This window comes from Pinus tabuliformis, chromosome X (genome assembly GCF_031772625.1).
Source record: "Pinus tabuliformis cultivar Carrire ecotype Pingquan chromosome X, CPIR1, whole genome shotgun sequence".
NCBI classification, from domain to species: Eukaryota; Viridiplantae; Streptophyta; class Pinopsida; order Pinales; family Pinaceae; genus Pinus; species Pinus tabuliformis.
This window is the reverse complement of record NC_142308.1, coordinates 1,123,774,713-1,123,846,801: the sequence shown is the minus strand read 5'-3', so window position 1 is coordinate 1,123,846,801 and position 72,089 is coordinate 1,123,774,713. Positions and strand designations below refer to the sequence as shown.

The following is a 72,089-nucleotide window of genomic DNA, read 5'->3' as shown; positions in this document are numbered from 1 at the left end:
TTAGAACGTCTTCAACTTCTACTTGGTCTTTTGATTGAAAATGTACCCTAGTAAGAAAAGGGACGTTTCCATACAAATTATGATCAAAACCAACCTCTTCCCCTAGAATAAAAACCCTCGATGAAGAATTTGTCTCCATTGTGTTAGCTTGGACTAGCTTAAAAGAACCAACAAAATTTCTCCTATGCCTATTAGGTAAAGGCTTGACACTTGCAGGTGAAAGCCCATGAAGCCTCCTAAATTGACAAACTGGCCAATCAACCACCTTTTATGAATAAAAGAAAAACTAAAAACTCAAATCACCTAAATAAGGCTAGGATCATAGAGAAATCACTAAAAAGTCCTAAACATACAGACAATCAAACAACCTTCAAGTATTTACACTCCGGGTGATTAGGACGAGACACCAAAATATGAGAAAGTAGATAAAAACGCCTTCCGAAAGTAATATTGGGATGATGAGGGTCCAAGTCCTACCAGTGAAGGTATGAGAAAAAGTTACATTGATCTCCATATAATAGCCTTTGATGGTGCAAGTACCCTCGCTTCGCGGGGAACCCTCGACAAGTACTATGAAAGTGATACAATGTTTCTATTAGGTACCATGGGCACTCCTCCCTAGAGTCATCTATGTGGTCCCTAATACAAGTAACTATGGTTACTGGATCGTAATCATAAGCCAAGGGGGAATTGTCATGGGTGCATGGTCAGACAAGTAGGAGAAGGGGTATATCTCTTTCCTTATCATTGCACGTCTTATCATTGCACGTCCTAGTGATTGACTCCCGTGTGAGAGGATCTTTCCCCAAAAACCTATACGATACTAGACTTCCACTCTCTAATCAAATTTTATACTTTAGTTTGAGTTCCCTTGGATATTTTACTCTCCACACACGTATTACAAGGCCCAAAATATGAGTTGGACTAGTTGGTGTTTCTATGATAAAAGAAAAAAGTCCAGTTCATTTTAATGTCTGTTATTTAGGTCAAAGGAAATGGAAGTGCAACTTGTGATGTTTTGACACAAAATAAACCAATAAGAAAACCTAGGCTACATGCAAATGCAACTCTCTTTTCTTCAATGAAAGCAATTTCTACAAGGTTCTTCGAGATTTTACTTAAGAAAAAAAAATTCTTTTTCTTTTCATAAGCACTCACACATTGAAAATCGATAATAAAGAACTAGATGTTTGTTATAATGCACTTAACCCTAATGCACAATGATATGCAATGCAAGATTCAAATACAAATATTAAGGTAAGAAATTGTGACAAGGAAAACTATGGCAAAGCAAACTGATGCCAGCCTAAGCTGCATATACCCCAATGATGTAGCCTAAGCCGCATATACCCACAGTATGAAAATTATATTGCATGTCACACTATGTGTGTCCCAAGATAAACACCAATATCAATGGTGAAAACCCACTTTATCAAAGTTTAAGTCTTTAAGCGGAAATATATTCGATTCTCTCTTAATCCTTATAACTCAACCCTTCGATTGATTTTATTAACCGCGCATGTCAACCATACCATGGTCTTTAGACTTTATTTGAAACCCAAAATTAACCCATAAAACATTAACTCCTCTCATTTCTATTATAATTCCCATTTAATAGAAATATTTCATAAATCACACTTAAGCCTTACTTTTCTACCATTCCACAAACCTTTGCACATACATCGATGCTCTCCTTAGCACGTTAGTTCTCCACCGTCGATCTCGTTCCTCGATCTGATGGTTATCACGTCACCTGATCATTAACTAATTTGGACGATCACCACCATTGATCTGCTCCATCCAATCCAACAGCTATCATGTCACTCGATCGCCAACAAGTTTGGTTGATCTCCACCATTGATCAATCCTGCTTGATCCAACGGTTATCGCGTAATCTCACGCAGATACTTGCACGAGTGATATCAAATCGAGAGCATATGAGAAAAGTGGTTTTCTCTCTCCATCATCTGCTACGTGTCAGCCACTAAAGGTAATCGTGTATAATTTAGAAAGGCCGCTTACCACCTTTAGGGCACGCGAGAAACTAGTACCCATCTTTGGAAACTTCCCATGTGCTTAATACGAACTTAAAGAAACTCAGCCTAATAAACGGTTACTGCTTAATCTCTGCCATTCATCTTCTTCACTTTATTTTACACGACTTAATCTTACTTTTCTATCACACACCAACTATCTGTTGATCTAATAGATCCAACGGTTCCTGGGCACCGTTACATTCTTTTGGTTCTTAATGTATAATCGCCCATTTGAATTTATGTCTATGTATTTGTCTTTGCCTCATGATGTTCACTTGTTCTGATCTCAATCTCTGCTCACACCTTTATACTTCCTTCACCTTCGCTATAACATTAAAGGATTTCTCCAAATGGTCTGTGTGCGCAACCACATAACGCACTCCTCTCTGCACCTCTTCTATGGTTCTACACACCTGCAACCTAAGTTACATATAATTACTCTAGTCACACACACAATCTATAATTCAATTACACGTTACACATCAGACAAAATCAGAATCGGGTAATCTACATTTAAACAACCATTACACAGGAATTTCTTCCTCGGCCTGATCTTCTATATCACTGGCCTTTCCTTTCCTTGCCTGTAGGCCTAAATGACTGACTCTCTGACTCCTAAATAACTTATTGACTCTCTACCTCCCTACTATGCCTTTTTGGCTTACATTTATACAAAATGTTTCGTTAACCAATTCTGGTTCAAATACTTAATCTACTGAACTAAATCCTGAATATCCTCTAAGTCCACTTTTAACTCCAATAATCCCTAAGAATCCTCTCTAGTTCTACGAGTCATGACACCACTTCCTAGTCTAAGACTTACAATTGATTTCCAACTATGTCAATCTCCACTAATCACTCATCATCACTCATTTTCCCCATCATTCGAGAGCATTTACAAATATCCTCACAGTATCTAATCAAATCCTATTCTAATCACTCAAAACATTAATAATTACATACATAGGAATCCAACTTCCTTGAAAACATAAGACCCCCTAAGTTAACTAGAACATAATGAAATCGCTGAGCTGTATGCGCATCACAAACAAACAAAGAAGAAGAACACTTCAATGCCAATCACACTCCCAAAACTAAAGGAATTTTTGAGTTCACCACAAAGACTCCCAGGTTGACAAAACCAAAAGAATTCAAACTAATAAAATGAAAAAAAAAATAAGAAAAATAGACAATCAAATTTTATTTTTCTTTTTTAAATGAAACCCAAAATTTCAAGAAATGAATTAAATAAAAGGATCTTAAAATAAAATGAATGAAAAAAACTCAATTTCACCAAATCTAGGATTCCAAATACAGTGATTTTTAAAGAGTAATGCAAACAAGAGCATGGAACACTAAAAAAATTGGCAAATAAAGATGTAAGAGGTTTAAAATATAAAAAAAGACTCAAGTAAATGAGATCCCAAATCTTCAAAAAGAATCTCAAACCCTTTCCAAGAAAAAAAAAGAAAATAATACAAAAAGATTAACCTTTAGGTCACACAAAGAAGAAAAAGAGGAAGATGGGTTACAAACAATCTTCAGACAGACACAAAGTTGTTTCTAAGAACAAAAATGGTCTAATACTTCACAGAGAAGATCTGGAACCCAATTACACACTTCATAGGCTTCATAAATAGAAAACCCTAGGTTGACACAAGGATTTTCTCACACAAATGAAAGATACCAAGAAAAACTACCAACACTAAGATTCTCAATCCACAAGAGGCACTCAAGACTATAAGAAAACACATTCAATCTTTTAGAAGACTCAACCAAGTGAAATTTTCACTTTTTTAGAAAAATACGTGATTGTCCAAATGAAAGTCTACATATGTAAATTTTTTTATATATACAACCTGCGTATACACGAGTTGTAAACAACACAACTACATATATATATGCAACTATTCTAAAACAAATAAACTAAGGAAAAAATAAAAAGAAAGCCCAGATCTGAAAGATTAGGCTAAAAATTTTGGTCAAACAAGATGTCAAGAGACTGAGAAAGAAGTAAAACAACAAACAAAACATCCAGATCAATCTCGAAAACCCTTTAGGAAATAATTTTACAAGTGTTTCCCCAGCAGAGTCACCAATTATGTTGAAGGGAAAAGATCCCAAGGGCTAGGGTTGAGACCCTGGTCCAAACCCTCAGTCCTCTTCCAATATGTATAGAACTGTAAACAAATCACAAAGACACAAGTAGATCATCAAATTCAAAGTACAAGTACATATACATATGTATGTACACACACACACACACATGTTCAATCATCATAAGCATCATCACAAACTAACATTATAAGATAACAATGCAATTTGGAAATAGGACACGAACTTCTTTATTAACTGAAAGCAATAAGAGTAGGTGTAGTTACAACCTGATCCTAACTAAACGTACTGATGAAACCTTACTCTGGATCCATCCATCCCCTACCATCGAAGACTTTCTCTCCAATATATGCAAGAAGATGCTAGATAAGGAGGCTAAGCATCTCTGTAAGGAAATAAGGGTTTCTTGAAGATTGGGAGTGTGGAGGCATGGGAAAATCACAAACCTGACTTGGGGAAAATTGGGCATAATGTTGATACCTCTCATTAGGAATGAATGAGGCCTACCTAATGGGTGTATATATACCACATCAAACCAGTTAATTTGGTTAGGCCACAGGCTCCTGTAGGTGGGATTTGAGTAAAACACATAAAACCTGCCCAAAAAATAGATTTTTATATATTTTTTTCAAATTTAAAAAAATTGTATGAGGGTATTGGTCATAAGGACAATGTATGTACACATTTTAATAATGGGCAGAGTCATGTATAGATTTTGAAAAGCACTTTTTGAAATAAGGATAGATCTGCAAAGGGAAGGGAGTTGCCTAGACCATATAAGAGCATCTAGTCTACAAGAGTGATAAAATATGCTATAACACTGAGGAAAATATTCTTATGGCAGACTGAAGTTAAGGTTCTTCATCTGAGTTTTTAAAGTGGAAAATGTGCTAATATTTTGAGGGTTGCTAACTAGAAGACAACTGAAGAATAATCATATCTTCTATTGTTGATTTTAGTAATCCTCCTATAACTGATTCGATTCTTCTAAGCTTGTCTTTGTGATAATACAAGGATGTTAATGCAAGTTTTGAAAAAGGTTGTAGCATTCCTTTGATGCATGTAAACCAAATTTTCTAGCAGACCTTGATATTCTATAACAAACTTCTATAATAGACCTTTGGTACTTGTCTGCATATTCTTGAGCATACTTTGATATTTTCAGTAGGAAACACCCTTTACTGAAGTCTTGAAGCAAGCTATGCAAGACATTGTAAGGGTATATGTGGTATTGATTTGAGGTATGAAGTTTGAATTTCTTTTGGAGTGATTGAATGTATTATAATTGGGTCATTGTCCTTGGTATGGGATCCCAAGAAGTTATTATTTCATCTCTTACTCTATAGGTTGGCAGCGTGGTTCTAAACAAAGAAGTTGTAGCTTCCTTTAGGAGGTTGTCCCCTCCTTCCAATGGATGTTGATAAACCAAGGGTTGTAGCTCCTTCCAAGAGTGGCCGATACATTTCTTATGGTTGTAGCCCTTCTAGAAGTTGTAGCTTCCCTGTAATGTAAATATATTGTTCATATATATCTTGTGTTCCTTTGATGTGATGTTATTGGTTAATTATTTTGATACTTAAATTATTGAAATTGATGAAATACCGATTCAACCCCCGTCAATATTTCCAACAATATTAATCGACTTGTCTTATAGTTGGGGTGTGCACACCCAATGTTATGCTACATGTATTAGTTGGCTAATGATTTAATAACTCGATTTGGAGGACAATTTTTTCATACAGCAAGGGATTGAAGTAATTTTTGGACTAATTTAGATCTATTCTAAATATCAAAGAGGGATTGAATCTTTTTTTGCTCTAAAAGAAGTTGTACTTAAAAACTTTGATCCCTCTTAACTCTTGGTAGATCCAAATTTAAAATGGATCTTTATTGGTTTCATTTTTAAAATGAAAATATTTATTAATATAAATTTATTTATTATTTTATTAATTTTAATAAATTTATTTTTTATTTATTAATTTAAATAAATAAAGAATTCGAAAAATATAAAAAATGTTAATTTAATTTAAATTCTTCTCCCATTTTAATTTCATAAAATTTAATTTTCAAAAATTTATAAATTAAAATTTAATTGGAACTAAATCCCATATTATAAATAAAGTTAAACATGAGGAAAAAAATATAAAAGATAAATTAAATTCAACAAATAAATAGAAATAATTTTGGAATAAACATCGGTATTCTAATTTTTATTCATATTTATAGTATCTTTTCAGTATATAATATTACTTTCAAAATTTTCATGATCAATAATCTCTTTTCAATATATAATTTTATTTTCAAAGTTTTCATGACCTACACTTACTCATGGATATTATAAACTGTGTCAGTCTCATAGTGATATTTAAAAACAAAAATAAAACTGCTCATATTTTTTAATTTTTATATGCAAAATGAAATTCTTAAAATAACTAATTATCATTTTTTTAATATACATGAAATTTCAAAATAATAATTAACGTTATAGAAAATAGTAAGGAGATCCACGAACGAATTAGCGGATGTAATATATCTAATTTGTGATCGATGCTTAATATTTAATTTAACCAATTCAAAATTATATATTTCAAATAAATGGTTAAAATTATATATTTCAAATAAATATTTTTGGGGCAAATTATAAGCTAAATAAGTATACATAAAATATATAATTATTTTTATGATGTAATAGTTTGACTTAAGAGTTTAGAGAAGGAATAAGTTAATAGTTTAATATTCGGAGGTATTTGGAATTAGTGAAAGCTTATTTTCTTAAGGACCATTAGCTAATCATTTGTTGTGGCTTTTTTTAATAACAGTGATGAATCAATTTATATTGGCAGATTAATTAAGATTCAAAAATGACTATTTTTTATTATAATTTTTTAACATAATTTTTTTAAATGTTATATTTCAGAATTTATTTAAACATATTTTTAAGTTAAGTCTAAATTTATTGGAATCACAAATTTGTGTAATAGAAGTGACTATGCTAAATCTATATATAAACTCAAAAACATATTTTAATAATAAAGAATGAATCATAATGGACTTAAAAATAATAAAGAATGAATCATAATGGACTTAAAAATCCTACCAAAAACAATAAAGGTATATTAACTCTAAATAACTTATTAATAATGTAACAATCTACCCTTACCAGACACAATTGAATGCTTCAGATTGATAGTTAATAATCCGTTAATAATCGAACAGTTTATATCAACTCTCACCAGGCAGCAATGAATGCGGCAGATGGGTAGTCTTTGTAGAAAGTGTACCTTTTTGTGTAATTAAATTGCAGTTTTTTTGTAATTTGAAAAGGTGAATTTTTTTTGTGTTTTATTCGCATCCTGTCTTTTATTTTTTCTTTTTAAACATAAATTTGTCTATACTCATTTGGAGATCACATATTTTATGTTACGGTGGGACATTACATATTTTATTTTATAGTTTAAATTGAGTTTTTAAATATAAAAATAAATCAAAATTTTAGAGTTTTATAATTTAAATTATGTTTTAAAATATAAAAAATAATTTAAAATCCTAAAATATTTTTTAACATATTTATTTAATTTCTACTTACATAAAAAAATATCTATACAATATACCAAAAAAAACTTTACAACTTTAATAATATACTATTCCATTCTAAAATACTAATAAACAGTCTTCCCGATGGGGTGAGAAGCTAAGAGGATGGTGTTCATGAGGGAATGTGTGGGCGTTCATGTTGGGCACATGGCTTTAGGTGGCGGGTTGGCCTCCCTATCCTCTCATAACACTTTGAGTATGGGAAAGAGTAAATTTTGTTGTGTGAAGTATCATGTCGCTTTGGTTCTCGAGGGTGGTGGCAAGTATCTGAATGTTATGGAGGGTGGCAATGGTATTCGTTGCACATTTTGCATATGCACGAGGATTGTTGTATGTGGTGCGGCCATTGTAGGAAGAAGCGAGAGTTGCAGAGGTTCCCCTATCCAAGCAAGGGGACAACATCGCCATCAACATTTCCTCCCCTGCTGTAAGGACCTGCAGTCCTTGACCCGTCCACCGAGTGAAGTGCGACTGCGATTGATGGAGAGCGCGCGGTTGGAGCTGAACGAACAGCGTTCCGGCATAGGTGCGAGCTCAAGACTTAAGCGAAGGCATTGTGGAATAATGCGAAGGCATGAGAGGAGGGCGAGTGGTTATATATGCGTAAAGGCATGGTTTAAAACATATGGAGGCCAACCAACAAACATATGAAGCCGACGATGGTTGGGAGCGTTTGGAGAGGAGGCTGACTTGAAGTTTAGAGCATTTGCGATGGCGTGTAAAGGAGGGTAGGTCGGCTGGGTAGCTGCGACCTCGCCCTACGCCCGTATATATTAGTGATGCGATGGAGCTCATTCAACCATCACTCATCGACCCAACACACAAGCATCTTCGCTTATGTGAGAAAGGCGCAGGTTCAAGTGCATGAACGCTAAGGAGAAGAGGCGCAAATTTGGGTGATGCGCCCATTCTTGGGCAAGGCCGCACAGAGGTAGCATTTCTCAATTTTGGGTGAAGGGCACGGGCAGGGTCGCCCGCCGGTTGGAGAAAGGCGTGCACGGCGTATGTGGGCGCCCGGTTTGTGCGACGACTTGGCACGGGTTCTTGGCTAACTCGGGTGAGCGCCCGCCCATCGTGCAAGTGTGCACGGTGACTTAGTGAAGTGTTGAGATTGTGGACAAAGGTGTGTGTCTCGGGTGGAGGTGCCCGTGTGTGGCAACTTGGAGGCGCACCCAAGTTGGAAAAACAACACGATCGTGCGATGAGGTGAATGAAGGGTTGGTGAGTCGTGCAGCCACTGTACGGAGGCGCCGACGCGCTGGGCAACCGAGTTTGCCGAAGATTGTAAAGTTGGCTAAGTATGAAACTTGGGGTTTCCAAGTATACATGTAAAGCTTGTAACTTGTAAAAGATTGTATAATATATTATTCGGGCAGACTCATTGTTCAGGGAGTTGCCCCTCCCTTTATACTGTGCAATTGTGTTCTTCATTTATAATTGCTGATGATAATGAATGTGTATGGGTGTTCATTGGTATAAAGGATAACATAATAATGCTTGGTTGCGAAACACAAACTAAGTAGGAATAAGTGGTTAGGCGTAGTCCACGAACATAAGTATTGGTGAAAAGAAAGTGTTCGGTGGTGCCGCACCTCGCTAAGAGCGGTTGAAATACTACCGCCGGCTTGGGTGTGTGATAGGTGGTATCAGAGCTAGTCTGAAGATTTGAAGGAGTCTTGCAGGAAGTTGGGTGAAGCAGGTGTGTAGACACTTGACAGTTGGTGACAGTGAAGCAGGTACTTGCAGGTGAAGGAAGTTGTTTCACATACAAGTGGGACAAGAGCTGGTTCAGGTTGCAGGCATCTTGGTGAAGCTGTTGGATGGTTGAAACTAGATCGCAAAGAAGGAGGAAGTTGTTAACAATGGCAGCTGAATCTCAGGTTGGGTCTAGTCACAGTGCGAAGGATGCTACTATGGCATTCATGGAAAAAGTGTTGGAGAAGATGGAGGACTTGGAAGCTTTCTGGACTAAGAAGATGGACTTGTTCGATAAGGAGTAAGAGGCCAATTCGAAGATGAAGGAAGAGCTCGAGGAACTTCAGACTCAACACGAGTACACTAATCTTATAACACAACTTGAAGTAAAGGTCAAGGAGATTGAAGAGGCAAGAGATAGGGGTCTTGCAGAGATCGTGAACTTGCAGAAATCTCTTGATGAAGCCAGAGATGAGATCGCGGTGTTGAAGAAGGCTGTGAGGCATAACTCAGGTGAAGGAGTGCCTCACGTGAAAGTCAAGGAACCATAATCTTATGATGGTACAAGGAGTGCAAAGACTCTTGGCAACTTTCTATGGGACATGGAGCAATACTTGGAATGATTGGGTCTATCTGATGATGAGACAAAGGTGAAGGTAGCTGCTCAGTTCTTGACAAAGGATGCTAAGATGTGGTGGCGAAGGAGGAGGGATCAGATTGCCAATGGCAGTGCTGGTGACATTACTTCGTGGGATGACATGAAGAAAGCTTTATAGACCCATTTCATTCCTTAGGATGAAATGTGGGAAGCAAGGATGAAAATTAAGTTCATAAAGCAGACCGGGAACCTACAAACATATCAGCGGGAGTTTGCAAGTGCGGTTCTAGAACTTCCTGACATGGCGAATAGGGACAAGGTGTTCAGTTTCATTATTGGGTTGAAGCCTTGGGCATGCAATGAAGTGAAGAGGCAAAGGATTAGAACAGTTGAGGAAGCTTTTGCTGCTGTGGACAGGTTGGTGGAGCATTATGATGAGACTTCTGATGATAGGAAGAAGAAGTCTGATAAGCCGAAAGATCAGAAGAAGGATGATGCTTCGAAATCGGATGATAATTCAAAGACGAAGAAAGCCTTGAAGTGTTGGATATGTGCTAGACCACATACGGTGAAGAATTTCCCTTCTAGACAGAAAGTGGTTGCGATTGCACAATCTAATACGAAGAATGAAGAAGCTTTTGTGGGGATGATGCAGATACTTGGAGCTGCTACTGCTACAGAGGTGGTCTCTTGGTGGTCTCTTGGAGTATGTTCAGATGAAGGTTAGAGGTGTTGATGTACTCACTATGGTGGATAGTGGGGCCTCTCACAACTTCATGGGAGAAGATACTGCGAGAAGAATTGGGCTGAAATTTGTACCGGTGAAGGCACAAATGAAGATAGTAAATTCTCCTCCTAACAATGTTCTTGGTATAGCTGAAAAAGTGAACACAACACTAGGTGAATGGACAGGGAAGGTCGACTTCACTATAGTGCGAATTGATGACTATGAGGCTGTGCTGGGAATGGAATTCATGAAACAATTTGATGCTATGATTGTTCCACATTTGAGGATGATGTACATTTACGATGGAAGGGAAGATGTACCCATTGGTGTTTCAACCATTGGAGTGAGAAGGCTTGATTGTAAGTTGGCAATGATGCAAATGGAGGAGGAGAAGTGGATGGAAGACATGAGTAAGCGGTTGTCTATGGTTGAGACAAAGCTTACCGAGCAGTCATTGGTCATCAGGACACTTTCCGATAGTATCTTGGATTTATCAAGAAGGCTAGAAGTGGTTGAGGATGATGATGGTGATGATGAGGCATATGTGAGGCCGAATGTTCGGGAGGAGGATCGGGTATCTTATCTACAAAAGATGAAGATAGAGAATCCTGACAGATGGATTGAGTTGATTAGTGAGGGTGAGCCTTCAGGCTCTACCCCCTCCACATCTTCTTAGATGACATAGAAGATGGGGCTCATTGTTAGCTGCTCATGGCAGTGAGTCCTTAAAACATATTAAGCAGGTATGGCAGATGGTGCAGGGATGGCTTGGCATCAAGCATCATGACATGTTGCAGATGGGATGGAGTTTCCATGGACCTGAACATGGTGGAGAGATTCTTGGTGAGTCCAGGATTTGGCAGAATCCGAGGTACACTGATGAAGGCATAAGGATGTTCACTCTTACGGCTTGAGCGTGATAGTTGGATTAGCTACCCAGCTAGTACAAACATGGGGTCCGGAAGTGCATGGAGAGATGTTGACATCAGGTAGGCAGGAAGGATGACAGTTCATAGGATGAGGACGACACATGGTGGAGATGAAGTTCTACATATGTTGAAGGGATGTTTGCAGTATGTGGATAAGTTGACATCATGGACCGAGGATGAGACAGATATTGATGATGATCTTGGTGGATGGCTACTAGGATGGTATGTTGTTGGGAATGACAACAAATTTAGGTGGAAGAGGATGTAAGGACCTGCAGTCCTTGACCCACCCACCGGGTGAAGTGCGACCGTGACCGATGGAGAGCGTGCGGTTGGAGCTGAACGAACAGCGTTTCGGCATAGGTGCGAGCTCAAGACTTGTGCGAAGGTGTTTTGGAATAATGCGAAGGCATGAGAGGAGGCCGAGCGGTTATATATGTGTAAAGGCATGGTTTAAAACATATGGAGGCCGAACAACAAACATATGAAGCCGACGATGGTTGGGAGCGTTTGGAGTGGAGACCGACTCGAAGTTTAGAGCATTTGCGATGGTGTGTAAAGGCGGGCAAGTCGGCTGGGTAGCTACGACCTCGCCCTATGCCCGTATATATTAGTGATGCGATGGAGCTCATTCGACCATCCCTCATCGACCCAACACACAAGCATCTTCGCTCATGTGAGAAAGGCGCAGGTTCAAGTGCGTGGACGCTAAGGAGAAGAGGCGCAGATTTGGGTGATGCGCCCATTCTTGGGCAAGGCCACATAGAGGTAGCATTTCTGGGTTTTGGGTGAAGGGTGTGGGCAGGGTCGCCCGCTGGTTGGAGAAAGGCGTGCACGGTGTATGTGGGTGCCTGGTTTGTGCAACGACTTGGAATGGGTTCTTGGGTGACTCGAGTGAGCGCCCGCCGTTCGTGCAAGTGTGCATGGTGACTTGGTGAAGTGTTGAGATTGTGGACAAAGGTGTGTCTCGGGTGGAGGCACCCGTGTGTGGCGACTTGGAGGCGCGCCCAAGTTGGGAAAACAACACGATCATGTGACGAGGTGAATGAAGGGTTGGTAAGTCGTGCGGCAACCGTATGGAGGCGCCGACGAGCTGGGCAACCGAGTTTGCCGAAGATTGTAAATTTGGCTAAGTATGAAACTTGGGGTTTCCAAGTATACTTGTAAAGCTTGTAACTTGTAAAAGATTGTATAATATATTATTCGGGCAGACTCATTGTTCAGGGAGTTGCCCCTCCCTTTATACTGTGCAATTGTGTTCTTCATTTATAATTGCTGATGATAATGAATGTGTATGGGTGTTCATTGGTATAAAGGATAACATAATAATACTTGGTTGTGAAACACAAACTAAGTAGGAATAAGTGGTTAGGCGTAGTCCACAAACATAAGTATTGGTGAAAAAAAAGTGTTCGGTGGTGCCGCAGCTTGCTAAGAGCGGTTGAAAGACTACCGCCGGCTTGAGGGCGTGACACCTGCTTTCGGGTGTGCATCATTGTTAATTACCGAATTGGACTTAGTCACTGTGAGTGTGCAAGGAAAACAGGGTATGGTTGTTTGTTTGGGGTGGTATTCTGTTGTTTTTGTTTCATCTTGCACAGTTTTAGTCTGTGTCGGGTGGGAACTAGTTTTTTTGGAATAGGCAAGTAGTAGTGGTCTTCTTCGGTCCATTTACAGGCTTGTGTGTTGTTAGGTGGATCCATTGGAATGACAATCTCGAACTCTGGTTAGTGGGAATCGCGAGTGGTCGCTTCACGGGCGCTGCATATTTTTGGCTCGTGGTGGGTGGTTGTTTTGTGTATAGTGTGTTCTTGGCGCGGTGGGCTGTGGAGGTTTAGCGAGGGCTGGTGGTGTCTCCTTCTATGCAGGAAGTTCGGGCGATATTGGGCGGGTGGTCCTTTGTTCATTCTAGAGGTGTCGGGAAGCCAACCATGCACCTTGTTCCTTACTCGGGGCATTCGTGCAGGCCAATTCGAGCAGTTCTGCGCAGACATGTTGAGGTCTAGGCTCGAGATGGTGAGTGGTAGTGGTGGCCCGGTTTAGGGTGGTCAGAGCAGTGGTGGGTCGAATCACATGCATCGGGGGGCAGAGGAGTTGGGCGGTGGGGGTGCTCTGAGTGCATAGGCCCTGTTGCTCAAGGTGGTAGGCGTGGGGGCTCAGCGTTGGGTCAAGGTGGTCACATTTCTCCTGTCGAGTAGCAAGGGGGCTCGACTCATCGTGGTGTTTATGGCCATCGTGTGCCGACAAGTCATGGTGGTCATGGTCAACAACAGGTTTGTTGTGTTGAACAATGTTGGGACTTGATTCAGTCAATTCAAGAGCTTCTAGAAACTTCAAAGGGGGTTCGATGGAAGGAGCATATTGAATTGATAGCAACTTTGAACAAAATGCATTACTTCTAGTGCTATGTCCGAAACCGTGTAGTGGTGGTCTAGCAAGGCGAGAATTTGTTATTGGAGAAGGTTGAGAAGTTGGAGGTCTGGATGTCCCATTTCGAGGTTCATGTCCAATTCTCCTTTCATCCTCTGGTGCCTCCTGGAATAGCTCCTGACAACCCATCCTTTCATCCTCTGGCGCCTTCTCGAATAGCTTCGGACAACCAAATCTCCATCAACAAATTAATTACTATATCTTATATATTTTTTAATAAACTAATTATTAATCAAGTACTTGAATTATAATTGACTCTTCACATATTTGCAGATTTATTTTTAGTTTAATCTATTTAATCTCATATATATATATATATATATATATATATATATATATTTATATATTTATATATATATATTTAAAATAAGGGAAAAACAACTTCAAAGAATAAAAATTAATTTTTCAATTATTAATGTCGTACCATTTATGTATTTAGTTTTTCTTTCATGGTCATAAAATATGACACGTTATCGTAATTTACGATGTTAATTCTTTATGGGATGTTTTTTATTTTTAAAATATTCGATATATTTAAATATATATATATATATATTTCAAAAATATGTATGTCAAAAAGATTTGTTAAAATATTAATGTTTTTAAATTTTTAAATATTTACAAATATAATTATTGATTATTGACTGATGTTTTTTATTTTTTAAATATTCTATATATTTAAAAGTATATATACAAATATTTCATAAAATGGTATGTCAAAAAGATTTTATAGAAATGTACGTTAAAATATTGATGTTTTTTATTTTTTAAGTAGTTACAAATATAACCATTGATTGATGTTTTTTTATTTTTTTAAGTATTTACAAATATAACCATTGATTGATGTTTTTTATTTTTTAAGTATTTACAAATATAACCATTGATTGATGTTTTTGATTTTTTAAATATTCTATATATTTAAAAATATATATACACATATTTCGTAAAAATGTATGTCAAAAAGATTTTATAGAAATGCATGTGAAAATATAGATGTTTTTTTATTTTTTAAGTATTTACAAATATAACCATTGATTGATGTTTTTGATTTTTTAAATATTCGATATATTTAAAAACATATATACAAATACTTCATAAAAATGTATGTCCAAAAGATTCATAGAAATGTATGTTAAAATATTGATGTTTTTTATGTTTTAAATATTTAATATATTTAAAAAGAATGTACAAAAACATTTCGTAAATACATATTTTAATTTTTTATTTTTTTGGAAAATTTTTGTATTACAATACTATATTATAAAATTTGTTATTCCTTTTTAAAGGATAGTTAGGTTTTAATGAAGGAAGCTACGAAAGAAAAACTATATTAGATCTTGCAAAGTTTTCAAAGGATAAAAATCTAAGACTAGATTATCTTTATATGGAATTATTTATAGGATGTTACAAATATTTATATGGATTTGCATAATGAGAAATTTAGGCAATCTCATTATGCAAATCCATCTCTAAAATCATATAAAATGTAACTAAAATATTTTATTAGAACAAATTTCTAGAGAAAAAAATGGTTTTTAGAGGGAAGGTAGATTCATGAGGCCCACATGATAGCTCAACAAAGTATTCATTCAATAAAAATTATGAACAAAAGTTTGATGACAATTAAAGAAGACTTATCCAAAGTGTATGACAAGGTAAACTAGTTTTACAATAGGCTTATTCTTTTACAATTGAGTTTATATCAGAGGTTACCTGAAGGGACCAAACCCCCCAATCAAACTAATCCAAACCTAACCTCGAGGGCGTCGAACCTGTGACTTCCCAATGGCAAGGTGCTTTAGCAATGAGATCCTTGACCAATTGAGCTAACCCTCGAGGCTCTATTTTCCATTCGTATTAATTATTAAAGGGTTAAGTATTTCAATTAAAGAAGTAGTGGAAAATGGTAGCTTCAAAATATTATTTATTACATCATCATGTAATATCACACATCTACTATTTGTAGATGATATTTTGATTTTTTATGAAGGTATTACATGGGTAATTGTGAATTTCAAAGGCATAATAGAGTTATTTTGTAAGGAAATAGGAAGGATAATAAATATGGAAAAATCCACTTTATGAGGGATATCTAAGAAGGAAAAGGGCAAATTTAATCAATTATTTATTTACAAAATAATAGAGTTAGATTAATGTCTAAAGTTCTTGTGTTTATTTTTTAGGCTAAAATATATAAAAAAATGCAGCTAATAGTGGTTGATTGCTAAAGTGGAAAAGGAATTAAGCATATGGTGTAATCAATGGCTCTTTACGGGGGGTTGTTTGGTATTGGTAAAAGCAATGTTTGAAGCAATTTTATTTTATTGGATATCACTTGCTTGGATCCCATAGGGATTTTTAAAACATATCATTTGATTATTCTATAAACTCATTTGGTTAGGATATCAAAAGAAGAAAGGTTTTCTACCTACATTTTAGGAAAACTATATTTACTAAAATTTAATGGAGGTTGGGTGTTAAAGAACCCCTTTCTCTTCTCTGTGGCACATCTTGCAAAAAAGTGTGGAGATTATCAAGTTTGTGGGTATTAGCAATAAGATATAAGTATATACCTCATGATTCAATGGAAGATCAGGTAATAAATCCTTTTTAACAGGCACATATTACTTCAATAGTTTGGAAATATGTAAATTGTGCATTTTATTTAGTTGGCAACCGGTTGATTTGGAAAACTAATAGAGATGAAGTACAAATTAGTTTGATCCATGGGTAGAAACCACATGTTTGAATAGATTACCCCCTTGGATGATATAAGAGCTAAGAAGCAAAGGTTAATAAATGTCTAAACATGTTGTTAGCTGGGAAAGGTCATCGATTTGGCATCAACACTGGCTATACCAGGAAGAGATAGACTTGGGATAGGAATGCGTTGAGTCATGGAGGAGGTACACAAACATATATCTTTTTTGTAAGTCAAGATATCTATATTCTGAAAGATAACAACAATGATTACACTTTCTCAAAAACCTACTAGCCTCACTCTTACCAGATTTATTGGTCACTACGTAGATCCCCAAACAAATGGCTATTTTTCAAAACAGCATAAGAAACCAAAACGTGAAAGGCCAATTATACGAGAAGATGTTCCAAGTAAAAATACACCCGACAATCATTAAGCATTAGAGGAGTTGACAAGTGCAATATGATCAAAACCAGAGCCCAGAGATTGAGGAGGTATAAAGTCATAATGAATGTTCTTTTCCATATGGGCCATCCTTCCTTCAAAGTGATCCAACTTATTGTGTATGCACCACCACCCTCTCTAAATTTTGGCCAAGCGGTCTTACATTTTCCATTGATTGTGTTGTAGATAATCCATGAAATTTATGACTACATTTCGATCATCATGTTGATCCCTACTGATGTGCTCTGAAAGGTGAGTTACATGATAGATTTGGCTATCAAGAGTCTCTAGGTAAGGGGCCTAGACTTCACTTCTAGGTGGGTGGGGTTAGTGGGGGTCAACTTCCTCGTAATGGCCTAGGTCTCCCATCCCGTGACTTTCATGTTGGCCATGATCTCCCACCCCCCTTCTCACCCACCCGTGATAATGTGGGAAATCCACCTAACCAACCAAAATAACTTAGCTCACAACTCTTTTACTGATGGCCCACAAAGTAGTAATTGCAACAAATCCCCAAACCCTTACATTCTGGTGCTTGCACAAAGAGAGTGTCTTGTGTGAATAATCTAGGATAATAAGTTTGCACTGGAGGAAAGGGACATGACCCCCTCACCTATACCTCAAACTCCCAAAATAAAACATCACACAATAAACCTAGTAAGCCCAAGATCTGAACTAGGTTACAAGCTCCAAGCCCTTGGATTTGATCCCGGATCCATTAACACGTCTCCAAACAAGCCCAACAACACCAAATATTTCCAAATATGAAGAAACCCTCCAATTTAGATAATCCCAACAATTTTAACTCGCAATATCCTACCTCTAGATTCATTTTCCTAAGGAATAAATTTCCCTGACTTTCTCTAGACGAGCTTCTCAAACCACCACTAGTACACTTAAGGCATTGAAATCCAACCCCCACAAAAATAGAGAGTGCCAGTAGAATTAACTTTTAAAAACTAGCATGCCTGTAGATAAAGGAAGCACCTAAAAATGCTATGAGTTGAGTAAGGAAACCAAGCTAAGGAATTAGAATGTCATGCCTCTTATTAATCCAGAAAGGTCGAAGACAATTCTCGCAAGAAATCCAATATGCACCAGGCCTTGGAGTGAAAATTTGCCTCACAAACTTTGCGAGATGAAGCTGAATTGTAGCCTATGATGCCAGGATCCAAAATGTACAACCAATAAACCAAAATTCCTTCAAAAGAAAATTCCCCCGGTGCCAAGGCTAACTCTTCACGTCCCTGCTACCAGTATCCTAGCAAAAATTTCCTTCCAGAGCTTGGCCTCCCACTCTGAGAGAACAATCTTGCCTCCAATGAGCTCACATCCCATACCACCTTCAAAATTGTGGTGCTTTCATGCATTACTCCCTAAGTGTTTCGCAAATGAAATAAACACATTCATGATGCCTTCCCTCGAATACATAAACTCATCGGAGAAGAGATTTTAATGTCGCACGAGGCTGCATGGTAGCAATGTGCCATGCCACCCCTTCTAGTTGACAAGAGGGTCCACAGGGTGGTAGGCACCTGCATCATTCCCAAGGCTTTCGAAATATGTCACCCACATCGAGGAAGAGGTACACAAACATATTAAAAGTCAACAATGTTACATTAATAGAAGTAAAAGATTAATTGATTTTTCAACTAATACTTATAGGGACATATGTCCCCAAAATAGGTTACAAAGCTCTTGTTAAAGAAGGAAGAGAAGAACAATAGGTTTGGTGGTGGAGAACTGTATGGAAATTAAAGATCTTCAATGGTCGATTTTAAACAACATGGAACCCACTTAGGAAGTCCTTCAGAGAAGAATTTTATTTAGCTAGGTTGGCTCATCTTATGTTAATTTGTAGAAGATACTATTGTACATATAATCTTGAAGGGTATTTACACCAAGGAGGTATGAAAGGAGGTGGAAAAATGACAGGGATAAAGTGATCTAGGTGGATATTGGTGGCCACCTGCCTTTTCCACTAACGCAACAATTCTCTATCTCCTTGGAAAAATTTCCATGGTATTTTTGTCCCAAACTTCTAGGGCCCAAATTTCCATAGCCCTAATCAAAGGTTGTAGTCCTCGAATAATTATTTCCAATGAGCTATTTTGCATTCCAAACAAAGGTTGTATGCAAAAGTTTTTCCCTTGAGAGGTTGATGTACCAACTAACCACCTCAGGGTCCACAAAAATTTTAGCACTTTAGCTTCTAGGGTTAGGGTTTTCGACCTCTAAGGTTATTTATTTATGTTAAAAGGAAATTATTTTGGTCTCTTGTAATATTTTTTACGAATTCATGTAGTCTACAACTCTCTCCCTCTTTTTTTAGAGATAACTACCACCATTCTAGTGAATTTGTGTTCTATAATATTTTTCTATTTTATTTATTAATAGAAGTTGGGTTATTACTATATTACCATGCTCTCTATTATATTTATCTATGTATGTGTTTCATTTCCTTTCCTACCTTTCATTTCATTTCTTTTACAACTTGGATCAATGGTATCAAGGGAATTTTCTCGTTGTTTCTGGGTTCCTATCCTAGACGAGGTTTAGGTACAGAGAGACGTTGGGTCTTGAGCTAGTTTCACTTGAGAATAACTATCTCACCAAACCAAGTAACCTCTTATCATAGCATCAAAGCGAGATGATGGAGCAGGAGATCCTATCAATTTGTTTCTCAAGGAGCCACTATTACACTATAAAAGACCTCCTCATCAGCTCGGAGGAGAAGACCAACTTGGACTAGGAGAAACCTTAAGCTACAAGCCTATTTTCCATGGTAACGCACCCCAAAAACCAACAAAGGGCATGTTAACATGACCCATTAGTGCCACAAACCCAATTAACCTAGTCATGAATGCTCTATCTTGCTTATAAGGTCATGTTACCTAACTTTCATGAGATTTGGAAGGCAAATTCCCAAGTTAACTCACTGACACTGTAATTTACTCATGGTTAACTCTAAAAAAGCTAGAAATATTCTCCTCAAACTTGTCTTTGGAAATTTCATATCCTAACAGAGGCTATTGAGTAGAGAAAGAGAAATAAAGTAGAGGAAACATCCTCCATATTTTTGGATTTTTTCCAAAATGAACTCATGAATAAAATGGAAAAATTTGAGCCTCCCATTGCCTATATATTGGAGGCTAGGCCACTATAATATGGATCAAAATTCGTGCACTATTATTTTGTTGAGATATTGTTGAGAGAGAGAGAGGAGATAGTTTATAAGGGAAGGCTTGTTGCAACATCATTGTTGTCTTCTCATAATTACTAATATAAATCTACTGTTGTTATATCTATGTCATGGCTCTAATGCTCACATTTTATGTGTTATGATCTGATGATTTAGACTAATTCTTTGTTAGTGATGCATTCCATTTATATATGTTGTTACATGTTAGTATGCTGAATTATCGAAGTTTATATATGTTGTGAAGATCACTTATTGTTGTCCTTGTGTGCAAGTCTTGTTCTTGGAGTTTCCTTAGGATTCCTTCTCTGCTACACTAATTTCTCTAGTAAATTTATGCAAAGGACAAGAAGGTAACTCCTCATCATTTCTTGGTCAATTCTTATCTAAAACTGACATGTTTGAATGTATATTGCTTAAACAACAGTAGATCCCTTGATCTGTCTTCATTAGGTTTTGGGAGGCCTAAGAGGGATTTCTGTCCATCCACCCATGCATTAATCCCTACAACATAATTAACAACTCCACTAGGGATTGTGCTTTGATTCCGAGCTTTGATCTCCGAGACCATGGCTCTCTAGCTCTCTTTGCTTCTATCTAGTCTTGTCAACATAAATTCTTGTCACTCTTCCTGCTTGCAATCAATATTTATATTCTCAACCCTTGTTTTTACCTTGATCTGACCATTTTTCTACGTAAGACTACTATAACACACCCCTTTTGTGCCTTCCAATGCATTATAACGCCCTTCTTGCTCACACGCAATATTTTATCCCTACTGTTAATGCCTTGTGTGCTCTTGAGACCCGCGTTATAGGCCCAAACCTGTGTTATCCACTAAATTATATGGATTTTACTGTTTGATAGTCTCACTTGTAATATGATCTTGGGGTTTTTTCTACTGGGATCTATTCTTGTTGGTTATGTGCATGTATATTTTTTCTTTTAGAAAAGTTAGATTAATTGCATTAGTTTCAAAAAAAGAATTTTTTTTTTCTTTTTCTTTCTGTCATTTTAGTTGGTCAGTTTGTCATATTAGGTCTATTATCTTAGAATTAAATGTATTCATTTATTTTCTTTGTGTTAGAATTACATTAGGACTATTTGGTTTTGGAAAAGGCATATAGTTACTCTCTCCTTGTTGAAAGTCATCTTCATCGAATTGAAATTGAAAATCATATTTTCTGCATAGTTTGAGTAAGGTCTCACAAATTCCATACATCAACACCCCCCTCAAAAGAGATTAATCAAGTTCACTTAAAATAAACCTCGTAATAAAAGTAATCAACAACTCTTTTTTAGGATACATGCATATTAACTTAGGATAGGGTATCAAGATGGGTTGCGTGATTAAAATTACCAAGATTGGAAATCTTAAACTAGTGTCATTAAAGAGATGAAACATGTTGCACTCACATCATCCAGGACCGCTCCTCTAACAAGGGAGTTAAGTGTGAGACAACTTCAAAGTGTGAGAGAAGGTAGCCTGCCTTCAATTGCATTTAAGGGTATTATCTACCAGGATTCCCTTTGGGGATATCGGAGTTGAGTTGGGGGCTTGGGTATCCTACCCACACAACATATTGTCTACGACCGTGTCGCCCTTGGTGGTTTCTGTGATTTGAGGTGACGTTAGTGACCATACTTTTATGGATGAACATAGGGCAACTGGGGTGGGCTTCCTTGGTACCTGAATAAATGAAGCTACTCCATCTTTGGTTTATTGGGAGGTTACTCAACCTCACAAGAGTGCTTGGACCCTTCTTATCAAGGTTTGGGTGAAGCTCAAGAGTAATCGTAATTGTTTCATTAGACCAACTCTCTCGTATAACCCTTCGATACCGGGTTTCATCTCTAGCTAATTATGTCTATCAAAAGAGTCTTTTTCCCTGGTTGCTTGCTAATTTCTTTTAGATTTTTTTTTTTTTTTATGTGTCTTCTCTTTGGTACTTAGACTAATATATATATCACGCTTAATTTAAAATTTTGTTAAAATATATCTTTCACCACTGCTACCTTCAACCCTCGTCATTTGTCTAGGTGACAACGAGGTCTTCCTCCATTTTCTGCAGAGTAATTTTCAAGCTTCTGTGAATCAGATTCCTCCTCTACATAAGGGAATCAATCTCCATTATCAAATATTGAATCACATAGTACTTCCAAAGAGACTCTTTTACCAAAGGACTTCATTACTGAAGGCGTTTTTCATCGCTTTAATCCTCCACTTACTGATACTCTTGGGCCTATTTAGGTTTCACCCTTTCCGATCATGTATACATCTGTTTCCACTCCCATTGTCTTGATGAATGCTAGTGGATTGTGGTCTTTTGTGGACACTTTTTATCCACCACCACTTCGCCTGCCTATAACCAGCTCAACACTATTGATTGGTTATCCTACTACTGAGAATATGCCTAGTCTAGCCAACCTAGCTACACCTACTATGGCTAGATTTCAACATCCTCATGTCTCCACCTCTTTTGTGTCAGCTTCTGGACCTTCGACTATCACCCCTATTAGTTTTGTTAGTACGAATACCTTCAAAAATCCATTTTTTTAGAATCCTTTGTTAAGTTCTGACCCCCAGGTCATTATATATGGGGGGGAATGTTTCTAACATGTAAATACTCATTGGGGACATGATAATCCTTATACCTCCCATGGTAAAATATAGTCCTTCGCTGTTGATTTGTTCCCTCCCGGTGGACATTCTACTGGTGATGGTCCTGCACCCACTACACCTTATGTGGCTAACAATATCCCTAAACCCAATCCTTTTGTATCTATCTAGGTACCCCCTCCTTAAAAACCATTGAGTCAAGGGGGGAAATTTTATCTTGGGTGCAAACAATCCTTTGTTACCCAACTTAATATGTTGCATGTCCTAACACTTTAAATGACCCGACCTCCACCACGAGGAAACTTTTATGCATTGAAACTTGCATAACCTACTAGAAATCAGTTGATGGGAGGGCATCTTGGTCCTTCAGGTCATCCCACATCAATTTGGTTTGATTCAGGGGAACCAACGCCTTTGTCGTTCTTGGCTACTTTAGATGTCCCAGATATGTAGAAGCTAATGAATGACCCCATCAACCACAAATTACTTTAGCCTCCAATCCTTTATAAACTTTTTGCAAATATCCCAAAGTTTGAAGAAAAACAAGGAGATTACCTGACAACACAGGTCACAACTGATGACTTTGGTGTGTATCAAGCTCTATGATTGATGATAATATCTATTTCAGACTCTTCCCTCGCACCTTGACTGGAAACATTGCCAAGTGGTACATTGAGTTACCATGAGCTTCAATGAATATTTTCAATTCCCTTGCTATGGAATTTCTAAAGCACTTTTAGTTACCTATCCACTATGAAACTGAAATGGAACTTCTCACTACCTTATGCCAAGACACTTCCACCCACATCTCTGATCACATCCATGAATGGAGACATAGATGGAGGATTTTCAAGGCCCCCATTCTAGATTACCTCTTAGTAGACTGGTTCTACAAGTCTCTTCTACCCCCCATAGCAAAGGATGTTGCCATGGCCGACGTGGTTATTGAATATCAATATATTCAACTTGCCCACCATTTAGACTTGATTTATTTACAGTCTGCATGCTATACGGTTTTCTTCATAATGCCCCTAGAACTTCCAATGCTCCAACTACTCAGCAGTCTGGTGCTCATGATGACAATATCGTTGGAACCACCTTTGGGTCTACTGTAAAGCAATTGAGTGGGCACATTTCCAAGTTATTTGTTACTGTCGATATCACTCCTACTACCCAATCTATTTCTCCTTCAATCGTTGTGATCAACTCTAGGAAGTCTACACCAAAACCCAATGGTAAGAGCAAGAAGAATAAGAAAAAGACAACTCCTTCTAAAGAGCAGTAGATGACCCAAAACAACCCAAATAAGAAAGCCACTAATAAATCTGATAAAGGAAAGGAGAAAGTTTCAAGTTCCCTTGCAAGATATGCATTGAGGACTATTTGACCTATAGATGTCCTCATCTCCAAGAGTGCACAAACTTACTAGCGCAAATGGACACTGGTTAGACCCCAGCGGTCCTTAATAACCCGTTTCCTACTCAGCAGCAACAAGATCTTATATCGAACCCACCACCACCTCTGGAAGGTGGAAACGACATTTCGTATCCATATATTTTTGTAGAAGGATCATCGGCTATTTATGCCTATGAAATAATTTATTTTCAAACATGAGACAAAAACCATGTAAATGCTATCCCAAACACTTCAGACACTACCTCTAACTTCATTTCACCATCGCCCAACAATCTACATTTCGAAAGGCCTATTAATGACCCTGTGATTCATCCCCTAAAAGGGACAATTTGACGCACAACACACATTGATCCATCTGCGCATGTTACCTAGAACTACAGTATTGTAGAAGATTTGGTGCCAGCATCCTTTATTATGCCTGCATTTGAAGTATTACAAACTTTCCCAGCACAACAGAAAACTTTTCTTTCGGCCATTGGTGGAATCGATCCTCAGGATTCCAATCTCACTATTTTTCACATGGATAAAATTAAACCTCACCTCTCCCATCGGCTTTCATTCCAAGTGCAAGTTATGATGAAAGGAAAATATATTCACCGCACCTTTATTAACGAAGGTGCGTTAACCTGTGTCATAGCTACTTCTTGTTAGCTCGCCTTGGATTCACCCACTCTTTCACCACCAACAAATTCCCTTAAATATTTTTATGGCCACACTTTCATCCCCCAAGGGTACATTGCCATCTACCCCATCACTCTTGGTTGAAAAATTGTAACGATGGAGATCAAATTTGTAGATCGCCATCTAGACTACAATATAATTTTGGGCCACAGTTGGACCTATGACATGACTGCCATTGTTTCAACAGTCTTTTGACTCATCCTTTTTCCTTTGGATGGGAAAATTGTAACTGTGGATTATTTATCCTTCTACACCCCTGAATATTCCCTGTTACCTAGTGACAACATTCCTTGAGTGGGTAGCATACTTGACTCTTATGTCAATGTTGGTACCGTCTTCTAATGGGTTCCTCACTCTTAGGTTGTTCTCCTCTCCCGATGCCTGAGGTTCCATTGACCATGTGAATCATCTCTGCTATTTTGAATGGCCCAACATATCCTTGGATCCTCCTAGCCCCTTCTGCCATTGATTCTTATGGAGAGTAGATGCAACTCTCACTAGCTGAACTCTCTTATTAAGATGTTCGGTCTACATTTTACTCTCTGTCTTCTTTGGTTATGACCAATGGTACCTCTTCCTCTCCCATCACTTCTCCCTATACTCATCTCCTTAATTAATTCTTAGCTTCAGATGAGGCAATCATGGAAATAACGTATATAGATGAGTGGCCCTAGGATGATTTTCATTACAATGTCTTAGTCTCTTACCCATTTGACTTGAATACAAACTATCTATAAATGTTGCCTTTTGATCAACCTAATATTGTTCTTTCCACCTAAATGACTATTGATGAGATTGATGTGAAAGGAGTTGTCACTTCGAGAGACGGCCTTGGATTGCTTACAAGACCAATGCCTGGAAGATCTAGATTTCATGTGTATGATATGATTCTCAGGAAACTAGAGACATCACATATATTTTTGTATATATATATCCATATATATAATAAACAACATGGGTTGGTTCATTCATCTAAAGGTGTAAGCCATGTATTTTTGGTACTTCTTCACATATGTAACTCACAGAAATATATGTATAAACTAGTGGAGGCCGAGTAGGTCATGGACCTGCAGTTTAATAAGCTTTGACAAAGAAATGAGAGAGGATAAGGAGATAGAGTTACTCACCACATAAAGCTTGAAGCGTCAGGAATTCTACAGTTATCGTATAGAGATTGAAGCCTCCAGAATTCTACACTTATCTAAGTTAAAGGTAGACATAATGGATGAAAGAGAATGGGTGTGATGATTCATAAAGCACAATTTTAAAGACATAATATCAAAGATCCATATAGGCACATGCATTAACAATTCAATACAAATGAATCTATAAGATCATATGAAATATTTATAGCAACAACAGTTATATGAATTTAGAGAGGAAACATGAACATAATAGAATTTAATGGAGGGATAACATACGGTAGTACTCAAAAGAGGAATCACTACCATTTCCTTAATATTTTGAAATATGCATATCATAAAGTCATACAGTCTCAAAAATAACATGTATTTCTTTATTTAGGATTTCAAACATTTGTGAAGTGTTTCTTCCCACTATTTATTTGGAGAGGGGAGCATTGAACAATAATTACAAAAAAATATCTCAATTAAGTGCCAGTTGTTATATCGACTAGCTTTCTTGGCCTAGGATGGCTGAGTGGCCCAAAAATGACTACAAAACATTAATTGCTTCATTAAATGGCGACACATTACAGAATGACAAAAGGATTCAACAATCATATGAAAACACCAACAAAATATCTCCATACCCATCCATGGGATCACCTTTTCTTCGGGTTGTTGCTTGCCCAAGGTCTAGCCTTCTGTGTCACTCAATTGAGTCGCATCACTTATGCCTTTACTGCTCGAATCATTCATTATCTAGAACTAGGAGAGATCAACTATTAGTTTAATGCCACCGTGCAGAAGCAGAGGTCACATGGGTGGTACTTCATCTTCCCCCTGCATGGAGCACCATGTCAGATCATCAATTCCTCCTGAGCTTCCATGTATTCATTTACTCTATTGGCGTCGACCCTGATTTCATGTCACAAGGGGCCTTCTAGGGTCATCCCATGCCGATTTTTAAATGCTCCATCTCCTTTCTTTAATGCCTCAGCTGCCGACCCACCATGCCTTTAAAGTTTTGCATTACCTCATCGTAGAGATATCGCATTAGGATTTCCCATGAAAAGTCCTAATGGGACAGGGCATTCTGATCCACTTTAGTCCCTTTTGCTTCATGTGACTGGGGGCTATGACCAGGCACTTAGTCCTAGGGCACTAAGGCCTTTGGACTCCCCTCTAGGGGTCATTTTTCTTTATTACATGGAATCCCACATATCGGTGATTTCTGATGTCTACCTTTGGTGACTCCTCCCCAACATTGTGATCTCTGATGTGCCATGCATTCTGGCCCACTTGGCAAAAAGATAAGGGAGGGTTTGTGCCCTCTATAGCTTGTGACTGTCGAATGCAAATTGGGCCCACCTGGGATACCACAATCAGCTATTTCATAGCATCGCGTTTGTTTGTACCCTTTGATACTTGCAATCTCCGATATGCAAGATTGTCTATTTCACTTAAGTTCTTCGCTCTCCCTGTGACCACTGGCTAGCCCCTTTATCAGAGATCCTATCTCGATGGATCACAATCGAGGTTTTAACCCTGATGTAATAACATGCCTCAACCTGCAAATGTTGATTTGTGATCTCCTATGTGGCATCATCCTCTGCCATGTGGAACTTCCCAAGTGGTGACACATGTCACCTAGATATACCTTCTTTGGACCCATGAAAGTGCCAGATATTCATGCCACATGTCCTCTGTACTGTGACATCATGCTGACATCAACACCACCATGTATTTACTGGATCCAATAATATTCTGCCACATGGCCTCCTCGAGGAAAGAGAAAAGGGCTCACCTACCTCTGGTTTTGCATTGATTTCCTTTGTTATATGTTTTCGACCCTTTCCCGTGATTTTTATTATCGGCTTAAATCCCGACACTTTTAATCACAATTGAAACTTTGGAAGGGTGTCATTTCTTTTATCACCGATTGTGATCCACCGATCTTGCATTATTGCGATCACCAAAAAGCGATGTTGTTGGAACCCCAAATATTTATGATCACCGATATGCAGGATCACTGGAACCTCCAATTTATTAGGCTGCCTAACCCACTGATTCACCCCATTGATATAGGAACTCTGATATATCATACATCCGACCTATGATGTGTTGATATCATGTGTGCCATGGACCCCCGATTGCCAATATGCATTGTCGGAGCTCAGCTAAAGGAAGCACTTATTTCCTCATCGCCTGATATGTCGATTTGCAATATTCTCCCAGAGCCCTGATCTGTGATAAGTTGATATCGACAATCACTAATTTCTTATTTCCAATGCACTCGCCTAGTTTTGCTTTTGAAAAATCTGATTTGCGGTATCCAGGATTAAACTTAAACATTTTCCTTTGCTTTCTGGTTTTTAAGGGTAACTCTCAACCTGCTCTAACTTTTGATTTTGGAGTCCATTTGGGGAGTTCCATAGACCATTGGAAATCCAGTTCCGAGCATTATACATTGGATGGTGTTTGATTTAGCTTTGAGTGCTTCTATGGCTTAGAGGATAGCTCCAAACATCTCTATTATTTTTCCCTCTTTGTACACCTAGAAATCTCTTTTTAGAAGGTGACAACATTGGCTCCACCTGGGGATGGGGCATTGGATTGCAATACATCAAGAACTTGGAGACTGTGAAATTCTCTTTTGGGCATGGAGTCTTTTCTTAAAAAATGATAATTTTGTGAAAGTGGAATTTTCAATAGAAACTGGAAATTTCATATAATAATTACAATACACACACCAGTATTTACAATAGGTGCAAGATATATATCTTTAATTCTAAAAATAGAGTTTGAGGAAATCAACATTTACTAGCTGTTCCAACAATTCACCATCCAAATTTTCGAGCAGATACATAATATTTCCATTCTCTTTTGAAATTTTAATAGGGTCGAACCAAAGTGGATCGAAATTTCCATGTTTTCCTTTTTCTTCCTGTCAGGCATCCCATCGAAGAACTAAATCTCCTAGTTGAAGAGGTCAATATTTGGCCTTCTTGTCAAACATGGATTTCATCTTCTGTTCGTAATTTTCCAATTTAGCACCCACCTGTTCTCTATTTTCATGAAGTTCGATTGGTTGGTTTATCCTTCATTTCAAATCACTTGGATCTTCTTGAGCTTCTTGCTGTAACTTTTCCACTAGAATTTCCAATTGGATTGGGAAGATTGCAGCCTTTCCATACACTAGCTCAAAAGGCAATTTTCCAATGGATCGTTTAGGAGTCACTTGGTTAGCCCAGAGGGCAAACATGAATTGGGTATCCCAGTTCCTTTGATTCTTGGCGATGGTTTTTTTTAGCACTCTCACCATAGTTTTGTTTGAGGACTCAACTAAGCCATTACCTTGAGGATAGTAGGTAGTGGAGTGTTCGATGATGATATTTAATTTCTAGTAGAAGCTGGTGAATTTTTCAGATTTGAAGACTTGAGCATTGTCAGTGATAATTTTGATAGGACAACCAAAGCAAGATAATATGTTCTCCTCCAGAAACTTGATTACCACTAAATCTGTGGCATTTCTGGCTGGGATGGCCTCTACACACTTAATGAAATAATCTGTGGTTGTTAATATCCACTTGTGTTGGCCACTGAAAGGTGGGTTTATTTCTCCTATGACGTCTAGTCCCCATTGTTTGAAGGGTTCTTCCACATGCACTAGAATAAGGGGGAGAGGAGAAAGTTTTTGTCTCTTAGCAAACACTTGGCACTTCTAACATGACCTAACTTGGGAATGAACATTTCGAAATAGTGTAGGTCAGTAGAGTATTACCTTGAGGATTTTGTGAGTTGTGGTCTTCCAATTGTAATGACCTCCACAAACTCCTGCATGAAATTTCTCAATCACTTTATGAGTTTCAACTTCTACTGAACATAACAAAAAAACTCCCACCAGGTCCTTCTAGTAGAGTTGATCATTGGATATGATATACTTTTGAGCTTGCAATCTTAGAGTTCTACATCTGGATTTATTTAGCCCTAGTGGGTACCTTAGGAATAAGAGATAGTGGATGCTATTATTATACCAGGGTGATCCCTCATATTTAGCATAGATCTTTTTCTATGATGTTTTAATCCCATTTTTTTGAACCTCTATTTTGCCTTGTTTTGTTATCAGGTTTATCCCTAAAGCTTGGAAATTAGATTCTAGTAAAATATTGGCCAACCCCTGACCTTTTATAAGCTTAGTAGGATTTATATCTAACTCATATTCATGTATATTTGTTATCCACCTACCCCTTTTTCCTTCACTATCTCCTTTCCTTGACTGTTGTCATTGGGACAAATGCTATGATTTCTGATTGTAGCACATACACTCGAAATGCCTTCAAAGCCTTGACTAGCACATAGGCTTGTTTCTCAAAGATGTTATATTTTAGCTCAGCATCCCTCAAGACTTGGTTGAAGAAGATGATGGGTTTTTCATAAGCATATTTATTCTTCTGTAGCAGAACTATGGCAATATTATGTGGAGAAGCAAAAGAAAAGATATAGAAAGGTGTTGAGTATTTAGGGTTAACTAGTATCGGTGCTTCAACCAAAGCTTCTTTAATTTTAGTGTAAGAATCTCGGGGGGCAGGGCTCCACTTGACTTCATTTTCCTTTTTTAGCATATCTATAATACCCTTCACTATTTCTGCATAGTTGGGTATGAACCTCCTCAAGAAATTGATTCTCCCCAAAAAGGCTTGGACCTCTTTCTTATTTCGGGGTAGAAGAATGTGACTGATAGCTTTGACTCACTCAGGATCAGTTTTCACTCCTTCTTGCACTGCTATGTGTCCTAGTAGCTTCACCTCGCTCAAGGAAAACTAAGATTTCCTGGGGTTTAAACATATTCCATACCTCCTGCATTTCTCGAAGGTAAGCTTCAAGTGGAGGATGTGTTCTTCATTGGTCTTAGAGAAGACTGTGATATCGTCCAAATATACCACTACGAACTAGTCTTACTCCCCTACAAAAGCTATATCCATAGCTCTTTGAAACGTGGCCCCTGTATTAATGAGACCAAAAGGCATGCGAGCATACATGAAATTTCCCCAAGGGGTGGTAAAAGTAGTCTTATCCTGATCATTACGGTGGATTTCCACTTGGTTGTAACCAGAGAACCCATCTGTCATGGACATTCTGATTAACCCAACTACCTTCTGCAATATGTAATCCATCTTAGGTAGCAGGTAGTTTTCTTTCAATGATTCTCTGTTAAGGTTCTGAAAATATACACATAGCCTTATTTCTCCATTATTTTTTCAGACTGCAACTAAGTTTAACACCCACTCCGAGTACCTTAAAGGCACTATTATTTTAGCCTGTAGAAGTTTCCCGACTTATTTTTCAATGGAGGGGAGTAAGAGTGGATTAATATACGTGAGCTTCTGCTTGCATGGTTTTATTCCATTGTTTAAAGGAACCTTATGATGCATGATGTTAGTATCAAATTCTTTTAAGTCCTCATAAGACCAAGAGAAACATCCTTATAGGTTTTGAAGAGATCTAAATACATTTTTTTATATTGTGAGGGGATTCCTTTTGATTGTCTGACCATCTGGGGTTCATATTCTGAGCTGATATTGCAATCCTCTACTTGTTCGTCCATCTTCGAAGCCATTGGTTTGGAGGCTACATCATCCTTGTTAAATAATCTTTCCAGTGGGAATAGTCCATGAGGAATGGTATTCCCTTTCAGTTGTAGAATTTATGTCCATCCATTGTGTCTTCCCACGAAGTGAGTTCTTGATCTGTCTATTTTCCCTCTCCTTGATCAATGGTTGATTTAATGAACTCCCCAACTACTTCTATAAATTGTTTGATCTACTCATCCTCCTCAAATACCAGCCAATGCTTGACATTATTAGGTATAGAGGGTCTATATTTGACCTCCACCTCATACCCGAGAAGTGTATTTTGAGGGGGTTTGAAATTGCTTGATGCTACAACTAGGGAATCAGCCATTCAGTTTCCTTCGTTGGGCATAAATTGGATATTAAAGGCTAGGAATAAGTTATCAATCAAATCCCATACTCCATTCCGGTAAGTCCTCAATCTAGGGTGTTTACCGTGACACTGATTTCTGATCTTCTTTACAATCAGCTTAGAGTCTCCATGCACAATTAAGCATTCAATATTCATATTCCTTATTGTTTGTAGCCTAAGGAGAAATTCTTCATACTTTTCCACATTGTTGGTTTCCTTAAACTCTGGCTTGAATGAGAGGGGTATTAGGTTGCCCTCAGGAGATACCAATGATACTCCTACTCCATTTCCCTCTTTATAATTCACTCCGTCAAAGTATAATTTCCACATTTGTTTTCATATGTGTACTGGTGTTTCTTCTAAGATTGTCTCATCTTCTTCTAGGAACAGGTAGGAGAGGTCAGTTTCTTTTCCATACACTAGAGAATTTATAGAACCTTTAGCTGAGGTCATAGTTTTTACAAATCTGGACTCTCTATACAACCTCCTTTATTCACCTCCAAAAGTGGGAATAGTGGCATAAGTTAAATCTAACTTGATAGAGCCCCCCACCTTGGAATCCCAAGACCTATATAGGAGCATGCTGAATCGAGGAGGAATATCTGCCACTACGATGTCCATCACTACACTCTTCACATGGATTTGAGCCAGGTTTACCACCAAATCTTTCATCATTCCCAAGCATTTGGCCCTCTTAGAGTCAAAGGAATATAGGTCCTTGTAGGGCCTGGTGATATGCAAGCCAATTTGTTCCATCACTGCTAAGGGCATGAGGTTATGTGAGGCTTCAGAATCCAACATGCAATTATGCAATAAGATGTCATGAATTATCAAGGTCACATAGAAGGGTGCAGTGGAAGGATCAATTTCTTCAACATGATGCCCAAAAACAACCATTGGTCTTTCTTCTTGAAGGTTTAAATAGTCACGGGTCAATGCTGAGGTGGATGGAAACATGAGCTGAGAGACTTGAGATTTATAAGTGGGTTGCTTTAGAAGCTTAATTGGAGGAACAAAAATATTTACCTTTTCGAGTCCCTTCTGAAGATTGAATGAAATTTGGCCTTTTTCTACACTTCCTAGCTCTGCTTCTCTTTCCTTATCACTAATAGCCTTTATCCGAACAAGTGTGTTATTTTATGTGTGTTCCTTGGAGCTATTGCATTCCTTATTTGTGGAGAAGTTTACCTTGGATGAGTCAGGATTCAAGTTACCTTTCCCTTTATCTGGCACCGGGGGAATATCTGGGGTAGTAGTTCCCTCTTGTTGTTCTGATTCCCTCGACCTCTTTCTTGAAGATCTTAGATCATGCCTTCGGTGTAGTTGTGCTTGCATGAAATCTGCAAACTGTTTACAATAATCACCTATGTCCTCCTCATTTGTTGTTGCTTCTCTACCATGACTTGTCTCCTGGTGAGCCATATTTTCATGTTCTTGTTCAGAGAAAGAGAAATATAAGTTTCCCTGCATCTCATGTGTATTCGATGATTGTTCGTCAGTATCATATTCTAAATATAAATGATGAGGGATCTGATCAAGTTGGTCCTTTCTTTCCCTTGGAAGTATATGAACTGGTGGCCTTGTATACTCTGGGTTATAACCTCCATTGTTACCTTGAGCATTTAGTTTTGGGAGACTCTTGTTCTTGAGCTCAAGTTTTGCCACCTTATGTGATAAACTCTTAATGAGTTTATCCATTTCTTCCCACTTTAGATTTGGCGATTGTTTAGCTTGACCAGAGGAGGATGTTTCTTATTTTCCACTTTTCTTCTCAGTAGGTTCATCCTTACCTCTTGACTTCCCTGCCAAGGTGAAATTTTCTTCTACCTCAATAGCATCAACATGGAGTTTATCCAAAGTGCAAGACATCCTTTCTCTTAGGGTAAAACCAAAGTCGGATTTAAAGGCTCCTACAAAAACTATGCGAGAAGCAACTTGAGGAGGATTTATCTCACCAGGAAGGTTATACTACTTCTTATTGAAACTTTTTATGAATTCTGAAATATCCTCTTCTAGCCTCTTCCTTATAGCATTGAACTATGTGAGGTCATACTCATGATTTCTCTTTTCAGCCTACTTTTGTGTGAAAGAGTTTTCAAGTTCCTCCCAGGTAGTGATGGAGGCATTAGGTAGGGCTTTGAACCATTTTTTGGCTTCTCTATCAAGGGATTGTACAAATATTCTCAGGACCACATACAGTTGTTCTACATTTAGATTCTTGTCAAAAGCACAAAAGGTTTCAATGTGTCTCTATGTAGTGTTTTCATCCTCCCCATTGAATCTAGATAAAAGATTTAGGTAGTCCTAAGGAATAGCACTTAGGGGTTGAGGTAAATTAAGACGGGCATATTTATTCAGTAAAAAACCTGGAACATCCATCTGAATTAATGTAGTGGGGTTGACATTTTCCGTAGGAACTTGGGTCAAAACCAGAGTGGTTGGAGTGGCTAGGCTGAGAGCAAGGTATGTAAGGATCTTAGGAGTAAATTATGAGCAGTGAATGATAGGAAGTTGGGCATTGGATGAGGAAGCTTCAAAGAATGATGGGACAGTAACATAGGTAGTAGGGGTTTTCTCCTTCCAGAGTCACCTGAAAATTAATTTCTCTAGGTTAGATACAGATGCGGTTTTCTACTGAGAGGTATCTGAGCAAGTGTGGGGCTTTCTAAAATCCAGGATGATAAATGATATTGGGATTTGTGGAGTCGCCAAGGTGATGAGTATGTAATAAAAATGTATTTTATCACCTACACAAAGAGTGCTTAATTTGTCATATCCCAAGGGGAAAATCCTTCAATTCGGTCCTTGACAACGACAAAAAAAGATGTTGTTGCTTCTAGAGGCAACCTCAGATTTCTTACAAGACCAGTGCTTGGAACATCTATATTTTGTGTGTCTCATATGATTCTCAAGAAACTGGATACATAACATATATTTTTGTATATATATATTCATATATATATATATATATATAATAAACAACATGATTTTGTTCATTCATCTAAAGGCGTAAGCCATGTATTTCTGGTACTTCTTCACATATAAAACTCACAAAAATATATGAATAAACTAGTGGAGGCTGAGTAGTTCAAGGACCTAGAACTTAATAATGTTTGGCAGAGCAATGAGAGAGGATAAGCAGATAGAGTAACTCACCAAATAGAGCTTGAAGTGTCAGGAACTCTGCACTTATCGCATAGAGCTTGAAGCCTCCAAATTCTTTACTTATCTGAGTTAAAGGTAGACATAATGGATGAAATAGGATGGGTGCGATGATTCATGGAGCACAATTTTAAAGATATAATATCGAAGATCCATACAGGCACATGCACTAACGAGTCAATACCAATGAATTTGTAAGAACATATGAAACATTTCTAGCAGCTACAATTACATGAATTCATATATGAAACATGAACATAATGGAATTTAATAGAGGGATACCATACTATAGTACTCGAAGGAGGAATCACCACCATTTCCTTAATATTTTGAAAGATTCATATCATAAAGTCATACAATCTTGAAAATAACATATAGTTCTTTCTTTAGGATTCTAAACCTTTTTGAAGTGTTTCTTCCCACTATTTATCTGGAGAGGGGAGCATTGAACAATAATTACAAAAAAATATCTTAGTCAAGCCTCAGCTGTCAGATCAACTAGTCGTCTCCGCCTGGGATGGCTCAGTGGCCAAAAAATGACTACAAAAGATTAATTTCTTGATTAAATGGCGACGCATTATACGATAACAAAATGATTCAATAAGCAAATGAAAACTCCAACAAAATATCTCCATGCCCATCCATGGGATCACCTTTACTTCGGGTTGTTGCTTGACCAAGGTCTGGCCTCCCGTGTCACTCATCTGAGTTGCGTCTCTTCTACTTTACTGCTCAAATCATTCATTCTCTAGAACTCGTAGTGGTCAACTATCAGTTTAATGCCACAGTACAGAAGAAGAGGTCGCATGGGTGGTACTTTGTCTTCCCCCTACATGTAGCACCATGTTGGATCATCAAGTCCTCCTGGGCTTACATGTCTTCATTTAGTATGTCGGTGTCGACCTTGATTTCATGTCATAGAGGGCTTTACAGGGTCATCCCATGCCGATTTTTGAATGCTCTATCTCATTCCTTAAATGCCTCAGCTGCCAACCCAATGAACCTTTAAAGTTATACATTACCTCGTCGGAGAGCTATCGCATCAGTATTTCCCATTAAAAGTCCTTATGAGATAGGGCATTCTCTTCCACTTTAGCCCCTTTTTCTTCATGTGACTGGGGGCTATGACCATGCGCTTAGTCCTCGGGCGCTAGGGCATTTGGACTGCCCTATGGGGGTATTTTTTCTTTCTTGCATGGAATCCCGCATATTAATGATTTATGATGTTCACCTTTGGTGACTCCTCCCCGAAATTGTGATCTCCGATGTGCGATGCGGTGTGGGCTACTTGGAAAAAGGGTAAGGGATGGTCTGCATCCTCTATATCTTGTGACCGTCGAATACCGATTAGGCCCACCCAGGATATTGCAATATGTGATTTCATATCATCACCTTTGTTTGCACCCTTTCATACTTGTGATCGTCGATATGAGAAGAAATGCAACAAATTTCACTCTCGTAAAAAGTAACAAAAAAAGAATTGGAAGCCATGATGAATTTTAAGATAGATGATTTAAACGACACAACCTCCTTTCTATATATAGGAGTCTAAGGGGTCACAATATAATCAGAGCTGACATAACAATAATAATGCAAGGGAACCACAATAACAATAATAGGCTTCTATGGGGCACAACAATAACAATAAGGGGGATACAATAATAACAATGAGGGAATAGTGGGCTTCTATGGGTCACAACAATAACAATAAGGGGGCTACACTAATAACAATGAGGGAATACACTAGTATTATAGGGACCTAACAACATATATGTTGTTTATCGTGATTTAAATGCTACTTATCCCAAATACAACTATCCTACCCCATTCATTGACCCAATTATCGATGATTATGTTAGATGTGAATCATTTTCCTTGATGGATGGCTTCCCAGCTTATAACCAGATCTCTATCAAAATGGTTGATCAACCTAAAACTTCCTTTATTGTCATTGGGGCATCTTTTAATATCACAAGCTTCTATTCATTCTTAAGAATGTAGGTACCACTTTTTAGAGGGCAACACACTACACTTTTCATGATATCAAACATATCATTCAGGCATACTCGGATGACCTTTCTGCTCATTTCATCTGCCAGGTGCAGCTCCTAGCTCATCTCTGAGCTATCTTTATTAGGCGTAGATTATACCATATGTGTATGAATCCACACAAGTGTATGTTATTTGACGAATATGGGTTTACTTAGGTTCATTGTATCGAAACACGCGATACGAGTTGATCCTGATAAGATTAAGGTGATTACTCAATTTTCTGCACCACAATCCTTACTTCAACTCCAAAGTTTACAAGGGAAGGTAGACATCTTACGCAACTTCATTGTCAATTATGCCGATTTAACAAAAAAATTTATGCATTTATTGAATAAATTAGTGCCCCTCTTGTGGGACGATCAAGCACAATGATTATTTGATGCCTTGAAAAAGGCACTAACTTCAGCCCCACTTTTGACCCCTTTTGACTACTTGCTCGACTTTTGACCCCTCTTGACTATCTTGTGGCTTCAGCATCCTCTATAGGCATGGTATTTGTCTAAGAGGATGACAGTCATAGTGATCATGTGGTCTATTAACTTTTGAAAGGTCTTGCTAGACCTAAATTAAAGTATTAACATGTGGAGAAACTTTGACTCGGAGTAGTCTTTGTTATCAACCACTTCCAATATTACATTCTTCTACGTCAAACTACTATCACTTGTCTCAAGAACCCCATGAGGCATATTTTTTCTCATCATATTATTGGAGGTAAATATTCTAAGTGGATAGTCATCCTCCAACAATTTGGTTTAGTCTTCACCACTGCTAAGCTAAAGATATATTTAGTCTTCGCAGAGCTATCATCGGATCTTCCCAGAGTCGACACAGATGCAGTAGCCCACAATCCCATCCTGGATGAATCTATTTATCTAGTGGAATATTCTAACCCATGGTATGGAGATATCGTTCTTTATCTTCATACGTAGTGATTCCACCCAGATTTATCGAAAGACAACCTTCTTCGCATCTACCACAAAGTTAAGCACTAATTAGTGTTGAACGATACTTTGTATCATCATGGCGTTGAATTAGTTCTTTGATGTTTTCTCACCCATGAAAAAGTGGAATGTGTTCTTAATGAATGCCATAATGGGGCATGTGGCTGTAACCCTTTAGGCATGGCTATTGCCAAAAAATCTTGGATGAAGGATACTAATGGCTGATGTTGTTTAAAGATTGCATTATTGTAGTCTAGTAGTGTCACCTTGTCAAATTTATACCAACAAAATGTGCATACCACCTGCCCCCTTCACTCAGTAGTTGTTTTCAAACCTTTCTCTAAATGGGGAATAGGCTTCACCTCCTATAATTCCACTTCAACTAATGGTCACAGATTAATTATTGTTTCCCTAAATTGTTTCACTGAATGGGATGAATCCATTCCTACCTATAAGGTTGATGGCAAAACTACCACATTATTCCTATTTAATCAGGTCATTTCCTACTTCGGTGTGCCATGCATAATTGTTGCAGACCATGAATCACACTTTCAGAATCACTTGATGTTTGACTTAACTTCTATACTATGTTTTTGCAATGATCACTTATATTCCTACTACCCATAGACCAATGGCTGGGTTGAAGCCATTAACAACGTCTTCAAGACCATGATATATAAGCTTGATGCAATCACAAAACCAACTGAAATAGAATGTTATACTTTACACTTCGGGCATATCACATGTCAGTAAAAACTGTTACAAGCTTCACACCATTCCAACTTGTTTATGGCCTAGAAGAAATTCTTCCAATCAAGTGTCAGATCCCATCACTCAAAATCATTGTTGAACTCCTTCCTAGTACTACTACAGAAGAGGAGTGATAACTATCAGTACATCATTTGGATGAGACTCGCTGAGATGATGCACTAGCTCTCGAAGGAGTTTATGTTTAGTTTATGATCAAAAGAATGACCTCTTGGGGGTAGGAACTCTTCTACCTTCATGGATCGATCCTTATATTGTCGCTAAGGTTCTTTCCAAAGGATCCTATCAACTTTAGGACTATGATGGAATCCCACTCACTGAGCTCCATAACGTGCTCTAGCTCAAAAATTATTTTTCCTAGTGCCTTACTAAGCATATGCTTTGTAATTTTATGTATATAAGTTTTGTTTCTTTTCGGTGTGTCTAGTTTCTTTTGGCTATAGTTGGTTATTTTCTCATGCATGTGTCTTATTTTACATAGATGTCGACTTCACTCTTGCCACACATTAGATATGCAAATGGTGCCAGTTATCACACATGACACATTGCATCAGCTACTTGGGATCTTTATACGCCTGAGTCAATGATACTTAGTTTTGGAGGGGTTTTCCTTAGTCATGCTACCAATAATATTGCTGAGTATAAGTCCATCATAAAACTCCTTACAAAGGCATATCCCTTGACATCTCAAATTTATTGGTTAGGTTAGACTCCCAACTCATTGTTGTGCATTTGAACAATCATTATCACATTCATAATCTGATTTTATTGCGTCATTTTTTAAGAGTTAGGATTTTGGATCATCATTTTGAGTGTCTTATGAACACATTCCAAGAAAATCTAATGCATTAGCCGATTCATTAATAAATTATGTATTATATTGGCATCTTTCACATTCATTTTAGTTACATGCATGAATTCACATTTTCATTGCAAAAATTAAATGAAAAACATAAAATACACCAAAAAATTCACCAAAAAACATATGTATCTATATATATATATATATATATATATATATATATATATATATATATATATTATTTTCTAGTATTTTCATCCAAAAAATTCCCAAGACTTGGGTGTTTTATACAAAATGGCTTCACTTAGCCTTGCATTGACACCCTATGGCTATCATCCACCCTCTACTCCTGTTGAGCCTATTACTAATGGTAATAGATCATTTCTCTAGCCAACCTCCTAACAGGCACCAAAAATCTCTCTGGTACATCCACTGTGTGCCACTGCAAATGGATAGGTATCTATCTCATGGGAAGAGGCAACACACCCATGCTAAGACCTTCAAGGTTCCTAGTAAGCTCATGAAGAATTTATGTGTCATCTCTCTCTTTGATAGCTACTGTGGCCCTTGTTATTGCTCCAGCCCCAAGTAGATGATCAGCGGGCCTCACATGTCAAGGTACCTACAGGACGAATAGGCGCCACATCTGTGTCATGAAAAGTATTGTGTCATATTGTTTTTCACCCCAAACCAAAAAAAATTGCATAAAATTCAAAAGTCAAAATTACTTTTGTCATTGATTTTCCTTATTACCTATTGGTCCCCACTATGTGCTGGGTGGAAAATAAACTCTGGATCCCTTGAATAGTTAATCTCAGCATATGGGAAGTCCTCAATCATGGGTATTTGGCCTTGTAGTGAGTCAAAGAAGTTATCGTCAAAATAGTGTCTGATAAGTCCACCTCCGGTCCGAGGTACTATGGCAACCCACCTATCTTGTAGGGGCTCCCTTGGACCTGCTATATCTAGACTCACCCTTGGCCTCAAAACTAACACTCTCTATAGAATGAAGGAGATAATCATCCTACCATACCCAAACTCTATTTGCGCCCGAGTCTTGCAAATTTTCAACTTTGGTTTCACTCACCGGAGGATAGTCTTGCACTAGTTAAACACCCGTAGTTGTAGTCATTCTAACACCAACAACATTTGGGATTTCGTAGCCACATGGTGTATCTTAGCCCCTACTAGTTGAATAATCATCCATAGTATATAACTTAATGGTCTTACCACCACCTATTTTAATAGAATTATGTTACTAACCATACGACTTCCTTGTGTGCAATGGTTCACCATAAAATCCATGGTGGTTCTTGGATATTCTCTCTCCCTGGTGTCAATTTTTCTCGTGCACCTCTACGCGACATGCTAGTGAGGAAATAGAGGTCATCTTGCTCAATTAAGAGCTCAAAGTCCCCAATCCTAAACACACCTTGATGTTTATCCCACCACTGTATTATCTAAGCCAGGAGATCCTCTTGGGCCTTCATTAGATCAATTCTATCATATTTGAGAAAACCACATCATCTCAAAGTGGCCAAGGATGCCAAGTCATTTAACATTTGCAATTCCTCTCAGTCATGATGTATTTCTCTCCAAAGGCTCACTTTGATCATCCGATTCCTACATCATGGAAACCCTTAGTTAGTTATTGTTGGTTGTGTAACCCTGCAAATATAGAAATTTGTTTTTTCCTTACACTTGGATGGTTAACGCGACCTCCTTTTATCCCACATGGCATGCTAATGTGCCCCATTGGCCTAGTTGACCACGTTACCTGTCCAAGCCATCTAGGGTGAGCCTAAAAACTTAAAATCACTCGTTAAAATAAAAATTTAAGGGATGAAATGATAGACTAGGATCAATGCTCTTGCTTGGAATTGACAGAAAGTGGAATGGTTGCCTGGATTTCTCACAATCACTCATGGAAGATATTATCCTTTTCTTCCTCCAATTTCTTTAACCAACTCTACCTAGTGCAAATGAGGACCAAAATTCCTATTTATAACACTTTGGAGGTATGACTCAACCCAAATTTTGTCATTTATGAGAAATTTTCCTCGTTTTTGTTTCTAATGCTCCTGGTAACTATTTTGCAAATGATTTTATATAATATAATGTTGTTTTAAGTTATTTTTTGTAGAATTGACCAGCATTGACTCAGATTGAGCATTCTTTTTAGGGAATTTTTCTTGCTCATTAAACGAAAAAAACTTGAGTTACCTATTTCGGGCTCATAAAATGTCTACAAAATAGATTTGAGGGATTCATTTTATCTCTTTTTCTCACTCTTTAAACTGAAAAATATACTACGAGTTTTCTTTGTTTGACTTGGTTAACAAATTTTACAAAGATTATTGAGTTTACTTTGTTCCTTCATACTCATAACAAAATGAGGAAGACGTCTATTGAGCATAGGTTTCTCATTTTATCTAGACTCAATTGGCTACTTATGAAAAAGGAACTATGTCAGGTATACTATTAGCCCTTTGTCACACCTAGTAGTCAACCATGAAAAAGGAACCCCTCACAGTCATCTTTCCAATGTTTTCTAACTTTTTAAATTTGAAAATACCATAGAGTTTACCCTTTCTAGTCTCGTTAAAACTAAATAGTTTGGGAAAAATTAGACAGAACGATGGCTACTCTATCTATATTTTGAAGTAATTTTTGGCAAGAGTGTTTTGTCAATCCCTTGAACATGGCACTTTCTCGGCATATTCCTCTTTTGTATCAGCTTCTTTGAGAATAGTACCATTTGATGAGTATTGCCGTGATACCCAGATGTTCCTGCATCTTTGTGTCTTTCTCCTCTTGGTATTTTTGAGTCTAAGGTTCCTCATATTCCTAGTGTCATGCCTTTTATCTTTTAAGGGAATATCCTACTATCTTCTTCTTGCATCGACCATATACTCATATGCCACATTTCCCTTAAGTCAGTTCACCCCATTATTCTAAAATATATCCAAAGCAATCATCCTTGTTCTGTTTTGCATCAATTGATTTAGGACTCATCATTTCCTACCTTTGACAGGTCTCTTCTTATCGACTTCAACATCTTATCTAGGAAGTAGATCGAGAAACACTTCCATACCCTGTACTGTGTTTGATTGGGGGTTTCATCATTGGCTCCCCTTTGAACAATTAGTGTTCGATGCCAAAACATATTATTCACACTCGCTAAACTGTATTGTGCATCTTGGAGACCATCACCCCTATTAGTGGGCATCCTCGCATTTGTTAATGGTCTTCATCATTGACCAGTAATCAAAAAATTTCTCACATGTTTGATTTCAGCGCCTTTTTTCACATGTGCAGAAATATAATATTTCGGAAGGAGTGGCTTTTACACAGTAATTTGTCACCATTGGTCACTGTCCCTGTTACCCCTTTCCCGTACTTTGGAGGACTCATTCCGGGACTTGTGAGCAGTGACATAACTTAAAAACACTTGCATTATGTTCCCCTAAGTATGGACTTCATGTGCCCTGAAGACACCTCCTGCAAAATATCCTTGAAAAGTGCCCTTTTTCCATTAGCGCGGGTCCACAATGTACTACCTGCGCCAGTGAACGAGATCCTCAAAAGAAGGTGCGACCATTGGCGCTCTGTCTTAGAGTAACACCCGCGCCAACCAAGTTTGGAAAAGATTTTTAACAAACGCGCGCCCAGATGTTTTTTCCCTTCAAGTCATGAAGTCTTTTGAGGATAAAGCTCATCTTCTAGATGTCGAGAGTCATCATCTATCCCTTACATCTATCCACAACGGCTTTTTGGAGCTAATGCCAATCCATAATGGGTGTCTTGATTCATTGTATTTTCTTCCCCTTCTCCATCTATAAAAGTCTGTCCTCATGCATTTGACAAGCTAGTTTTTGAGTAGTAGTGATAACGCTTGTCCTGAGTGATAGTAAGAGTCTTCGAGCATAGGGAGGTTATGCTGCCGGAAGTCTGAGAGAGAAAGGTCTATTGCAAGACATATATAGCTGCTCGCCCAGCCAGAGGAGAGACTCAACGTCAGAACTTTGGTTGTATCTTTCTCTGTTGATTATTCATTAATGAACGACTATCATTATGGTTCCGATCTTATTGTTCGCTATGATAATGTTTGATCTATATCCTTTCTGACTGATATATAGTTGTATTTAGTGGATTTTATGCTTGTATTCGCTTCGTTCTTTGCATGTGCAGGTATCCATTCGCGGAGATCGTGAGGATCGTGACCTACCGGAGCAAGGGAACGGGAGTATCAACTCTTCTACGACACTAGCGTTGGACTCCAGGTTGGTTCTCATAATCCACTTTCAGTTTGCAACTAGGAACTTGCATGGTAGCGTTAATTGATTGTTGCTAGACCCATTTTGGGCTAGTGGGATCGCCTCTGTCCGCAGAGGGGGTTTACCTCTCCAACAGTGGCCAAGACCTTAGGTAGAGGCTTACATCACTTAACATTGTTTCCTCACCCAAGCTGGGATTATTTTTTTCAAATACAACTTATCAGATTGATCATATTATGACATCAATCCACATTATGCCTATTAGTGGACACAACGGTCACAACTTCCTTGGAAATCACTCTGGTTTTTCTACTTAGCATGGGATGCCCGACTTAGGACATATTTATATATTTTGAGATAAGTTGTTGATTTCAAGTCTCCTTTAGTTCCAAAACTCCAACACTCTCTCTCTCTTCTGTCATAATATGTAAAGTATTTCAACCATCATATTCTTCTTTGACCTCACGCTTTAGGGGGCATTTCTTACACTAGAAAAAAATTCTTCATTAACTCAGAGGAGAAGACCAACTTGGACTGGAAGAAACCCTAAGTTATAGACCTATTTTCCATGGTAACACACCTCAACAGAGGGCTTGCTAATGCATCCCAACAATAAAACAAATCATGCTAAACTAGTCATGAATGCTATGTCTTGTCTATAAGGTCGTTCTACCTGAATTTCATGAGCTTGCACATGAAAATTCCCGAGTGAAATCATTGACAGTCTTTCATTCACTAATGGTTGACTCTAAGAAATCTAGAAAGATTCACCTCAAAATTGTCTTTGGAAATTCCCTATCCTAACAGAGGATAATGAGTGGGGAAAGATAAATAAAGTAGAAGAAACATCCTCCATCATTTTTGCTTTTTCCCAAAGTGAATTGGTGAATAAAATGGAAAACTCTAAGCCTCTCATTGCATATATATTGGAGGCTAGGCTGTTGTAATAGGGATCATAATTCATGCAATGTTATTCTATCGAGATATTGTTTAGAGAGAGAGAGGAGCTAGGAGATAAGGGAAGGCTTGTTGCAGCATCATGGTTTTAATCTACCTTCTCAGAATTAATAATATAGATCTACCTGTTGTTTTGTCTACATCATGGCTCTAATGCTTACATTTTATGTGTTATGGTTTGATGATTTAGACTAATGCTTTGTTATTGATGCATTCAATTTCTATATGATGTTACATGTTAATATGTTGAATGTTTGAAGTTTATATATGTTGTGAAGATCACTTATTTTTTTGGCTTGTGTGCAGGTCTCGAACTTCTTGGAGTTGGCTAGGGGTTCCTTCATCGCTACACTAATTGCTCCAGAAAATTTGTGCAAAGGACAAGCATGTAACTCCTCAACATTTCTTTGTCAGTTCTTGTGTAACACTTCCATGTTTGAATGTATCTTGCTTGAATAGTTGCAGTTCCCTTGATCTATTTGCCTTATTTTCTTGGAATCATGAGAGGTTTTTTTGTCCATCCACCTGTGCCTTAATCCATACAGCAAGCACTTGTGTCGTTGAGGAATGAGATGATAGACATTTTTCCTTAGATCCTTCAATACTTTGAATAGTAGTTAATGCGTCTTCAACCAATTAAAAATTCAAATGTACAACATCCTTAAAGGTACAAGTTAACTTTCAAATCCCCTTATTCGAAGGCCAAATGGACTCAAATACTTTGGATATATGGTTAAATATGTTAGAGGGATATTACTTTATCCAAAAAAATTCCAACATTGAAAATATCACCTTCATGCTCTTGAGAGCCCTTCCTTGTGTATAATATTGGCACGAAGGTTACTAGGAGAGTTACAATGAATATGAGTATATCATATTCAAAGAAGGAGCGACTTGGGAAGCTTTTGTTGATTCCATTAAGGAGGAATTCTACCTTGTAGGGAATTATCATGCCTAGTACATGAGATAAACAACCCTGTGAAAGGAGAGAGACCATATGGTACTAGAGTAGACCGATATTTTCCATACCTTATGCTCAAAGTTATGTATCAGAGGCTCTAAGTGACACCTAGTTCTGAAGTACCGTAATGGTATATATAATGTGATTTTTAACCATGTACAATTAATCACTACAAAAATATTTCTAATAAAATAGAAAAGGTACAATGACAAATACAAAAATTTATATAGAGATTTTATCCTAGAAACCCAAATTCAGGAAAACCGACAAGCTTTATCATTATATTTTCTACACATTGTTACAATAAAATATACATCCATCGACATACATGAATGGTCAATACAACCGTAGTTCCTTAATAGAAACTAAAAAACCATGGGGAAAGCCACCATGTGGTGCCATGTCTGGGAGCGTGTAGTGTTGGTCTCGCAAGGCCATAATTTTTTATTGGAGAAGGTTGAGAAGTTGGACGCCTGGATGTCCCCTTTCATCCTCTGTTACCTCTTGGAATAGCTCTGGACAACCCATCCTTTAATCCTCCGTTGCCTCCTCGAATAGCTCCGGACGACTAGCAAGGATCAGATGTTTTATATGTTCCTTTTGTTAATTGGTGCCTATGACTTCTCCAGTTGTGGACCATGTCTCTTTATGGTTTTCATTTTCATTGTCATATTCTTTCAGCAGTAGTCAACAAACCTGGTCAGGGTGATACTACCTACGTTTTTCTTCTGATGTACCTCTTTTTGGAACCATGAATAAAATTTTGTCTTACAAAAAAATATACAAATAAACATCTTAGTTATTCATTAACATATGCAAATGTCTAACACTTTGAAATCCCATGCACCATAGGATCCCTAGATGCACCATATTTCGACTACTCTTTGAGAATAAACTCATTTAATGACAAGTTTCTAAATTTCATTTGAAAAACACATTAATATACTAAAAACTAATTAAGATAAACATCTTAGTTATCCAATAACATATTCAAACGTCTAACACTTTGAAATCCCATGCACCATAGGATCCCTAGATGCACCATAGTAGGACTACTCTTTGGGAATAAACTCACTTAATGATAAGTTTCTAAATTTCATTTGAAAAGCACATTAATATAATAAAAATTAATTAAGGTATATCACTTAAATATTCCTAGATGCACCCTAGCACAACAATAAACTCACTTAATGATAAATTTTTACATTTCATTTGAAAAACACATTAATATAATAAAAATTAATTAAGTTATATCACTTAAATGTATATCTAATTGTAACAATTTGAATTTTAAAATTGGAAATTAACTGTATACCTATGTTTTTTTGTTTAATTATGTTAATATGTATGTCTATTTCAAAATTTTAATTTAATTATCAATAATTATTAGGTGGATGGTAAGGATATAATCTCTAAAAAAATATTCTTAATAGTATACGAAAATGAAAGGCTAAAATTTGTTTTCAAAGTAGTCACAGTTTTTTGGTCTTTACAATTAAATTCATTAATTAAAAAAATGCCATATAAACAAGTGTCATATAAAATGAGTAATGGTTTTTTTGGGCATGTGGTATTGATAAACCATGATATTATAACAAAGTCTATATAAATTAATAATCTCCATAATAAAGTGGGGTATGGTTATGAATCTTGTTACATGTGTTTTTTTTAAATGTATATATGCTTAAATTATATGTTAATTTTTTATTGTATCAATAATTATTATTATTTTAAATAAAGTTATAATTTAGTTAATTATTTTTGTAAGTGTGTATATGTTTGACTTATATAGTAAATTTTTTTCATCATTATTAATAATAATTATTAATTTAAATAAATAATTTACTTAATTTTTATAATGATTTTTTTCCTTTTATATATATATATATTAGCAACTTCAAATGTCTAATAAAATAAGTGTTTTGATGTTTATTGTGAATTCATGTTTATTAACATTCATTAATCATTTAATTTATATGATTGCACAAATAATATAAATAATTATAAATTTCTATCTATTAAATACAAAAAATTTAACAAATTTAATAACAATTTTAAAGTTGAAAATTAGTTATATAATTAATTTTTTTTTAATAATACAAATAATCACAAATCTTTATTCTTAAAATACAAAAAAAAATAAAAATGAAAAATTCATATAATAGAGAAGAGTCACTCTTATCTTTCCTTCAAAATTTTACAAATTTAATAATCATTTTTCACAAATCTTTATTCTTAAAATGAAACGTAAAAAATTTAACATTCCTCTTTCTTAAGTGCAAAACCGTCTACCATGTTTTTCATATAAATATACTTATTAGCTTAATTAGTTAGGCCGATAAGCCTTCCTATTCATCAACAATCGTCAACACTTTTACTCTCCACTTGACATTAACACTTTTACTCTCCCATTGACATTAACACTTTTACTCTCCACTTGACATCTGTGCACGGAGCTTCTTGGAGGGTTCGTGGAGTTTATGGCACAATGCTCCGGCTCGGATCTCAGATGAGGAAAAATGATGACACTACATGCTCCAACCCCTGAACATGCGCTGCGCTGATTGATCGTGAGGCCCCAGATTCATTCGGTATGCGATGTATCTGCACGGAATGAGGTCCAGGTTCATTGCATCTCTGGTCGTCTCTCCCATTTCGTGTGTATATCTTCAATGTCTCTTCCCTCCTAGAATCTTTCAACCAGAGGAAGATGGCGCATAAATCTTCAGAATAACGACTGCAGCCTTGCCGCCTCTCCATACAGATCTCCAGAGTTTTCAGTGTCGAATTCAATTGGAAGCCGAACGATTAAAAGCAGTTTCGAAATTTCTGTTCATCCTTTTGAATTTTTCTACTACGCGATTTTTCTTAGCTGAAGGTTGTAAATGAACTGTTAAACGCAGGATCCTTAAAACGTTTATCTTCATATTCTTCCTTGTTTCAGATTTGGGACGGTTTCGTTGAATCTTTAGTTGAGAACTCATGCTCTCTGGCCTGGAAATGCAGAGCAGATGTTTATTGATTTCGAGTGGCTGACTGATGTAAAGACTGTTAAAGCGAACCTGAAGACGACTCATAAATCTTCAGAAGAACTACTGTTAGCTGCAATTGTAGATAGTATGCATCTTCATTATCAAATACTGTTACTGAATATTTTATTGTACAGTATCTCACATCTGGTTTTGGTTTGCATTTCTGTGCAGTGCGTCCGAGAGCCATCCTAATATTCTCGGAGTAACAACTGTGCACTTAGGATTTAGAATTAGATCGCTAGGAGGAGGTCTGTAAGGCTGTCAGATTAGATTCCTATCCCTCAACGCGCTACCTTGTTTTGTATTCCATCTCTGCTGCAATTCAAAATGGATATGGCTTGTGAAGAAGTGGTTGCCGGCCCGATGACTACAATTGGTTTCGAAGGATTTGAAAAGCGGTTAGAGATTGAGTTTTTTGCATCTTCATTTTTTACTGAATCAGAGGGCAGGGGCCTAAGGGCACTCACTCGAACCCAATTGGATGAAATGCTCAACGCAGCCGAATGCAAAATAGTTCGAACCCAATTGGATGAAATGCTCAACGCAGCCGAATGCAAAATAGTTTCTGAGCTCTCTAATGAACATTTTGATTCATATCTCTTGTCAGAGTCGAGTCTCTTTGTTTACCCATTCAAGATCATTCTCAAAACCTGCGGGACGACCAAGCTGCTGCTTTCCATCCCTCCGATATTAAGCAATGCAACCAGCCTGTCTCTCTCTGTAAAAAATGTTAAATACACTCGTGGAACATTCATCCATCCCGGAGCACAGCCATTTCCTCACCGGAGCTTTTCTGAGGAAGTGTCATATCTGGATAAGTACTTTGGAGCTCTTGGATCTGGTGGAATGGCTTATGTTATGGGAAATTCTGGAACGTTTTACAACTGGCATATCTACTCCGCTTCTTCTGATGATTTCGCATCGGAGGGTGCGTCTTCTCCAGTTTTTACATTGGAGATGTGCATGACTCAGCTTGACAGCAACTGTGCTTCCCTGTTTTACAAGCATCATTGTAATTCTGCGGCAGAAATGACACTTAATTCCGGTATATCGAAAATTCTTCCTCAGGCGAAAGTCTCTGATCTTGAATTTGATCCTTGCGGTTACTCCATGAATTCTATTGAAGGACCTGCTTTATCTACAATTCATGTAACTCCGGAAGATGGTTTCAATTATGCAAGTTTTGAAGCCATGGGTTATGATCCTAAGGATTATGATGTGCAAGCATTGGTGGAGAGGGTGTTAAGTTGTTTCAAGCCTATGGTATTCTCTATTGCAGTTCATGTCAATGCTGGCACTTGTCAATCTTTATGGACCAAACCAATTTGTCTGCGGGTGTATACTTGTGAAATGATAGCTCAACAGGAGCTTACAAAGAAGGGTAGTGTTATATATTGCACTTACAGAATTTGCAATGCTGAGTCTAAGTTGGCTTCTGTTACCGGGGAAGAGGAACCTGAAGGAAATGAGATTGGTAAAGATATGTATGTCATATGCCATATATATTTACAAAATTTTTAAAGAAAAGTAATTGCGCAAGGATCCAGTACAAGAAAACAAGGTTTTCCACAAACCAATTAAGTTTTTCAAAACATTTGTGCGGGGTTTCAACCAATTAACATTTCATTGAGTATATATCTACAAATCAAAGATTTTGGGATGGAATCCCACAAAGCAATTCTATACCTGCTTTTCAAATTCCTTCAAGCTTTTGAAAGTAAAACCAATGACTTATCAATATAATTTTACAATAATAAAAAACAATTAGAAGGCCTTTAGCCAGCTCAAATCTGTTAAGCTTGAACCAACATCTCTTCTAGAGAAATTCAACAATTCTAATTTAATAATCCTATAAACCTCTCTTTATACCTTTTGGGACAATTGCTACTAAATACATTCTCTTTAATTCTAAAATCCTCTAACTTCTTTGCCATACTTATCAAAGTAATCAAACTGGTAACTCTTTCCCATGTAAACATGCTTATTAAAGTAATCAAAATGTTACTTTTTATTTGATTGAAACATGTAACGTTGTCGTGGCATGATTTTAGTTGGAAAAATTATGATGCAATTAATCTAGAAGATCTAGCTCTGAAAAAAAGCGATGACGCCATCATAGAGCTTCTCCTTGCCATCAATGGCGTAGAGGAAGTCCATATGGGCAAATTTGGGCTTGAAAACATATTTGTATCCCGCTCTCAACTCACACTTCAGTTTTTCCACGTCTTATAGGTCTGCAAGAGCGTCTGCACCTCCAGAAGCGAGGGCGAGTTTTGGGTGGGCACTCTGGACAGATCATATGCCGGAGGATACATGGAATTATACCTCTGATTGTTCTCTTCAGCTCCATAATCATATTTCTGAAACTTGTTTGCTCTATACACTGCAGCCACCCATGTCACCTAACTTGTTTAATAGTCAAATACAAGATTTTTGTAAATAAATTACATCCTATATTATTTCGTCTGAAGGTTGGAACCATTTAATATGATTTTTCAAAAAAAAATATAATAAATTATATATAATTAATACTCACATTGAGCTAAATGAATTAGGTTCTTAGCTGAGGTGGCCTCTGAAGTCTCATATATCCCACTTCTAGAAATGTTAAGGCAGCAGTGTATTCCTACAGTACATGTCCACTTCAAGAGTTTTAAGGTTTGGATTAGTATTTTGCTACTATTATTCATCAAATATAATTATATCATATGTTTTTAACAAATTAATTATTATATCTTATATATTTCTAACTAATCAAGTATTTGAACTAAAATCTTTTGACTATTTTTTCATTAAATATTAATATCTGTAAAAGTGGACGCAAGACTATTAATACACAGCACATTTTCTCTGAGACATATAAGATCAATAATTTGCTGTCCTGTTATCGGCCTGTAACCAAAAAAATCAAACAAAAATTTCAGCTTCTTCTTTGTTCTAATTGAAATGAACTGTTTTGAGAATATTCTAGAATTTAATGCAAAGCAGCTTAGCTAGTCAATTATTTAATCTAGTTCCTATGATCACATTCCAAAATCTACCATCAATATAAGATTCCAAAATCTGAGATAAATTTGGAATTCCAAAATCTGCCATCAAAATAAAGATAAATCTTATTCTAAACTAAACTTTTCTATACTCACGTTTTTGAGCTAATCGCATAGATTCTGAAGTCTTCAAGTAGCTGATATGATGAACCAGACAGATGAGAATAAGAAGAAGAGAGTTTCATAGAAACACAGAGTTAGAAGGGACTGCTATCAGGGTTCGCCTGGCCCACATTTATAACGTTTCCAGTAACTGCTATCGGCGAAAACATCTGAGAGTCATAAGCAACTGGAGCCAATAATGCCACTTTGTCCACAATATCCCCTAAAAGCCCTTCACTCAAAGCAGCCAGGGAGCATTGAGCTCCCTGAAAATTATTCCAGGCCAAATGCTTTAGCAAACAATGAGCTTATTATTCTGTTAAAAAACCAGTTCATTATCTGGTCCTGGCAAGCAATAAATAAACTTATAATGCTATAAATAAACTTATAATAACTACCTGAGAGTGGCCGATGAGATGAAGTTTTCGGTTTGTAATGTTGTGCACTAGGTACATCATGCTGGGAAGGTCAAAGGCTGCCAATTCATCCAAGCTCCAATCCCAGTATGCCTCGAGTTGATTACCCATATATCATAATATCAATGTGAATTCACTGCGTCCATTAGTTTTATACCTTGTATTCCTGGCAACCATATTTAGAATAATAAGGTTGCACGAGTGTGGCGCAGAAACGACCTGGCTCCTGCGCTCCCCTGACAAAGAAGGTATTTGAATTGAAACCAATACAGAAAAGTAAACCAAATATCATTTTCCACGCCTCCATGAATGCCCGCCCACCAGAATAACAGTGAAAGGCTGTACTTCTCAGAGATGCTCTCAGATCTGTGTTCATAGAAATCACAAATCCTTTTTATGTAAACAACTTCAAAATAATTTTAATTTGAAACCACAAATTCTAAGGCATTGTCCCTATAACTTCCAGGAGATTCGCTCCCAACAGACGAAGGTGATTCACCCTACTCTGCCCATCGCAGAGATGGTGCAGAAAGAAAATGTATGATGTCTTTTATAATGGACTCTTCACATATTTGCAGACTTATTTTTAGTTTAATATATTTAATCAAATATATATATGAAAAACAACTTCAAAGAATAAAAATTATATCATTTATATATTTAGTTTTTCTTTCATGGTCATGAAATATGACACGTTATCGTAATTTGGGATGTTAATTCTTTATATTTTTGAGCACATGGAGAGCATTTGGTAGGAAGTCTTGTAATCTTATAAACAAACTATAAATACAAATACGAATAGAATCATTGGGGGTGTTTTTGATTTTTTAAATATTCTATATATTTAAAAATATATATACAAGTATTTCGTAAAAATGTATGTCAAAAAGATTTCATAGAAATGTATGTTAAAATATTGATGTTTTTAATGTATGTCAAAAAGATTTCATAGAAATGTATGTTAAAATATTGATGTTTTTAAGTATTTACAAATATAACCATTGATTGATGTTTTTGATTTTTTAAGTATTTTATATATTTAAAAATATATATACAAATATTTCATAAAAATGCATGTCAAAAAGATTTTATAGAAATGTATGTGAAAATATTGATGTTTTTTATTTTTTAAGTATTTACAAATATAACTATTGATTGATATTTTTGATTTTTTAAATATTTGATATATTTAAAAATATATATAAATATTTCATAAAAATATATGTCAAAAAGATTTCATAGAAATGTACATTAAAATATAGATGTTTTTTATTTTTTAAGTATTTAAAATATATATACAAATATTTCATAAAAATGTATGTCAAAAAGATTTTATAGAAATGTATGTGAAAATATTCATGTTTTTTATTTTTTAAGTATTTACAAATATAACCATTGATTGATGTTTTTGATTTTTAAAATATTAGATATATTTAAAAATATATGTACAAATATTTCATAAAAATGCATGTCAAAAGGATTTCATAGAAATAAAATATTGATGTTTTTTATTTTTTAAGTATTTAATATATTTAAAAATATTGTATAAAAATATTTCATAAAAAAGTATTTTAAATTTTTATTTTTTTGGAAAATTTTTGTATTACAATACTATATTATAAAATTTGTTATTCCTTTTTACAGGATAGTTAGGTTTTAATGAAAGAAGTCATGAAAGAAAAACTATATTAGATCTTGCAAAGTTCTCAAAGGATAAAAATCTAAGACTAGATTATCTTTATATGGAATTATTTATAGGATGTTACAAATATTTATATGGATTTGCAAAATTGAGAAATTTAGGCAATCTCATTATGCAAATTCATCTCTAAAATCATATAAAATGTAACTAAAATATTTTATTAGAACAAATTTATAGAGAGAAAAATTGTTTTTAGAGGGAAGGTAGATTATTGAGGCCCACATGATAGCTCAAGAAAGTATTCATTCAATAAAATTTATGAACAAAAGTTTGATGACAATTAAAGAAGACTTATCCAAAGTGTATGACTCGGTAAACTAGTTTTAGAGTAGGTTCAGCCACTTTAGGTTCTCACCAGTGCCGAACACACTGATGCGCAGGCTTCCAAACCAGACTCTAAGACTTATCAAACCTTTCGTGATGCAAGCAGATCAGACATAATTGTCCGCAGATGCAGAGCAGGAAAAGTTCTATGACTCTAATACTCAGACTCTATCCCAACCCGAATGAATCTTACTTCGCAGCTAGCTCTTATTTATAAGCTGGAAGGGAACAAACATTCGTGAATGGGCTTTGTACAAACTGATGACTCAAAAGGGAAGTACCCAGACAGATCTGGATAGATTGCCGAAAGCAAGATTCGGGCATAGGACAATATCGTCCTATGTTATCTCGTCCCTACTCTTTATCAGAGAGCCCGAGGCATATGGGGACCGAATCTTAGTACAAACAAACTATTTACACAGAGGAAATTCATGAGTGAACCCTCGAAAGACACAAAAAAAACTATTTACACAGAGGAAATTCATGAGTGAACCCTCGAAAGACATAAAGGAAGAGATTTGCAAATCTCAAGATTGTACAAAGTGGAGATTCCAGAGCGAGGGAATCCACGAAAGCTCGTTCAGCACCATAGTCGGCTGAAAAGACATCAATCAAAGGTATAGTAATCAATCTGTGGGTAAGTATAGTACTGATAATTCCATCTTTCAATCAAGTAATTGGAATAATATTGTACCCATACTTCTTTTTCAGTTTCCCAAGTTGAATTATCATGAGGATCTGGAAGATCTAATTCATTTAGATTCAGGAAAGGATTTAGTTCAGGATCAGCTTGTCGATGAAAATCTTCGTAACCGGTACTTGGGTTTATTCTTCTGCACTTGTAGTGATTCATTACGAACCATCTCACATGGCCACATCTTCTGACACCATTCAGGAAATCTGTACTGCTGATATTTACCAAATCTCTTATTGATTTATCCAACACTAAAACCATCATTGTACTATTAGGACTGAAGTTTGGTATTTTCATCATGCCCATGGAGTATGGTTTCATGAGTAATGGGGAAAATCCATTTTTCTCCCACCAATCCATGAACCATTCTGGTACAGGATCATCTTCTTCCATGTCTTCTACTGGAGTATCTTCAAACAAAAATGAAAACTGCAAAGAATAAAACATATTAGTGGAATAATTCTGCATATTCATTGCTGTGTAAAAAGCTTCTTGCTGCCTGTCTGAATCATAATTGTCTCTGTGAAGATGATTGTCAAATCTTCTGAATGTTATATGACAACTGGTGATTCTGTTATCATCTTCATGATCTCTTTCAATCACATAAGCAATGCTCCCAATTTGTCTTAAATAATCTAAAGCTTCAAGAGCTTCATCATTCGCTTCATCTTGATGAGGATCTGTCCAAAGAAAATCAATCCCTGTTCTGTACCTGACTTCTTTTATTGGTCGCCAATCTTCATCATGATCTAGAAGGAGTGTGTCTAGATTATATGAAATCCATCCAGAAGAAGTTTCAATTTCCACAGTATTTTCATGTCTTCTGATGAAATTACATTGCAGACTCATTATTGAATGTTCAGATAAAAATTCTCTGCTTAACATATCTGCAAAGCTGTTCTTATTTCCCTTGACAAATTCAATATCAAAATTATACTGGCTGAGGTGCATGATCCATCTTACTATAGCAGCATCTTCAAAATCACATTTATGAATAGCATATTTTAATGCTTGGCAATCTGTTTTAATGGTGAATCTGGTATAAATAACAAAATCTCTGAATTTTTCTATCCCTAAACAGACTGCTCTAAGTTCTTTCTTTAAGCTTGACCAATTTAATTGATTCTTGGCCCACAAACCTGATGCATACTGACATATTTCAATCTCATTTTTGCTGCTAGGATTCTTCTGGCATAGTACTGCTCCCCATCCTTCATAACTGGCATCTGTCATGATTATTTTCTCCCATTCTTCTCTAATAGGAGAGAGAGGTTGGATTTTTCTGACTTTTTCTTTTATTGTTCTGACTGCCTGGGTGCAGTCATTATTCCAAGGTATTGGATCCTTCTGAAGCCTTTTATTCAACAATTTCCTTTCTTGTGCGCAATGCTTCAGAAATTTAGAAATGTAATTCAAATTTCCCAAAAACCTTTGTAATTGTGTTTTATATTTAATCTCATCAGGGAAGTGATCAATGAAATTCAAACTTCTTTGGATTACAGTATATGATCCATACTGTATATTGTAACCCAAGAAATCTATTATTGGCCGAAATAATTTCATCTTGGATTCTGATAATACTATGCCCATCTCTTTGACCCTGCGAAGAAAGATTTTCAAATGTTTGATATGGTCAGCAATATTATCAGAATGAATCAATAAATCATCAATATATTTTTTCAGGAAATCTTCCATTCCTTCAAATGTTTCATCCATTATTCTCTGGAAAGCCGAAGGAGCATTGATCAGGCCGAATGGCATGATATTCCACTCATAATGTCCTTCTGGTACAGAGAATGCTGTCTTCCATTTATCTTCTTCTTTAATTCCTACTTGCCAAAAACCAGATTTGAGATCAAACTTGGAAAATATCTTGGACTTTGATATCTGAGCAAGTATGGAAGATGGCTTTGGCAAAGGATATGCATCATAATCCAAAATATTATTCAGAGGTTTATAATTTACGACTAACCTTGGTTTTCCTCTGGCAATTTCAGCATGCTTATTAAAATAGAATGCAAAACATGATATGGGACTTTTACTTTTCCTAATAAGCCCTTTCTTTAAGAGATCCTTTATTTCTTCTTTGCAAAGCTTCATCTGTTCTTCATTCATTGCTACTGCTTTGGATCTCCTTAACTTTCCATTGAAATCTTCTTTGAGAGGAAGTTCTACTTCCTGTTTCTTAATATGCCAAAAATCATTTGGATCATCTGAACAACATTCTTTAAACTGAGCAGTGAGATTTGCTATTTCTGAAGCAAATTTTCCATTATCCAAATGTTCTTCTGTTTTTAGTACTTCTCTCTTTATTTCCATTTTTGCCAGCAGATTTTCCATTCTTTCTATCCTCTTAATTCTAATTGGAGAATTAGAATTGATAAATGGAAAAAAGACTTCTTTATTATCAAAATTGACAAAGTATCCATACCTCTCGGTTTTTATATCAAATTTTGCTCCATGCATGTTAAAATTCTGAAAAAAATGGCGTCCCGAGGTACATTGCACAATCCAGTCCCGGAACAACAGGACAAACTAAATGAACTCCAATTTTTTCTGTAAGCAGAACATCAATTTCTGCTTCATGTTTTGTGGGGATATCACCACTTGCAGTGATTACCCTTGGACATGTTGTTGGCCTTCGGTGATGCATACCAACCACTGTATCACTTACAATGTTTAACCTGGAACCAGTATCCATAAGAACTTTCCAGAATTCATACTGGTTTCCAATTTTTACCTTCATTTTGACACAATACATGACATCTCTATTCATGCTATTGCATCCAAAATCTGTTCTTGCTATCTCTTCTTCTTTGCTATACTGCTGGTGAACTGGTCCTGAATGGTAAGTCCAATTTTCTGTTTTTCCTGAAACAGGACCTTGTGATGAAGAGGCAGAAGGTGCTTGTGCATTTAATATCTTTAGACTTAGCTCATTGTGCCTTTCAACACACAATCTTCTATTTTCCTTGATTGTTTTTCGTAATTCCTTGATAGCTTGGTGTACTGCGGGCAAAGTCTGTGGTAGATCTTCTCCAAAATCTTCATTTCTAAATTGTCTTGTCAAAGCTTCAACAGAGAAAAGAGTAGCAGGAGGCACATACCCTTTATTTGGAGAATTCTTTGAACTAGAAGGTGACTTCTTCAAATGTTCTGTCAGCAAAGATCTGTACATTTCTTTCATTTGCGGATCTGTAGCAGCCATCATTTGTGCAAAAATATTTTTACTGATTTCATCATAATCAGTCTTCATCATCCTGACTGCATTACAAGTACAAATATCAGGGTCATCACAATCACAGTATTTACATTCTGTACAATGGGGATCATTACAGAATTCTTCATCAGATGATTCTTCTGATTCAACAAAATTAAAGTCATTCTCAGAATCAGAAGATACAAGTTCATCACAGCTGCTAGGAAGATCAAATGAATTTATCTTTCCTTTCTTATTTCTGTACTGGACTTTCTTTTTAGAAGAGTCTTTCTTTTTATTTGGACAATTTGGAGCTGTGTGACCTTTTTTGTTACAGTTGTAACAAATTATTTCTTTATCCTTAGAAAACATCTTTGTATGCTTGTAAGGTTTTGCTTTGTAATGTTTTCTTTTTGGCTTTTCTTGGGAGATCTGGGAATTCTTTTTGAAATGTCTTTTTCTCCTCTTATGCCCCTCAGAATTTCCAGCTTTACCAAGATGCCATTGCTTGCAGAGCTGTTGATATCCATGTGGCTTTTTAGGATTAGTAGCTGCTCTTGCAATCTTCATTTGTGAACATAATTCTACAATAATTGCTTTCACAGCTTGTCTGATTATGCCAAATTTATAATCACCAACCTTCCCGGGTAATTTGTTGACAATAGCTGAAGAAACCCATTGAGGAAGGGATGCAACAAAAATTTCCTTCCATTTTGGCTCAAGAATAAGATCTGGAGTCAATGTGTGCAATCTATGAAGGAATTCATTAAAGTATTCATCAAAATGTTGCATATTATGCAATTTCATGGCGAGCAAAGTAATGGTAGTAATATCATTGGTTATCTGTGGAAAACCAATGAAGTTGACAGTAATAGCATAGAGAAGTTTTCCTATCATATTGCTGACAGGCAAATTGGTAACAGGATCTATGTGGGTAGATCCATCTTCATTTAAGACAATAGCTTGTTCCCGTCCTGCAAGGAGACTTGGATCTTTTAAAGTCTCAGCTTTTAGACAAGAATCTAGTGTTCCTTCAAATCCTCCTATTATTCTTCTTGTAGCATTAATAGGACCTATATCATCTGCAAGATAAGTCCTATAACATACAATCATGGAATGCAAAACAGACATAATTTCAGCCTCTGTACTATTATCGATATTCCATGAATAAGTAGAATTTGCAGACCAATCCTTATGGTATTCTGATTTCATAAGATCTCTTCTATCAGGAGCAGGGTTCCAAGTAGTCTCCCATCTTGACCTGGATGATGTAGCATTGACTTGATCTTGATCATTATCAGATTGGTCTTGGTCTGTCATAGAAAAGTTATTGATACATATCTCAAGATCTTCAATTTGTGGATCTGCTTCTATTTTGTGGAGAGTCATGTCAGATAGTGATGTTTCTATCTTATGAAAACTTGTATCATAACTCTCTTCTTCATCTTTAGTGTATGAATCTTCAGATCTGAAATTAGAAGATTCTGGTTTGCTTGACTCTTCAGTTTCTTTAAATTGCTTTATGGTAGGATGTGGGCTAAAGAAACTGGGATTTGCAAACAGGGAATATGGATGAGAGGAAGTAGGTGGTGGAAAAGTTATAGAGCTGGGTGTTCTGATAAGGCTTTCCACAGAAGGAGTAATAGAATAAGGAACAGAAGTCTTGGGTTCTGAGAATATGGTTGCAGATTTATAGGCCTCGACCCTAGGCTTCTTTTTCAAGGATTCTATCCCCTGAGTTACTTCCCAAACTTGTTTCTTTACAATATCTAGAGAATTACTGATCTTTACAATTTCTTTTCCATGAGCTGAGGTAACATCATGGGTTTTCTTATCTATCTGTCCTGTTTGTTATTCTTTTACAATTGAGTTTATATCAGAGGTTACCTAAAGTAACCACACCCCCCAATCAAACTAATCCAAGCCTAACCTCAAGGGCGTCGAACCTGTGACCTCCCAATGGCAAGGTGCTTTAGCAATGAGATCCTTGACCAATTGAACTAACCCTCGGGGCTCTATCTTCCATTCGTATTAATTATTAAAGGGTTAAGTATTTCAATTAAAGAAGTAGTGGAAAATGGTAGCTTCAAAAGATTATTTATTACATTATCATGCAATATCACACATCTACTATTTGTAGATGATATTTTGATTTTTTATGAAAGTATTATATGGGTAATTGAGAATTTCAAAGGCATAATAGAGTTATTTTGTAAGGAAATAGGAATGATAATAAATATGGAAAAATCCACTTTATGAGGGATATCTAAGAAGGAAAAGGGCCAATTTAATCAATTATTTATTTACAAAATAATAGAGTTATATTAATGTCTAAAGTGCTTGTGTTTAATTTTTAGGCTAAAACTATATTAAAAAATGCGGCTAATAGTGGTTGATTGCTAAAGTGGAAAAGGAATTAAGCATATGGTGTAATCAATGGCTCTTTACGGGGGGTTGTTTGGTATTGGTAAAGGCAATGTTTGAAGCAATTTTAGTTTATTGGATATCACTTGCTTGGATCCCATAGGGATTTTTAATACATATCAGGTGACTATTCTATAAACTCATTTGGTTAGGATATCAAAAGAAGAAAGGTTTTCTACGTACAGTTTAGGAAAACTATATTTACTAAAATTTAATGGATGTTGGGTGATAAAGAACCCCTTTCTCTTCTCTGTGGCACATCTTGCAAAAAAGTGTGGAGATTATCAAGTTTGTGGGTATAAGTAATAATATATAAGTATATACCTCATGATTCAATGGAAGATCAGGTAATAAATCCTTTTTAACAGGCACATATTACTTCAATAGTTTGGAAATATGTAAATTGTGCTTTTTATTTAGTTGGCAACCGGTTGATTTGGAAAATTGATAGAGGAGATGAAGTACAAATTAGTTTGATCCATGGGTAGAAACCACATGTTTGAATAGATTACCCCTCTGGATGAGCTAAGAAGCAAAGATTAATAAATGTCTAAACATGTTGTTAAATAGGAAAGGTCTTCGATTTGGCATCAACAATGGCTATATTAGGAAGAGATAAACTGGGAGAGGAATGCGTTGAGTCATGGAGGAGGTACACAAACATATATCTTTTTTGTAAGTCAAGATATCTATATTCTGAAATATAACAACAATGATTGCATTTTCTCAAAAACCTACTAGCCTCACTCTTACCAGATTTATTGGTCGCTAGGTAGATCCCCACACAAATCACTATTTTTCAAAACAGTATAAGAAACCAAAATGTGAAAGGTGAATTATACGAGAAGATGTTCCAAATAAAAATATACCCAATAATCATTAAGCATCAAAGGAGTTGATAAGCGCAATATGATCAGAACCAGAACCCAGAGATTGAGCAGGTATAAAGTCATAATGAATGTGATTTTCCATATGGGACATCCTTCCTTCAAAGTGATCCAACTTCTTGTGTATGCGCCACCACCCTCTCTAAATTTTGGTCAAGCGGTCTTACATTTTCCATTGATTGTGTTGTAGATAATCCATGAAATTTATGACTACATTTTGATCATCATGTTGATCCCTGCTGATGTGTTCCGATAGGCGAGTTACATGATAGAGTTGGCTATCAAGAGTCTCTAGATAAGGGGCTTGGACTTCACCTCTAGGTGGGTGGGGTTGGTGGGGGTCAACTTCCTAATCATGGCCTGGGTCTCCAATCCTGTGACTTTCATGTTGGCCATGATCTCCCACCCCCCTTCTCACTTACCTGTGATAATGTGGGAAATCTACCTAACCAACAACCAAAATAACTTAGCTCACAACTCTTTTACTGATGGCCCACAAAGTAGTAATTGCAACAAATCCCCAAACCCTTACATTCTGGTGCTCGCACAAAGAGAATGTCTTGTGGGAATAATCTAGGATAATAAGTTTGCACTGTAAGAAAGGGACATGACTCCCTCGCCTATACCTCAAACTCCCAAAATACAACATCACACAATAAACTAAGTAAGCCCAAGATCTGAACTAGGTTACTATGCCTTAAGTGTACTAGTGGTGGTTTGAGAAGCTTGTCTAGAGAAAGTCAGGGAAATTTATTCCTTAGGCAAATCAAGCTAGAGGTAGGATATCGCAAGTTACAATTGTTGGGATTATTTGAATTGGAGGGTTTCTTCATATTTGGAAATATTTGGAGACATGTTAATGGCCTCAGGATCGAATACAGGGGCTTGGAAAAATTTCCATGGTATTTTTGTCCCAAACTTCTAGGGCCATTTTGAGGCTCTAAACGATGGTTTTCATCAATTTGGGGGGTTAGGCACAAGGTGTTCCATAGCCCTAATCAAAGGTTGTAGTCCTCAAGCTATTGTGCACTCCAAACAAAGGTTGTATGCAAAAGTTTTTCCCTTGAGAGGTTGATGTACCAACTAACCACCTCAAGGTCCACAAACCTTTTAGCACTTCAGCTTCTAGGGTTAGGGTTTTGGACCTCTAAGGTTATTTATTTATGTTAAAGTAAATTATTTTTGTCTCTTGTAATATATTTACAAATGCATGTAGTCTACAACTCTCTCCCTGTTTTTTCAGAGATAACTATCACCATTCTAGTGAATTTGTGTTCTATAATATTCTGCTATTTTATTTATTAATAGAAGTTGGGTTATTACTATATTACCATGCTGTCTATTATATTTATCTATGTATGTGTTTCATTTCCTTTCCTACCATTCATTTCATTTCTTGTACAACTTGGATCAATTGTATCAAATGAATTTGCTCGTTGTTTCCGGGTTCCTATCCTAGATGAGGTCTAGGTACAGAGAGATGTTAGGTCTTGAGCTAATTTCACTTGAGAATAACTATCTCACCGAACCAAGTTACCTCTCATGGTAGAACAAAAGCGAGATGATGGAGCGGGAGATCCTATCAAGTTGTTTCTCAAGGAACCACTATTACACTATAAAATAACTCCTCATCAGCTAGGATGAGAAGAACAACTTGGACTCGAAGAAACCCTAAGCTACAAGCCTATTTTCCATGGTAACACACCCCAAAAAACAACAAAGGGTGTGTTAACATGACCCATTAGTGCAACAGACCACATTAACCTAGTCATGAATGCTCTATCTTGCTTATAAGGTCATGTTACCTGACTTTCATGAGATTTGGAAGGCAAATTCCTGAGTTAACTCAGTGACACTCTGTAATTTACTCAAGGTTAACTCTAAAAAAGCTAGAAATATTCTCCTTAAACTTGTATTTGGAAATTTCATATCCTAACAGAGGCTAATGAGTAGAGAAAGAGCAATAAAGTAGAGGAAACATCCTCCATATTTTTGTATTTTTTCTAAAGTGAACTAGTGAATAAATGGAAAAATTTGAGCCTCCCGTTGCCTATATATTGGAGGCTAGGCCACTATAATATGGATTTGAATTTGTGCACTATTATTTGTTGAGATATTGTTGAGAGAGAGAGAGAGGAGATAGGATATAAGGGTGTTGTGTGTGGAGCATGATTGTTCAGAGGTCTTTGTTTCAGCCAGATGTATACCCCAGGAAGTTTGGACATCCCTCCACGCGGGGGGATGCGAGGGGGACTTGTCCCCCTCCCGGGGGTTTTGGGGGGGGCGATCCCCCCCGGCTGGGGGGTCTGGGGGCCAGCAGTTCCCCGGCGGGGGCTCGAGGGTAGCGCCCCCGAAGCTAAAAACAGATGTAAAATTGCCTTGTAAAAGTATAGTAATTTCTAGTCAATCTAGGTCGTTCATTAGGTAGATGATCCGACGGTAGAAATTATGTTTACTTTAGGGTTTTTTTGCCCTAGAAGGAAACCCCTCTCTTTGTATGAGGGCATTGTATTTGAGGTTCTGTAATAGATGTGTATTATCTGAGCGAGAAACATAGAGTTGAGACTGTGAGAGAAAACTAAGGATATTACAGCGGATCTACTGTAGGTTGTGTATCTTCATTTTGTTGGATAATGGAAAGGAAGGACTGGTTGTTCGTGGTGGATGTAGCCCAAACTGGGTTAACCACGTATATCTGTGTCTCTCTTGTTTTATGTGTTTATATTTCTGCAATATTTTATGTGTTCCATGGCTTCGTAATATATAATTTTCTAACAACTGGTATCGAAGCGAAGGTATATTTGGTTGATAAACTCGCAGGAAAGAAGGGTTCCTCGTTTGAGTGGGAGCAATGGTGGAAGATGGTAAGTTTAGGGTTGAAAAATTTAACGGCCAAAACTTCTCATTGTGGAAGATGTAGATGGAAGATTATTTATATCAAAAAGATCTGTACCTACCATTGGGCGGAAAAACAAAGATGCCGACAGGTATGACACATGAAGAATGGAACCTTCTTGATAGAAATGCACTCGGAACAATATGGTTGTGCCTCGCAGCGTCAGTCACCTTCAACATTTCGAAGGAAACAATGACAGAGGGTTTGATTAAGGCATTGGAGAAACTATATGAAAAACCCTCGGCCTCAAACAAGGTATTTCTTATGAAACGATTATTTAATATGAATATGTTAGAAGGTGGATATGTTGCATACTATTTAAATGATTTTAATACTGTTACAAGTCAGTTATGCTCTGTAGGGATAAACTTTGATGATGAAGTTAGAGCTTTGTTATTCTTGTGCTCATTTCCAGAAAGTTGGAATGGTTTAGTAATGGCCATCAGTAACTCTGTATCTGGATCTAGTACTCTAAAGTTTGATGATGTTGTTGGTGCTATCCTTAGTGAGGAAATGCGATGGAAAATCTCCAATGAGACATCGGGTAATGCTTTGAGTGCAGAGTCTAGGGGAAGAAAAATGGAAAGAGGAAAGAGCTCAGGATATCATAGTAAATCAAGGAAAGGTAGATCTAAGTCCAGATTGGGGATAGTGTGTTGGAAATGTAGAAAGAAAGGACACCTAAAGAAAGACTGCAGATCTCGGAAGGGAAAAGAAGGAGATGCACAGCAAGAAAACAACCATGAAGCAAATGTGACAGGTGAGGTGTTACAAGATGCTTTGATTCTTTCTTTCGAAAATATTATTGATTCGTGGTGGTAGATTTAGGTGCCTCATTCCATGCCACACCTGATAAGAAATACTTTCATGACTATGTTCAAGGATATTTTGGACAAGTTCGTTTGGCTGATGATAAACCCTATAAAATTGTTGGAATGGGTAAGGTTCTTGTAAAACAACAGAATGGAAACCAATGGCTACTAAAGGAGGTAAGGCATGTTCCATATCTAAAGAAAAATATAACTTCAACAGGGCAGTTATGCGGTGAAGGTTGTGTGACAACTTTCACAGATAAAGCTTGGAAGGTCACTAAAGGAGCCTTGGTAATAGAAAAAGGCGAAAATGTTGGTACATTGTATTTATGCAATGGCATTTCTAACTCTGTTAATGCTTTAACTTCCAAAGGAGAAGATGCAACATTATGGCATCATAGGCTCGGACACATGAGTGAAAAGGGGATGAAGATTCTTCACTCAAGGAATTTGTTGCCGGGTTTGAAGAATGTTGATTTGGACTTCTGTGAGAATTGCATTTATGGAAAGCAAAAGAGAGTCAAATTTCTGAGAGCTGGGAAAGAAAAGAAGAGAAAAAAATTAGAGCTTATGCATACAGATGTATGGGGACTTGCTCAGGTATCATCTCTTGGTGGCTCTCGTTATTATGTTACTTTTATTGATGATGCAACTAGAAAAACTTGGATTTACTGTATTAAGAATAAATCTGATGTATTTGATACTTTCAAGAAATGGAAAGCTTTGGTTGAGATTGATACAGGAAAGAAATTGAAGTGTCTTAGATCAGACAATGGAGGTGAATATTGCAACAAAGAGTTTGATAGGTACTTTTCAGAGCATGGAATTCCTAGAGAGAAGACAGTTCCAAGAACACCACAAGAAAATGGTGTGTCTGAAAGGATGAACAGAGCAATCATGGAGAGTGCAAGGTGCATGAGATTGCATGCAGGATTGCCTTTACAATTTTGGGCAGATGTTGTAGATATTGTTGTTTATCTAATAAACAGAGGGCCTTCAAGTTCCTTGGATGGTGGTGTTCTAGAGGAAGCATGGATAGGTAAAAAGGTAAACTATTCCTTTTTAAAGAATTTTTGTTGTGAGGCCTTTGTCCATATTGATAAAGAAAATAGAACAAAGCTTAAAGAAAAGTCAAAGAAATGTACCTTTATTGGATATGGTGTTAATGATTTTTGTTATTGCTTAAATATGATTATGAAAATCACAAAATCATTAGGAGCAGAGATGTAATATTCAATGAAAAGGTCTTGTATAAGAATAAATTGTTGGAAAAGAAACAGGAAAAAGAAAACAAGGAATACACAGTTCTTGATGAAATCACTGAAAAAGTAAAGGTGCCTAAAAATAATAATAACCAACAACCACAACAACAGCAACCACCACAACAGCAACAGGAACCCCAAACACTTGAAAGTGGTGTTAGAAGATCTACCAAGATAAGTAGACCCCCTGAACGATACTCTCCTTCATTATATTATTTATTGTTGACTGATTCTGGTGAACCCGAATGTTATGAAGAAGTAATGCAGGTTGAAAGCAGGAAGAAGTGGGAGGTAGTCATGGAAGAAGAGATGGAATCCTTAATGCTTAACCATACTTGGGACTTAGTCAAGTTGCCTGCAGGAAAAACTACATTGGAGAATAAATGGGTTTACAGGTTGAAGGAAGAAGATGGAGGAAAACAAAGGTACAAAGCTAGACTTATGGTGAAGGGGTTTGCACAGAAGAAAGGTATTGATTTTGATGAAATATTTTCTCCTGTTGTTAAAATGACTTCAATCAGAACTATTTTAAGTCTAGTAGCAGCTGAAGATTTGCATCTTGAGCAATTAGATGTAAAGACAACCTTTCTCCATGGGTGTTTGAAGGAAGAGATATATATGTAGCAGCCAGAAGGATATGAAGTGAAATGGAAGGAGAAACTAGTGTGCAAGTTTAAGAAGAGCTTGTATGGCTTAAAACAGGCTCGAAGATAGTGGTATCTAAAATTTGACAAGTTTATGTCTGAACAAGGTTATACTAGATGTCACTCTGATCATTGTGTTTATCTGAAAAAGAAAAATGATGGCAGTTATATTATATTGTTATTGTATGTAGATGACATGATTGTTGCAGGGTCTAACATGCAAGAAATAAATGTGCTCAAAAGAAAATTGTCAAATTCATTTGCAATGAAGGATTTGGGAGCTGCAAAACAAATCCTTGGTATGAAAATAACTAGAGACAGGAAAAATCATAAATTAACATTGTCTCATAATGAGTACATACAAAAGGTGTTGAAAAGATTTAATATGCACAATTCAAAACCAGTTAGTACACATTTTTGTAGCCATTTCAAACTTAGTAAGGAAATGTGCCCAAAGACCCAAGAAGACATGGATTATATGTCTAAAGTTCCATATGCATCAGCAGTTGGAAGCTTAATGTATGCAATGGTCTGCACAAGGCTTGATATTGCACATGCAGTGGGAGTTGTAAGCAGGTACATGAACAATCCAGGAAAGGAACATTGGATGGCAGTGAAATGGATTCTCATATATTTGAAAGGTACCACAAATCAAGCATTATGCTTTGGTGGTTCAAACATTTCCCTACAGGGATATGTTGATGCAGATATGGCAGGTGACAAAGATAATAGGAGGAGCACTACAGGATATGTATTTACTATAGGTGGAACAACTGTCAGTTGGGTTTCAAAAATCCAAAGTGTTGTTCCACTTTCAACAATAGAAGCAGAGTATGTTGCTACTACAAAGGCTAGTAAAGGAATAATTTGGTTACAAAGGTTTATGGGTGAATTGGGTAAGGAGCATGATATGGACACGTTATACAGTGATAGCCAAAGTGCCATTCATCTTGCAAAGAACTCAACATTTCATTCCAGGACTAAACACATACAACTCAAGTACCATTTAATACGATCAGTGTTGGAAGATGGAGAGTTGAAGCTGGAAAAGATACAAACTAGCTAGAATCCTACAGATATGATAACAAAAGTTGTAACCAGGGAGAAACTGAGAACATGCTCAGTTTCAATTGCTCTTCAAGGATGATGATGAAGATGAGAAATAGCCAGGTCCAAAGAGGAGTCATTGTCTAGCAAATGAAGCAGCGGTGGAGTTGCTACAATCATTCTCCAAGTGGGAGATTGTTGTGTGTGGAGCATGATTGTTAAGAGGTCTTTGTTTCAGCCGGATGTATACCCTAGGAATTTTTTACACCCCTCCACGCAATGGGGGCCGATCCCCCCCAGCTGGGGGGTCGGGGGCCAGTGGTCCCCTGGCGGGGGTTCGGGGGCAGCGCCCCCAAAGCTAAAAACAGATGTAAAATTGCCTTGTAAAAGTATAGTAATTTCTAGTCAATCTGGGCCATTCATTAAGCAGATGATCTGATGGTAGAACTTATGTTTAGTTTAGGGTTTTTTTGCCCTAGAAGGAAACCCCTCTCTTTGTATGAGGGCATTGTATTTGAGGCTGTGTAATAGATGTGTATTCTCTGAGCGAGAAACATAGAGGTGAGACTGTGAGAGAAAACAGAGGATATTACAGGGGATCTGTTGTAGGTTGTGTCTCTTCATTTTGCTGGATAATAGAAAGGAAGGACTAGCTGTTCGGGGTGGACGTAGCCCAAACTAGGTGAACCACATATATCTGTGTCTCTCTTGTTTTATGTGTTTTCTGTGTTTATATTTCTGCAATATTTGATGTGTTCCATTGCTCTGTAATATATAATTTTCTAACAAAGGGAAGGCTTGTTGCAACATCATTGTTTTCTTCTCATAATTACTAATATAAATCTATTGTTGTTATATCTATTTCATGGCTCTAATGTTCACATTTTATGTGTTATGATCTAATTATTTAGGCTAATGCTTTGTTATTGATGCATTCAATTCATATATGTTGTTACATGTTAGTATGCTGAATTATCGAAGTCTATATATGTTGTGAAGATCACTTATTGTCGTCCTTGTGTGTAGGTCTCGTTCTTAGAGTTTCCTCAGGATTCCTTCTTTACTACACTAATTTCTCCAATAAATTTGTGCAAACGAAAAGAAGGTAACTCCTCATCATAGTTTGGTCAATTCTTATCTAAAACTAACATGTTTGAATGTATATTGCTTAAACAACAGTAGATCCCTTGATCTATCTTCATTAGGTTCTCAGACGCCTAAGAGGGATTTCTGTCCATCCACCCATACATTAATCCCTACAACATAATTAACAACTCCACGAGGGATTGTTCTTTGATTCCGAGCTTTGATCTCCTAGACCATGGCTCTCTAGATCTCTTTTCTTCTATCTGGTCTTGTCAACATAAATTCTTGTCACTCTTCCTGCTTGCAACCAATATCTATATTCTCAACCCTTGTTTTGGTCTTGATCTAACCCATTTCCTAAGTAAGACTACTATAACACACCCCTTTTGTGCCTTCCAGTGCATTCTAACACCCTTCTTTCTCACACACAGTATGTTACCCCTACTATTAATGCCCTATGTGCTCTTGAGACCCGCGTTATAGGCCCAAACCCGTGTTATCCACTAAATTATATGGATTTTACTATTTGATAGCCTCACTTGTAATATGATCTTGGGGTTTTTTCTACTGGGCTCAATTCTTGTTGGTTTTGTTCATGTATATTTTTTCTTTTAGAAAATTTAGATTAATTCCATTAGTTTCAAAAAAAGGAAAGCTTTTTTCTTTTTCTTTTTGTCATTTTAGTTGGTTAGTTTTTTCATATTAGGTATATTATCTTAGCATTGAATGTATTTATTTATTTTCTTTGTGTTAGAATTACATTAGGACTATTTGGTTTTGGAAAAGGCCTATAGTTACTCTCTCCTTGTTGAAAGTCATCTTCATCGAACTGAAATTGAAAATCATATTTTCTGTATGGTGTTACAGAAAATATTGTCACCATGACATTCTGCAGTCAGTGTGAGTCTATCACCACTCATACTTTCCTCCTATGCAATTGATCCAGGTGGATATTGGTGGCCACCTACCAAGTCCACCTGGACCCCCACCATTGTTCCTCTCAACATTTTTAGTTTCCTTAATTATAGCGTAGTTTACTATTTTTAGCATTTTTTCGGGTCCTAAACTTCCGGAGCCGTTTTGAGGCCCTAAACGATGTTTTTTGGGAAATCTTGCTCCGTGATTTTTATTTAAAAAATCATGTTTTTCGTTGTAGTCCTCATAGAGATCTTTCCAACGGGCTATCATGCGCGTAAAACGGAGATCGTATGCCAAAGTTACGACCCCGGGAAGTTGATGTACCAACTTACCCAAAAACGGGGCCCACAATTTGGCGTTTCATCTTCTAGGGTTAGGTTTTGGAATGTGAAGGGTTTTCCATTGTTTCTCAACAATAAATAGGCCCTCGAGCCTCATTGTAATACAGTTCGAAATAATTCAGAGGCATGTAGCCGACACATCTCTTCTCAGAGATAAGCTACCATCGCCCTAGCTGGGTTATTTCTATTTGTAAGCATATTTCAGTATTATTTCCGCTGCATCTCTGTTTTTATGGTTATCGCATCTCTGTATTTATGGTTATCTCTGTAATCTATTGCGTTCCTGCTTAAATCCGGATCAGTGGTATCAGAGCGGTCTGCTTTTTCTCTGTTTTCTTTGCATGTCCCCAACGAGGTCAGGATATAAGGAGTTAGGGCTTGAATTGGTCGAACCTTTGCAAGACCAGCCTCGCAAATCTCGATGACCTCCCATGGCAGATGAGAAGAAAGACGAGGGGGCAGGAGATCTTATCAGAATCTTTCTCGAAGAAGCCCTCGAGCGGCAAAGGAATGCGATGATGGATAGCTTTGCGCAGATCCTTCAGCGGCTACCCAGAGGCGACGCATCGGCTTCCAACAGCTACTATGGAAACGCCACACCATGTAAGGTACAAGTTAATTTCGAAATCCCCATCTTCGAGGGTCAAATAGACGCAGATGCCGTAGATAAATGGTTAAATCTGCTAGATGGGTATTTTTCTGTTCATGAATTTTCAAGTCGGGAAAAGATTGTTTTCGATCTTCTCAAAGTAGCCCCCCACGTCAAGGACTGGTGGGAAACATACTGTGAGTAGAAAGATGAAAGTACAGGTTCACTGTTTTCAGCCGCACCCACTTGGAATGACTTCTGGGATGCCATCAAGGAGCAGTACTACCCTGTCAAAAGCTATGAGGACAAATACATCAAATGGACCACACTGCGGCAGGGACGAGACCAAGATGTACCAGAGTTCACAAATATTTTTCATACCCTTCGCACACAGTTGGGTATCAAAGATTCTGAGCTGCATCTGGTACTCAAATACTGCGGCTGCCTACACAGATA

At 36.9% G+C, this 72,089-nt stretch overlaps 1 pseudogene; it reads left to right on the top strand.

Annotated features, from left to right (window-relative positions):
• The first annotated feature begins 49,138 nt into the window (after window positions 1-49,138).
• LOC149143782 (S-adenosylmethionine decarboxylase proenzyme pseudogene) lies at window positions 49,139-50,764 on the top strand (annotated as a pseudogene).
• Window positions 50,765-72,089: the final 21,325 nt, after the last annotated feature.